Source organism: Arachis hypogaea, chromosome 3, assembly GCF_003086295.3.
Source record: "Arachis hypogaea cultivar Tifrunner chromosome 3, arahy.Tifrunner.gnm2.J5K5, whole genome shotgun sequence".
NCBI classification, from domain to species: domain Eukaryota; kingdom Viridiplantae; phylum Streptophyta; class Magnoliopsida; order Fabales; family Fabaceae; genus Arachis; species Arachis hypogaea.
The window spans coordinates 116,789,965-116,862,053 of NC_092038.1; the positions used below are offsets into that span (position 1 = coordinate 116,789,965).

At 35.2% G+C, this 72,089-nt stretch overlaps 2 protein-coding genes, 1 non-coding gene and 2 pseudogenes across 26 annotated transcripts; 3 read left to right on the forward strand and 2 right to left on the reverse strand.

Moving 5' to 3' along the window:
- Positions 1–8,176: 8,176 nt before the first annotated feature.
- On the forward strand, positions 8,177–8,280 carry LOC112794030 (small nucleolar RNA R71). The gene has a single exon (XR_003198712.1). It is a non-coding gene; the product is annotated as a small nucleolar RNA R71 (small nucleolar RNA).
- A 14,204-nt stretch (positions 8,281–22,484) lies between these two features.
- On the forward strand, positions 22,485–23,998 carry LOC112791003 (magnesium protoporphyrin IX methyltransferase, chloroplastic-like; annotated as a pseudogene).
- A 680-nt stretch (positions 23,999–24,678) lies between these two features.
- On the reverse strand, positions 24,679–28,873 carry LOC112791002 (trihelix transcription factor ASR3). Of its 2 annotated transcripts, none has more exons than XM_025833655.3 (3): positions 27,829–28,873; positions 25,640–25,690; positions 24,679–25,257 (listed from the first exon to the last, which is right to left on the reverse strand). In XM_025833655.3, the coding sequence occupies exons 1-3, from the start codon at positions 28,796–28,798 to the stop codon at positions 24,998–25,000; spliced, it is 1,281 nt and encodes a 426-aa protein (XP_025689440.1). In that variant the 5' UTR covers positions 28,799–28,873; the 3' UTR covers positions 24,679–24,997. The 2 variants fall into 2 exon arrangements, with proteins under 2 accessions (XP_025689440.1, XP_025689439.1); XM_025833654.3 differs by having other exon boundaries at positions 25,640–25,693.
- Positions 28,874–31,802: 2,929 nt separating this feature from the next.
- LOC112779931 (tubulin alpha-5 chain-like) lies at positions 31,803–49,687 on the reverse strand (annotated as a pseudogene).
- Positions 33,536–37,500, forward strand: LOC140183836 (DNA polymerase epsilon catalytic subunit A-like). Of its 23 annotated transcripts, none has more exons than XM_072233323.1 (9): positions 33,550–34,022; positions 34,528–34,645; positions 34,741–34,882; positions 34,952–35,012; positions 35,655–35,756; positions 36,024–36,238; positions 36,322–36,505; positions 36,614–36,652; positions 37,184–37,500. In XM_072233323.1, exons 2-5 carry the CDS (start codon positions 34,632–34,634, stop codon positions 35,726–35,728), a joined length of 291 nt encoding a protein of 96 aa, XP_072089424.1. In that variant the 5' UTR covers positions 33,550–34,022; positions 34,528–34,631; the 3' UTR covers positions 35,729–35,756; positions 36,024–36,238; positions 36,322–36,505; positions 36,614–36,652; positions 37,184–37,500. The 23 variants fall into 23 exon arrangements, with proteins under 23 accessions (XP_072089430.1, XP_072089424.1, XP_072089425.1 ...); XM_072233324.1 differs by having other exon boundaries at positions 36,024–36,107; positions 36,219–36,505; XM_072233316.1 differs by having other exon boundaries at positions 33,581–34,022; positions 34,528–34,634.
- Positions 49,688–72,089: the final 22,402 nt, after the last annotated feature.

Consider the following 72,089-nt stretch of genomic DNA (forward strand, 5'->3'; position numbering starts at 1 on the left):
CAAATAACTTGCAAGAAAAAGAAAGCTCAGGAAAGCAGGGAACATAGAATTAAGCATTGAACCCTTACTGGTAGTGTATATCTCTCTAATCTCTCAAGTGTCTAGGGTCAATTCTCTCAATTCTCTACTAATCTTGCTTTCTATAGCTTGCTCTTCATCTAACAATCAACAAAAATTTAATGCACCAATACACAAATCAAGAGGTCTTTTAAGGGTTGTAATGGGGTTAGGGTCAAGGTAGGATTGTATTTGGCCAAGTGGACTAAAATCTGAATCCTTAATTAACATAAACTTTTCCCACCTAACTTAAGACAATCCATATAATCACAATACAAGATCTGACTTCCCATTAACTATGTTTTTCCACATATTCATGCATCATAAATTTGAGTTTAGTACATATGCATTGATACCAACACTTACTTTGGGGCATTTTGTCCTCTTTTATTTATTTGCTATTTTTCTTTTCTTTTTCTCTTTTATTTTTCTTTCTTTTTTTTGTATATATATATATTTTTTTTTCTCAATGCATATGATTAAATTATTGAATGCATAAACATGTCCTAAACATTTCTTTCACATTTTCATAAAGATATACAACACCTAATTCTCAAACCAAATGTTTCGAAACCCACTTTCCCACACTTAAATCATAAACATTCTCATTAGTCTAAGCTAACCAAGGATTCAAATTAAGGATATTATTGTTTTCCGCTTAGAGTTAATGATGTGCTAAAATAAAGAACAAAGGGGTAAAATAGGCTCAAATTGGTTTGCAAGGGATAATGAAGGGTTAAGGCCATATGGGTATGTAAGCTTAGTGAAACAAAGGCCTCAATCATATAAGTGCATGCATACATTAAACCATGGAAATATAGAATTAAGCAAGACAAAGATCACAATTTTAGAGGGAACAACACACTAAAACAAAAAATTTTGGTTGACAAAATGCAACCAATCAAATAGGCTCAAAATCTCACTGGTTTTATGTGTTCGAGCTCTCACCCATGTTCCAAAATAAACTTTCTTCAAACAAGTTTTTCAAAACGTTTTATTCAAATTAGTGAAATATTCTAAAAATTTCTTAAAAAAGAGAATATTACTTCAACCAAGTGGTAAAATATGCACAAAATCAAACAAACATGCAAATGCAACAACTAACAAGAAAAATAAACCATTGGTGTTGAGATAAAAGGGTAACTAACCCATGGAGATCGGTATCGACCTCCCCACACTTAAAGGTTGCACCATCCTCGGTGCATGCTGAGATGTACAGGTGGGCAGGTGTTGTGGTTCCTCAGCCGATGCTCGTTGTAGAGTCTTTCTCTTTACTCTTCCCGGTGGCCAGCCTAAAAAAAAGGAGGAGAGAAAGGGACATGAAGTCAAAGGGATAGAGCAAGGGAGAGGACAGTACTAGTAAGAATCATGCCAAAATAAAGAAGAATGTCGTTAACACATGGTCGCGACTCCATGAAATTAGGACAGCAATAGAAACAGGACATGATAAATTGAGGCAAGTAAATGCAAGATGTTTATTGGCATGAAGGCATGAGTAGCATAGATCAAGCATCAAAAGCCTAGATGTATTATTAGTCGTGAGAAACTAACAATAACGTTTGTAATAACAATTATATTTAATTAATAAAATATAAAAAGGGTTTTGTAAAAAGCAAGCATTTATAGTAGTAGATTAAAAAAAATCTTAAAAATAGTGCACAATGCCATACGGGCGTTTTCACAAACACAAATCATGCATGGTAAATAAGCTATTTGAAAGTATTAAATTGAACATGCAAGCAACCCTTTAAAAAAGTAATATATAATTGTCAAATAATCCACAAAAATATAGAAAAAAACAATGACCCAAATAAAATTCCAACACCAATGAAAATAATGCAATGAATGAAAGTATGCAATTAAGTAAAAGAAAATGAAAGATAAAAAGGATGAGAAGGGAAAGAAGGGAAGAAGAAGTAAGTAAGAAAGGAGGGAGGAAAAATTAGGATTGGGGATGAAAAGATAAAATATTTTGGCATATTAGGTTAAGGTGTGCGACGCTGGCGACGCGGTCGCGTGGGTGACGCGACCGCGTGGTGCGCAATAAGGTCAGGCGACGCGGACGCGTGGGTCACGCGATCGCGTCACTTGATTTGTGCTAGTGGCGCGAGTGCAGCCTCGCATTCGCACAACTCTCTGTTTGAATTGCATTTTGCCAAAAATCTGCGTGACGCGATCGCGTGGGTGACACGATTGCGTGGATGGCCATTGTTGAAAAACGACGCGGCCGCATGGGACACGCGTTCGCGTGGGAGGGCTTGGGCTTCTGGCACGAGTCCAGCCCAATTCCAGCACAACTTTCGATTTTCATGGCACGCGGCCGCGTGGGTGACGCGGTCGCGTGGGAGGCCAAAGTTCCACATGACGCGGTCGCGTGGGGTCAAATTATGCTAAAGGCGCGTGGTGGACGAAATTGTGATTACTATCTTTTGAGCTTTAGCATATACACAAAAACTATTGTGTCTCTTGGTTAAATTCACAACTCCGTTCAACTAACCAGCAAGTGTACTGGGTCGTCCAAGTAATAAACCTTACGTGAGTAAGGGTCGAATCCACAAAGATTGTTGGTATGAAGCAAGCTATGGTCACCTTGCAAATCTCAGTTAGGCAGATTAAAATAGTTTATGGGTTTCGAAAATAGAGATAAAAGAATAGATTAAATAAAGGGATAGAATACTTATGCAAATTCATTGGTTGGAATTTCAGATAAGCGGATGGAGATGCTGTAGAGCCCAGGGACGCCTGCTCTCCTACTGCTTCTACTCAATCCTTCTTACTCCTTTCCATGGCAAGCTTTGTATAGGGGTTCACCATCAACTGTGGCTACTTTCTTCCTCTCGGGGAAATATCCTATGCGGCTGTCACTCGCACAGCTAACCAGTCTGGAGGCATCACCCATGGCTGATGGCTACATCCCATCCTCGCAGTGAAAACTAATGCTCACGCACTCTGTCACAGTACGGCTAATCACCGGTTGGTTCCCTCCCCTACTGGAATAGAATCCCTCTTTTGCGTCTGTCACTAACGCCCAGCAGGTTACAAGTTTGAAGCACGTCACAGTCATTCATTATCGGAATCCTACTCGGAATACCACAGACAAGGTGAGACTTTCCGGATTCCCAGGATCCTACTCGGAATACCACAGACAAGGTGAGACTTTCCGGATCCTCATAAATGCCGCCATCCATCCAGCTTATACCACGAAGATTCTGTTGGGGAATCTAAGAGATACACATTCAAGCTCTTTGTTGCATGTAGAACGGAAGTGGTTGTCAATCACGCGCGTTCATAAGTGAGAATGATAATGAGGGTTATCTAACTCATCACATTCATCATATTCTTGGGTACGAATGAATATCTTGGAATAAGAATAAGAGAGATTTGAATAAAAGATAATAGAATTTCATTAATACTTGAGGTACAGCAGAGCTCCACACCCTTAATCTATGATGTGGAGAAACTCCACCGTTGAAAATACATAAGCAAAGGGTTCAGGCATGGCCGAATGGCCAGCCTCCCTAACTTGATCAATGATCTCCTAAGATGAAGAATAAAACAAAACTGAGACCAAAGATGTCTAATACAATAGTAAGAGGTCCTATATATACTAGACTAGCTACTAGGGTTTACATGAGTAAGTAATTGATGTATAAATCCACTTCCGGGGCCCACTTGGTGTATGATTGGGCTGAGCTTGATCAATCCACGAGCTGAGGCTTCTCTTGGAGTTGAACTCCGAGTTATGACGTGTTTTGGGCGTTCAACTCCGGATCATGACGTTTTTCTGGCGTTTAACTCCAGACAGCAGCATGAACTTGGCGTTCAACGCCAAGTTACGTCGTCAATCTCCGAATAAAGTATGGACTATTATATATTGCTGGAAAGCTCTGGATGTCTACTTTCCAACGCCGTTGAGAGCGCGCCATTTGGAGTTCTGTAGCTCCAGAAAATCCATTTCGAGTGCAGGGAGGTCAGATTCCAACAGCATCAGCAGTCCTTTTGTCAGCCTTCTTCAGAGTTTTGCTCAAGTCCCTCAATTTCAGCCAGAATTTACCTGAAATCACAGAAAAACACACAAACTCATAGTAAAGTCCAGAAATGTGAATTTAACATAAAAACTAATGAAAACATCCCTAAAAGTAGCTTGAACTTACTAAAAACTACCTAAAAACAATGCCAAAAAGCGTATAAATTATCCGCTCATCACAACACCAAACTTAAATTGTTGCTTGTCCCCAAGCAACTGAAAATCAAATAGGATAAAAGAAGAGAATATACTATAAATTTCAGAATATCAATGAATATTAATTTAATTAGATGAGCGGGACTTGTAGCTTTTTGCTCCTGAATAGTTTTGGCATCTCACTTTTTCCTTTGAAGTTCAGAGTGATTGGCGTCTCTGGGAACTTAGAATTTTGGATAGTGTTATTGACTTTCCTAGTTAAGCATGTTGATTCTTGAACACAGCTACTTATGAGTCCTGGCCGTGGCCCTAAGCACTTTGTTTTCCAGTATTACCACCGGATACATAAATGTCACAGACACATAACTGGGTGAACCTTTTCAGATTGTGACTCAGCTTTGCTAGAGTCCCCAGTTAGTGGTGTCCAGAGCTCTTAAGCACACTCTTTTGCTTTGGATCACGACTTTAACCACTCAGTCTCAAGCTTTTCACTTGGACCTTCATGACACAAGCACATGGTTAGGGACAGCTTGATTTAGCCGCTTAGGCCTGGATTTTATTTCCTTGGGCCCTCCTATCCATTGATGCTCAAAGCCTTGGATCCTTGCTACCCTTGCCTTTTGGTTTTAAGGGCTATTGGCTTTTTCTGCTTGCTTTTTCTTTTTCTTTCTATATTTTTTTTTTCGCCATTTTTTTTTCAAGCTTTTGCTTTTTCACTGCTTTTTCTTGCTTCAAGAATCAATTTCATGATTTTTTTCAGATCATCAATAACATTTCTCTTTGTTCATCATTCTTTCAAGAGCCAACAATTTTAACACTCATAAACAACAATATCAAAAGACATATGCACTGTTCAATCATTCATTCAGAAAACAAAAAGTATTGTCACCACATTAATATAATTAAATTAAATTCAATAATAATTTCGAAAATTATGTACTTCTTGTTCTTTTGAATTAAAACATTTTTCATTTAAGAGAGGTGAAGGATTAATGGATTTTATTCATAATCTTTAAGGCATGGTTACATACTAATGATCATGAAGTAGAGACACAAAACATAGATAAACACAACATTAAAAACCGAAAACAGAAAGAAATAAAGAACAAGGAATGAATCCACCTGAGTGAGGGTGGCGCCTTCTTGAAGGTCCACTGGTGCTTTTTGAGCTCCTCTATGTTTCTTCCTTGTTTTTGTTGAATGATTCCTAATGATTTTGGTACTCCTATCCATAGTTGCTCCCAATAGTTATGTGGAGGACCATTTATTCCCTGAGGTATCTCAGGGATTTCTTGGATTTGCATTCAAATGTTCTACCACTGAGCTATGACGGCTTATATTTTCCATCTCCCAAGACTCAGAGGTGGAAGCTTTTGTCTTCCCTTTGAGGTTTTTCTGGCCTTAGGTGCCATTAATGGTAATGGAAAAGCAAAAAAGCTACTTTTACCACACCAAACTTAAAATATTGCTCGCCCTCGAGCAAGAAAAGAAAGTAGAGAAGAGGAAGAAGATGGAGGTGAGTGAGGGGAGATGGATTCGGCTATATGGGTGGGGTTGGGTGGGAAAGAGGAGGTTGATGTGAATGGTGAATGGGGTGATTGATGAAGAAGATTGGGAATTGTGACATGGGGAATTCAAATCACAAAAATAGGATTAGGAGGGAAGGTGGGAATATGGTAGGTGGGGATCCTGTGGGGTCCACAGATCCTGAGGTGGGGATCCTGTGGGGTCCACAGATCCTGAGGTGAAAAGAAATACCATTCCTTCACCATATAGGCATGAAAAATGCCTTCATGCATCATTCTGGCGTTCAAACGCCCATTGGTGCATGTTCTGGGCGTTCAACGCCCATGTAATGCATGTTTCTGGCGTTGAACGCCAGTTTCATGCTTGTTACTGGCGTTCAGCGCCAGTTTGTCCTCTCTGTGCACCATCCTGGCGTTTAACGCCAGGTTGTTGCTTGTTTTGGGCGTTCAGCGCCAGAATGGTGCTCTGTTCTGGCGTTGAACGCCGGCCAGATGCACCTTCTGGGCGTTGAACGCCAGCCCGTGCATCCTCCAGGGTGAAAAATTTTTTTCTTCTGTTTTTGACTCTATTTTTAATTTTTTTTTTTGATTTTTTTCGTGACTCCTCATGATCATGTACCTAATAACAAATAAAATAAAATTAGATAAATAAAATTGGGTTGCCTCCCAACAAGCGCTTCTTTAATGTCAATAGCTTGACAGTGGCTCTCATGGAGCCACAAGGTGATCAGGTCAATGTTGTATAGTCCCAACACCAAACTTAGAGTTTGGATATGGGGTCTTAACACCAAACTTAGAGTTTGGTTGTGGCCTCACAACACCAAACTTAGAGTTTGACTGTGTGGGCTCTTCTTGACTCTGAATTGAGAGAAGCTCTTCATGCTTACTCTCTTTTGTCACAGAGGGATGGCCATGTGCCTTAAACACAAGGTAGTCCCCATTCAATTGAAGGACTAACTCTCCTCTGTTGACATCTATCACAGCTTCTACTGTGGCTAGGAAAGGTCTTCCTAGGATGATGCATTTATCATCTTCCTTCCTAGTTTCTAGGATTATGAAATCAGCAGGGATGTAAAGGCCTTCAACCTTTACTAGCACGTCCTCTACTATTCCATAGGCTTGTCTCAAAGACTTATCTGCCAATTGTAATGAGAACAAGGCAGGTTGTACCTCAATGATCCCTAGCTTCTCCATTACAGAGAGTGGCATCAGATTTATCCCTGATCCCAGATCACATAGAGCTTTTTCAAAGCTCATGGTGCCTATGGTGCAAGGTATTAAGAACTTGCCAGGATCTTGTTTCTTTTGAGGTAGCGTTCTCTGAATCCAAGTATCTAGTTCACTAATGAGCAGGGGAGGTTCACTTTCCCAAGTCTCATTACCAAATAGCTTGGCATTCAGCTTCATGATAGCTCCTAAGTATTGAGCAACTTGCTCTCCAGTCACATCTTCATCCTCTTCAGAGGAAGAATAGTCTTCAGAGCTCATGAATGGCAGAAGGAGATTTAATGGAATCTCTATGGTCTCTAGATGAGCCTCAGATTCCTCTGGATCCTTAATAGGAAACTCCTTCTTGCTTGAAGGACATCCCAGGAGGTCTTTCTCACTAGGATTTTCGTCCTTCTCCTCCCTAGTGCATTCGGCCACTTTGATTAAATCAATGGCCTTGCACTCTCCTTTTGGATTTTCTTCTGTATTGCTTGGGAGAGTACTGGGAGGAGTTTCAATGACTTTCCTGCTCAGCTGGCCCACCTGTGCCTCCAAATTTCTAATGGAGGATCTGGTTTCATTCATGAAACTGAAAGTGGCCTTTGACAGATCAGAGACTATATTAGCTAAATTAGAATTATTTTGTTCAGAGTTCTCTGTCTGTTGCTGAGGAGATGATGGATATGGCTTACTATTATTCAGCCTATTGCGTCCACCATTGTTAAAGCCTTGTTGAGGCTTTTGTTGATCCTTCCAGGAGAAATTTGGATGATTTCTCCATGATGGGTTATAGGTGTTTCCATAAGGTTCACCCATGTAATTAACCTCTGCCATGGCAGGGTTCTCAGGATCATAAGCTTCTTCAGAAGCTACCTCTCTAGTACTGTTGGATGCATGTTGCAATCCGTTCAGATTTTGAGAGATTATGTTGACCTGTTGAGTCAACATTTTGTTCTGAGCCAATATGGCATTCAGAGCATCAATTTCAAGAACTCCTTTCTTCTGAGGTATCTCATTATTCACGGAATTCCTCTCAGAGGTATACATGAACTGGTTGTTGGCAACCATGTCAATGAGTTCTTGAGCCTCTTCAGGCGTTTTCTTCAGGTGAATAGATCCACCTGTAGAATGGTCCAGTGACATTTTCGAAAATTCAGAGAGACCATAATAGAATATATCTAATAAGGTCCATTCTGAAAACATGTCAGATGGACATCTTTTGGTTAACTGCTTGTATCTTTCCCAAGCTTCATAGAGGGATTCACCATCTTTTTGTTTGAAGGTTTGAACATCCACTCTCAGCTTGCTCAGCTTTTGAGGAGGAAAGAATTTATCTAAGAAAGCAGTGACCAGCTTATCCCAAGAGTCCAGGCTATCCTTAGGTTGTGAATCCAACCATATTCTAGCTCTGTCTCTTACAGCAAAAGGGAAAAGCATGAGCCTGTAGACTTCAGGATCAACTCCATTCGTCTTTACAGTCTCACAGATCTGCAAGAATTCAGTTAAGAACTGATAAGGGTCTTCAGATGGAAGTCCATAAAACTTGCAGTTTTGTTGCATTAAAGCAACTAGTTGAGGCTTAAGCTCAAAGTTATTGGCTCCAATGGCAGGAATGGAGATGCTTCTTCCATCAAACTTGGACGTTGGCTTTGTGAAGTCACCAAGCATTCTCCTTGCATTATTATCATTATTATTTGCGGCTGCCATGTCCTTCTCCTGTTCGAAAATTTCTGAAAGGTTGCTTCTGGATTGTTGTAATTTAGCTTCTCTTAATTTTCTCTTCAGAGTCCTTTCAGGTTCTGGATCAACTTCAACAAGAGTGCCCTTTTCCCTGTTCCTGCTCATATGAAAGAGAAGAACCAAGAAAAGAAAGAGGAATCCTCTATGTCACAGTATAGAGATTCCTTAATGTTAGTAGAAAAAAGAAGGGGGGTAGAAGAATGAAGAAGGATGGATTCGGATTTTTAGATGAAGGGAGGTGAAGAGAAGTGTTAGTAATTAATTAATTAAATAGAAGAAGAGAGGTGAAGAGAAAGTTCGAAAATAATTTTGAAAAAGGGGTTAGTAATTTTCGAAAATTAAAGATAAGATATAATTAAAATTAAAATTTAAAACAAAAAGAATTTTTGAAAAAGATAGGGAGAAATTTCGAAAATTAGAGAGGGAAAAGTAGTTAGGTGGTTTTGAAAAAGATAAGAAACAAACAAAAAGTTAGTTAGTTGATTGAAAAAGATTTGAAATCAAATTTTGAAAAAGATAAGAGGATAAGAAGTTAGATAAGATATTTTGAAATCAAATTTTGAAAAAGATAAAATTTTTGAAAAAGATAAGATAAAAGATAAAAAGATATATTTGAAAAAGGATATTTTGAAAAAGATTTAAATTTAAAATTGACTTAACTAACAAGAAACTACAAGATAAGATTCTAGAACTTAAAGATTGAACCTTTCTTAACAAGAAAGTAACAAACTTCAAATTTTTGAACCAATCACATTAATTGTTAGCTAATTGTCGAAAATATGATATAAAAGATAAGAAAAAGATTTTGAAAAATAATTTTTTTAAAATTTCGAAAAAAATAAAAAAAATGAAAAAGATATGATTTTTGAAAAAGATTTTGAAACGATAAGATTTTTAAAATTGAAATTTTGACTTGACTTGTATGAAACAACTAATTTTGAAAATTTTTGACCAAGTCAACCCAAAATTTCGAAAATTTGGAGGGAAATAAGGAAAAGATATTTTTTTATTTTTGAATTTTTAAAGATGAGAGAGAAAAACAACAAAAACACTTAATGCATGAAATTTTTAGATCAAAACAATGAATGCATGCAAGAATGCTATGAATGTTAAGATGAACACCAAGAACACTTTGAAGATCATGATGAACATCAAGAACATATTTTTTTGAAAAATTTTTAATGCAAAGAAGACATGCAAGACACCAAACTTAAAAATTTTTAATGCTTGAAAAATATGAATGCAAAAATGCACATGAAAAACAAGAAAAGACACAAAACAAGAAAACATCAAGATCAACCAAGAAGACTTATCAAGAACAACTTGAAGATCATGAAGAACACTATGAATGCATGAGATTTTCGAAAAAATGCAAGAAAAATTTTAAAAGCATGCAATTGACACCAAACTTAAAAATTAACACAAGACTCAAACAAGAAACACAAAATATTTTTGATTTTTATGATTTTATGATTTTTTTTTGTATTTTTATTTTAATTTTTTCGAAAATATAGTTTGGAAAAACGAAAAATAAAAAGAAAAAAATTTTGAAAAAGATTTTTGAAAAGAAAATTACCTAATCTGAGCAACAAGATGAACCGTCAGTTGTCCATACTCGAACAATCCCCGGCAACGGCGCCAAAAACTTGGTGGACGAAATTGTGATTACTATCTTTTGAGCTTTAGCATATACACAAAAACTATTGTGTCTCTTGGTTAAATTCACAACTCCGTTCAACTAACCAGCAAGTGTACTGGGTCGTCCAAGTAATAAACCTTACGTGAGTAAGGGTCGAATCCACAAAGATTGTTGGTATGAAGCAAGCTATGGTCACCTTGCAAATCTCAGTTAGGCAGATTAAAATAGTTTATGGGTTTCGAAAATAGAGATAAAAGAATAGATTAAATAAAGGGATAGAATACTTATGCAAATTCATTGGTTGGAATTTCAGATAAGCGGATGGAGATGCTGTAGAGCCCAGGGACGCCTGCTCTCCTACTGCTTCTACTCAATCCTTCTTACTCCTTTCCATGGCAAGCTTTGTATAGGGGTTCACCATCAACTGTGGCTACTTTCTTCCTCTCGGGGAAATATCCTATGCGGCTGTCACTCGCACAGCTAACCAGTCTGGAGGCATCACCCATGGCTGATGGCTACATCCCATCCTCGCAGTGAAAACTAATGCTCACGCACTCTGTCACAGTACGGCTAATCACCGGTTGGTTCCCTCCCCTACTGGAATAGAATCCCTCTTTTGCGTCTGTCACTAACGCCCAGCAGGTTACAAGTTTGAAGCACGTCACAGTCATTCATTACCGGAATCCTACTCGGAATACCACAGACAAGGTGAGACTTTCCGGATTCCCAGGATCCTACTCGGAATACCACAGACAAGGTGAGACTTTCCGGATCCTCATAAATGCCGCCATCCATCCAGCTTATACCACGAAGATTCTGTTGGGGAATCTAAGAGATACACATTCAAGCTCTTTGTTGCATGTAGAACGGAAGTGGTTGTCAATCACGCGCGTTCATAAGTGAGAATGATAATGAGGGTTATCTAACTCATCACATTCATCATGTTCTTGGGTACGAATGAATATCTTGGAATAAGAATAAGAGAGATTTGAATAAAAGATAATAGAATTTCATTAATACTTGAGGTACAGCAGAGCTCCACACCCTTAATCTATGATGTGCAGAAACTCCACCGTTGAAAATACATAAGCAAAGGGTTCAGGCATGGCCGAATGGCCAGCCTCCCTAACTTGATCAATGATCTCCTAAGATGAAGAATAAAACAAAACTGAGACCAAAGATGTCTAATACAATAGTAAGAGGTCCTATATATACTAGACTAGCTACTAGGGTTTACATGAGTAAGTAATTGATGTATAAATCCACTTCCGGGGCCCACTTGGTGTATGATTGGGCTGAGCTTGATCAATCCACGAGCTGAGGCTTCTCTTGGAGTTGAACTCCGAGTTATGACGTGTTTTGGGCGTTCAACTCCGGATCATGACGTTTTTCTGGCGTTTAACTCCAGACAGCAGCATGAACTTGGCGTTCAACGCCAAGTTACGTCGTCAATCTCCGAATAAAGTATGAACCATTATATATTGCTGGAAAGCTCTGGATGTCTACTTTCCAACGCCGTTGAGAGCGCGCCATTTGGAGTTCTGTAGCTCCAGAAAATCCATTTCGAGTGCAGGGAGGTCAGATTCCAACAGCATCAGCAGTCCTTTTGTCAGCCTTCTTCAGAGTTTTGCTCAAGTCCCTCAATTTCAGCCAGAATTTACCTGAAATCACAGAAAAACACACAAACTTATAGTAAAGTCCAGAAATGTGAATTTAACATAAAAACTAATGAAAACATCCCTAAAAGTAGCTTGAACTTACTAAAAACTACCTAAAAACAATGCCAAAAAGCGTATAAATTATCCGCTCATCAGCGCGCCTCCAGCCACGCTCTCGCGTGACTCTCTATTCAATTCTTTTCTTCCCAACGCACTAGTGACACGGACGCGTCGCGTGCGTGTTTTCCCCTCTTTTTTTATGCAATTATGCAGTATGCAATATGCAGTGTTAATGTAGATGCTATGAAAACTTCCAGGTTCAATGAAAATAAAATAAATAAACAACACAAAATAAAATTGAAAAAGAACGATCATACCATGGTGGGTTGCCTCTCATCTAGCACTTTTAGTTAAAGTCCTTAAGTTGGACCTTTGGTGAGCTCCCTGTTATGGTGGTTTATGCTTGTACTGATCCAGGAATCCCCACCAATGTTTGTACTTCCAGTAGCCTCTGGGGTCCCAAACTAAGCATGTAAAGCCCTTAAGAAGCTTCAAACAGATTCTTAGGCTCCCGGGGTGACAAATGTCAGAATAGATTCCAGGATCCCAAACCTTACTTTTACACCCGTTTTTGTCTCGATCTGCATTTTTTCAGCCAGGTGAAAGGTGATCTGAATTCTCACTGCAGTGACCAAACAGCTTCCTAGACCCATTCAGTTGAGCTTTACACCAACCTTTGCGTTTAAACTTAAAGCTTCCAACCATAATGAACCTTGCAGGACAATTCTTACCACTAGCCATCTTCCGCTTACTCTTAATGTCACAAAGAGCTCTAAGTTGACCATCCGTCTCCAGTATCCCATATTCAAGTGGAATTAGAAATCTAAGGGGTATGAATTTTACCCACTTGAATGTTATGAAGGATGATGGCAACTTAGGGGGAGGTATTTTTAATGAAATTGCAAGCTCCACTCCCTTGTGCTCTTCTCTGATAATTAAGGATGATGGCAACTTAGGGGGAGGTATTTTTAATGAAATTGCAAGCTCCACTCCCTTGTGCTCTTCTCTGATAATTACCACCTCTTTGCAAGCTTCTTCAATTTCAACCTCTCTTAATCAACCTCTAATCAACCTCTTCCAAGTCTTCAACTGTGATATGCCTTGGAGGTTGTACACCCTCCTCAGCATCAATTTCAAACGTCTTAGACTCTTAATCAACCTCTAATCAACCTCTTCCAAGTCTTCAACTGTGATATGCCTTGGAGGTTGTACACCCTCCTCAGCATCAATTTCAAACGTCTTAGAAAGAGGTTCTATGACTGGACTTTCCCATGGAGGTTCTGCATCTTCTAAGTCTTCAACCACTTCTTCTTCTTCAATAATTCCGGCTTCCTCCACTGGCAATACATACCCTACCCGGCCCAACCCGTTCGGGTAGGGTAGGCTACCCGACCCGCTGCGGGTAGGGTAGAGTGCGGTCCAGGTAGACCTGTGGGTAGGGTAGGGTACGGGTTTAGGGTGTACCCTACCCTACCCTACCCGCACCCCCATATATAACATGTTTTTAAAAATTTATATGCATAGTGAAAGAGGTGAGACTTGAACCCTCAACCTCCTTCATGTGTAGCAAGTAAGTAACCACTAAGCTAGCTACTTATTTTGATAGTATAGTGCGTTTGTATATTTATGAAGTTACATAAAATAAAAATTAAACAAAATAAAAAATCATATATAATTTAAGATTCAGAAATCACTCATTACTCATTAGAAACCCTAACACTAAGTGGGACTTGGGAGGCTGGTACTTTGCCTCAGATAGTGCCGTTTTCTTCCCAAGTTTCTTCCCAAACCATAAGCGTCGGACCTCAGTGCTCCATTGCCCCAACTCTCCTTCCTCGTTCCTCATTCCTCCATTGCCGCCACTCTTCTTCCTCATATGTGCTCTCCTCGCAACACCACTGATTTGTGACTTTCTCTCCTCTCTACGCTGTTGTTCTGTGCTCTTCTTGGTATGTACTTTTTGTTTGAATATGTGAAAATTGGGGCTTTACTGGTGGTGAATCATAAGTCTTTCATGCTAGAGTTTGGTTAGATGATGTGATTGGTAGCTGTAAGGGAGTAGCTATATTATTTCGTTTTATTCAATGCTTGCTGTGCCCAACCAGTTCAGTTTTGTTTTCTTGAAATGTAAATGCTTGAATTTATTAAATTTGTTGCTTCAGATTTATGTGGCAAAAATTGATGGAAAATCAGTTTAAAATATGAAGTTAGGTCATAAAAGAAATTTTCAATTTTTATAAAAGGATCCGATTATTAGATATGAATGAACAGAATTTTAGTTTACGTAGCAGTGAAAAAATGAAAAAAAAAGTGATATTTGATTAATTAGAATTTCATGTTCATCATTAGCTTGTTCCTAGTATCTTGCACTTGTGGCAATTTACAATAGTTACTAGAAGTGATGCTTTTGTTATTGTGTGCAAGCGAAGCATATATAATACATGAAAGAAAATAACAAGAAGTAAACATTTAATTTGAATGTGATGTTATTCTTAAGGGTGAGGAATAAGATACAGCGGTGTAAGTTTAAGTTTATATAAAACATATATAGTCTTTTATATGATGTGTCTTTATTTATTTGATTTGCAATGTGTTGTTAAGCTTATGCAAAACATATATTGTTTTTTTTAAGGACAGAAACTTGTATAAATTTTATATATAAAAATTGGATTCCTAAGTTTTTTATGTATAAATAATTTTTCTGAATCTTAATGATTTTTTAGCATGTTTAAATTTTTAATATTTAATTATTTATTTTACTATTGTGTAGGCAATAATGGATAGTACCAATATGAATGTAGTGGCTCAAGAACAACAAGAAGAAACTCCTGTTGAAGAAACTGCTAATTTTGTTTCAGATGAGTCTGCCTCGAGTGAAAATAGCAACAAATCTTTATTGAAAAGTGTTTATTGGCAATACTTTAGTAAATATAAAGAGGGGGAAGAATGGAAGGCAAAGTGCAACCATTGTAAGTCTGTTCTTGGTGCGAATCCAAGGAATAGGACTACAAATTTGAAGAAATATGTGCTTCATTATTGTAAGAGAATAAAATTAGCAAATTCAAGACAATCAACAATTGCCGAATCTCTTCAAAGACATGGAAAGAATAGTTCAGATGCTTTTTATATTTGATGCATCTCACACAAGAAAATTGATTGCCAAGTCCATTTGTATGCATGAGTATCCTTTGTCATATGTGGATCATGTTGCAACAAGAGAAGTGTTTGCTTCAATGCAACCAATGTTTAAGATGCCAAGCCGAAACACAATCAAGAAGGATATCTTGGAAATGTACGAAGTGGAGAAGCTTAACATAAACAAGATGATAGATGCAAATGATAGTCGAGTGGCTATTACAACTGACATGTGGACTTCCAACCAGGAAAAAAGATATATGGTTGTTACAGCACACTACATTGATAGTTCATGGAATTTGCAAATGCGAGTATTGAGGTAATACCTTAAACTTTGCTTCTAGTATAAGATATGCTTTCTAATGCTTGATGTATTTGTGATATTTTTTTATCTGATATATTTATAATAATTTTCACCTTTACTTATGTTCCTGCTCCTCATTCAAGTGAAGTTCTCTCTAATGCATTAATGAAAGTTTTGTTGGAGTGGAACTTAGATAGAAAATTATCAACTATTACATTGGATAATTGTTCTACAAATGATGCTATGATTGATATGTTGTTGGGACGTCTAGACTCAAATTATTTGTTGTTAGGGGGTAAGTTATTGCATATGCGTTGCTGTGCTCATATTTTAAACCTAATTGTGAAGGATGGTTTCAATTTAGTTAAAGAAAGTGTGGAGAAAATTCGTAATAGTGTGGTGTATTGGACTTCAACTAGTAAAAGACATGAAACCCTTGTGAGTTGGTGTAGTAAGTCAGGTGTTCCCTTTACCAAAAAACTATCTCTTGATTGTATGACTAGATGGAATTCCACTTATGTGATGTTAGAAACTGCATGGCTGTACAGAGATGTCTTTGCTCGACTAAAACAAAAAGACTCCAATTATAAAAGTGTGCCAAGTAATGAGGAATGGGAACTTGCGAAAGAAATTTGTGGTAAATTAAAACTTTTTTATGATGTGACTCAGTTGTTTTCTGGAACTCAAGTTCCAACGGCCAACATTTACTTTAATAAAGTATGTGAGATACATGTTGGATTGGAAAAATGGGTTGTTTCTCCTAACCCAGTTATTAGTAGCATGGCATGTATGATGAAGAGAAAGTTTGATAAGTATTGGGAAGAAATTCATGGCATTATGGGTGTTGCTGCAATTCTAGATCCTAGGTATAAGCTTGATGGGCTTGAATATAAGTTTGCTAAGATATGTGAAGATCCTAATGAATGCACAAGGAAAGTTGAGAGAATCAAACAGGCATGTTATGAGTTACTTCATGAATATCAAAAGAATACATCTAATTCAAGCAATATGTCAATGGAATCTACACAAGAGCTTAGGGTTAGTGCAGATGATGATGATGATGTTGGTTATCAATTGTATATTAGACAAAAGAAGAAGGAAAAAGGTTCATTTGTGAAGACGGAATTTGATCACTATGTAGAGGAAGATGTTCATCATTTAACTCCTGATTTTGATATATTAGCTTGGTGGAAGGTAAATGGAGTTAGGTTTCCAACTCTTCAGAAAATTGCAAGAGACATATTTGCCATTTCTGTGTCTACTGTTGCTTCTGAGTCTTCTTTTAGCACAAGTGGTCGTATAATTGCTACTCATCGTGGTAGTCTTCATGAAGATACGGTAGAAGCTCTTATGTGCAATCAAAATTGGTTGTGGGCAGAATATTATAAAAAAGGTTATTTATATTTTCAAGTTTTTTAATTTGTTTAGATTTTATACTTGTGTTAAAATTATATATAATAAAATTGTTGTATTTGATTTTTAGGTGGAAAACCTGATTATCAAACTGCTAATGAAGATGATGATGCATTTTCTGAACTGACAGAAGAATAGTGTTGCAAGAACTTGGAATTAAAAGAAATTATTGAAGACATTTATCTTTGTTTATGTTATTTTAATTTTGTTAAAAACTTGATAATTATGCTATTTGTAATTTTATGTTGAATTTGTTTAGGACTTTATTGTTTTTAATTCTAAGTTAAACTTAGTTTTTTATTTTATTAATATAACAATATGTATGTTTGTAATTTTATGTTGAATTTTTTTAAGATTTTATTGTCTTTTATTTTAATTTGAATTTAGTTGTTTTTTTATTTATTAATATATATGAAATTTAGAATGATTGAGTTTTATATTTATTTTTAAAAAAATTTATATTTCTGCGGGTAGGGTAGGGTAGGGTAGGGTTTTGTAATTTAGGGTGCGGGTAGGGTTCGGGTTGAGAGATTCTCAACCCGCGGGTAGGGTAGGATAGAGTTTTATTGAGATTTTCTACCCGCGGGTAGGGTTAGGGTAAGGTCCAAACCCTACCCTACCCTACCCATTGCCAACCCTAGTTCTTCATTAGATTGTTCCCATGAAGCCATGGGGGTTCCTTGAGTGTCTGAACGTTGGGAAGCTAATTGATTTATCGCTTGCTCCAATTGATGAATGGTTGCCTGAAATCGATCCACTGATTCCTTGAAACGATCCTTTGACTCTTGATGCACTCGGCTGTCATAAATAGGATCATAGTGCTCTTGAATTGATGGATATAGAGATGGTGAATATTGAAGTGGTGGTTCTTGGGAGTAATTGGGTTGGAATTGGGGTGGTTCTATATATGGTTCATATGGCTCATAAGGTGGTTGGCATGGTGGTTGAGGGTTAAGGTCATATGGAGGTGAATGGTGGAAAGGGGCTTGTGAGTATGGTGGTCCAAAGTCATGTTGAGGATATCTATCATTTTAGTATGCATTGTAGAGTGGTCTTCGTCCATGATATCTTGGAGGGTGTTGTTGCCTAATGGGTTGATCAGATCCTCTTGGTTCTGTCCATCTTTGATTGCTTTGACCTTAATGCATATTCCTGATCTCATTATAGTGTCCATTCCTAACAATAACATTGGAATCAAACTTGAAGCCAGAGGGGTGAGAATTCATAGTAGTAGGAAAAAAATAAAAACAAAAACTAACAAAAAGGAAATATTTTGAAAAAGATGTGATTTTTTTTTGGAAAAAATATTTACAATAACCAATAATAAGGCACATGTTTGCAATTCCCGGCAACGGCGCCATTTTGAAGAGAGGATTTTTGCTAGTAAAGAAATTTATAAAATCGCGTTGTGAGTATAGCTTCTAAACCAACAAGAATCCTTTCTTACAAACGTTTTGGTTGTCACAAGTAACAAACTCCTTTTGAAATTGATAACCGAGTATTCAAACCTCGGGTCGTCTTCTCAAGGAATTGCAGGGAGGTATGTTCTTATTACTGGTTATGGATTTTGTAAATTGTGGTTTTGAAAGTGATGAACAAGTAAATTAAATGACAATTAAAATAAATAAATAGCTATAAAATAAACTTTTGGCAAGATATGAAAATTCGGAAGTCCTATCCTAGTTACTCCTATAAGAATGGAAGTTAATCCCACTTAGTTAACCTTTGCGTAAGCAAGGGAAAGTCAAGTGAACCAATTGGTTGGATTTCCCAAGTTCTAGCCAAATCCTAAGGAAAGACTAGAGTTAGTGGAATTCCAGTTAATTAGCCGACATAACAATCAATCATGAATAGTTGGTAACTCAAGAGCTTCCAGTTATCAATAAAAGGCAGTAATATAAAAAGCTAAATTGAAATCATAAATATCTGAAAACATCTCAATAATGTATAATCCTAACATGAAAAGTCCATAAGCCAATTGGGCAACATAAATCAAATACCAATAAAAGCATTAAAATATCTGAAAATAAGAGATAAATATAAAGTAAAGGAAATATTGAACCTGATGAAGAGTTGAATCCTAAATCCTTTAAGAGGAATCCTAATCCTAAAACCTAAGAGAGAGGAGAGAACCTCTCTATCTAAAAACTACATCTAAAACTATAAATTATGAGTTATGAAAGCATGTTGAGTCTCTGCATGTTCCCTGACTTTAATCTATGTTCCTGGGCCGAAAACTGGGTTGAAATGCGGCCTAGAATCTCTGCCACCGACTTTTGTAATTCTGCAGATCGTGCACATCACGCGTCCGCGTCGTCCTCGCGATCGCGTCACTCAGCGTTTTTCGTATCACGCGTGCACGTCATTCACGCATTCGCGTCGTTCGTGCAGCTTCCAATCTGCGCGGTCGCGTCAGGCACGCGATCGCGTCACTCTGATTTCTTTCATTTCACGTGGTTGCGTGAGCCATGCGACCGCGTGACTTTTCGCTGGTCATCTCCTCAATTCCTTGTGTTCCTTCCATTTTTGCACACTTCCTCTTCATTCTCTAAGCCATTCCTGCCTTATGAAGCCTGAAACACTTAACACACAGATCAAGGTATCGAATGGTAATAAGAGAGAATTAAGATTAGCTAAATTAAGACCAAAGAAGCATGTTTTCAATCATGTAATAATTTTAGGAAGGAAATATAAATACATGCTAAATATATGAATAAGTGGGTAAAGACCATGATAAAACCATACAATTAAACACATTGTAAACCATAAAATAGTGGTTTATCAACCACCAACTATCTTTTGATCCCCACACTAGATGAATTGCCATAGAAGAAAGTGCAAACCCAATGTATGTCCAAACACATATACATGTACCACTTATTGAAGACTGATTAAACACATATACATTTTCCTTTTTATTTTATTAAGTTTGATTAATTTTGGTTAATTAGTTGATTAATTTTCAGGTTCTTTGTGATTTAAGACCAAGAGAATTATACTAAGAGAAATCAGCTACTAAGAATAAGGGTTAGGGTAGTTAGAAGCTCAATCATATGATATATAAACTGAAATTATGAAGCTGTATTGGTTGAGTTTGTGTTGCTGGATTTGTGCTTGATTATGTTGTGGCGAATGTTTAATTGAACTTCTGAATATGTGATTTTATATTGTGAAGATTGAATGCTAATCAAACACTTGGGGCTGAGACTTTATATTGTGCTTGATATTTTCTTCAAAGGTTGTGGTTGTTTGATGATTTTGTTGGCAACTTGGCATCTTTTGATACTTTGTGGTTGTTGTTTTAGAGAGATTTTTTGGTGGTATTCTTTTGATATTTTGAGAATGATTAAATGTTATATAGATTAGCTATTGTCATTAGATTTATAAAGGACCAAATTCTAGTTGTAATGAACCTATACACTTTAAAATGATTTTAGTATTAATTTTACTTTTTAAAAACCGGTTTTTAGAAGTGGATTTTTTGTTAAAATATCTGGTTTGAAAATTGGATTTTTAAAAACTAGTTTTAAAATTAGATTTTTGGTTGAAGAAACTGGTTTTAAAACTGAATTTCCAAAAATTGGTTTTAAAACTGGATTTTTTGTTAAAAAATCTGGTTTTAAAACTGGATTTTATAAAAAAAAACCAGATTTTAGATTTGGATTAAAAAAAGAACGGATTTAAAACCGGTTCGTAAGTAAAACCAAATTTAAAACCGGTTTATAAGTAAAACCGGATTTAAATTCTAAAATTAGTTTAAAATCGGTTTTTATTTTTTCAAACTGGTTTAGAACTGGTTTCTCTCTTCAATCCAGTTCTGGTTTGGTTTTATAAACCATAAAACTGGTTTTGAAGTGGATCCAGTTTGAATTTATAAAAATCCAAACCGTACCCACCCCTAGTTGTAATGGAGTCTCAGGTATCACTTGTTCATTCTTTATTCTGATTTTTTGTTTATTATGATTTTTAAAATTTTCAAGCCTTAGGGTTTTTATTTATTTAATTCTGTTTGTAAATTGTGTTTACTTGCTGAAACCTATAAATTCTTTGTTCTGATTCCTTAGGATTTTTTTTAGGTTTGTTTGTGAATTCTGTTTTATTTGCTAGAATTCGTTGTTATGGTTCTGATTTTTAAAACAATACAAAAATTGAGACACAGACCTTGTTATCCTACTTTAAAAATTGAGATTAAAATAAGTTAATGAATGATATTTCAAACAAGTTTCTGCACATGTTATAAGTTAGAAATTTCTTTTATTTCCATTTTGAAGGTTAGTTAGGCCAAGAGGGTAATGATTATCCAATATAACTTAGTTTCGTTGTCTAGTGATCACATATTTCTAGTCTATGTTGGATTTTAACTTAAATAAATATAACTCAGTTTCATTGTTTAGTATTCATTTTTTAGTTATAACTCAGTTTCTGATTTCAGGTTCTTTGCTTGTTGAACAATGTTTTGCTATCTTGCTAGAGAAACTCCACCTCCGTCGCTGCATCTTTCCTTCTCTTAGGGTTTTTGATTTCTTCTTAATTCTATTTTTAAATCCTTTTTAATTGTCATAATTTGTTTTTATGATTCTGATTTTTAAATTCTGTTTTAAAAATTTTCAAGTCTTAGGGTTTTTTTAATTCTGTTTATTTCTCACAATTTATTGTCATAATTCTATTTTTAATCTATCATTTGTTACTTGCTGATTTTTGTTAAGATTATTTGCTGATGGTTCTTATTGTTTAATTTTATTGTTTTTGTTTTTGTTAATTATAATGTGATTATTTGTTAGGATTATTTGTTGATAGCTCTGATTGCTTAATTTCATTATTTTTGTTCTTGTTGATTTTAATCTGATTCTTTTAATTTGGTTGTTTTATCTTTTTGGTGGGTTAAATTTTTAAGCTTCTGTTGGCGACACGAAGATGAAGGGGTTGTGATCCTTAGAGTAAAGAAAAATTGGGAATATATGATATACATAATTTGGAGGATTGGGCAAAAGAAAAATATAATGGTGCAAATCCATACTTACACAATGCCAATGTTTTCTTTGATTTGTTAAACTTTGAACTATCTTAGTTATTCTATTGTAATATTGCAGATTATTTTTAGCTATTTTGCTACACTCTCAGCCCTCAACTCGCTCATTTTCATGATTAATTGAACTTAATTTTTACTAGATAAGTTCCACTAATTTGTCATGTACACAACACAACACACACTTCTCACATTTTTATCACATTTTTTTCTCAATTGCATCCTCTAGGATTTGAACCCTAGACCTTGAGGTGGGGAGGGGGGAGAAATGCCACTAGAGGCCAGGCTCATTGGCGAGATCTGATTCAGTTAATCACGTGTATTCCCTATTTCTTTTTATTCTGGGCCGCGTTAGGCCCATATAAAACTAACACGAAAGTAGAAAAGCCAACCCAACAACAAAGGTTTTTGAAAAAAACCAACAACTTTTCTAAAAGAATGAGACTAGAGTCCAGCTCAAAACAAAGGGTTTTTGAAAAGTGGGACCCACGAGAATCCGATAAAATGACACAGACGCTCGAACGCTATCTTATCCAGGATATCACTACAACCAGTCAAACCACCAACTTCCTCCTTCACTTCACAGTTCACACTGACCGGCCGGTAACAGAAACCAGAATATCTAAAACCCAAAAAATTATAAAGAAAAGAGAATATGGCGTTCTCAGCGTCGTTCTGGTCTTCGCTAATTCCTCCAAACAGAGGATTTCGTTTTGCTAGAGCACCTCCCGCCAATCAAAAACCGACGACCAAACAGCATCCACTCACAACTGCATTTGCCATTGACCCGCTCTCGACTGCAACCGCGGCCGAAGTAACCGGTGCAATTGACGGGACGACGATCGCCGTGATCGGCGGGGGATCGGTGGCTGCGCTGGCGGCTGTGCTGTCGCTTTCGGACCCTGAGAGGCGGCGGAAGGAGCAGGCGGAGGTGGTTGGAGGGGCGACAAGGAGGTTGTGAGGGAATACTTCAACAACACGGGATTCCAGAGGTGGAAGAAGATCTACGGTGACACGGAGGACGTGAACCGGGTTCAGTTGGACATAAGGTTGGGGCACTCGAAGACGGTGGAGAGCACGCTTATGATGTTGAAGGACGAAGGGTTGCTGGAAGGTGTGACGGTGTGTGACGCCGGTTGCGGCACCGGTTCCCTTGCGATTCCGCTGGCCAAGGAGGGTGCCATTGTTTCAGCCAGCGATATCTCCGCTGCTATGGTTGCTGAAGCTGAGAAACAGGTCACTACCACATTTCTCCTTTTCTTGCTATATGATTTAATCATAATAATGTAGTTTAGCAAAACCATTAGCAGTAGATTACTAACTAATTTTATCTACACTGTTAGTTAGCTAACCGAATCAGGTACTACGACATGCAGACATAACTGATTTTTATAGAATATGACATCAATTATCAGTTATCAACACCGGCATTAAGTAAGAGATAACTTCCATTTGCAGGCAAAAGAACAACTTGGATCAAGTGAAGATAGTGTATCCCCTGCAGCTGCGATGCCGAAATTTGTGGTGAAAGATTTGGAAAGCTTAGATGGCAAGTATGACACGGTGGTGTGCCTGGATGTTTTGATTCACTATCCGCAAAATAAGGCAGACGGCATGATTGCTCACCTTGCATCATTGGCCAGCAACCGGTTGATTCTGAGTTTTGCTCCAAAGACATTCTATTATGATCTGCTAAAGAGGATTGGAGAGTTGTTCCCCGGACCTTCAAAGGCAACAAGGGCATATCTTCATTCGGAGGCAGATGTAGAGAGGGCCTTGCAAAAGGTTGGCTGGAAGATAAGGAAGAGAGGCTTAATCACCACTCAGTTTTACTTTGCTAAGCTTGTTGAGGCTGTTCCTATTTAGTGATCCTTGGAAGGTGAGTTTTCGATGACATAATCTATTTTTGTTTAGAGGGAATTCCTTATGTAAATTGTAAGGCCTTTTTTCTTTTTAACTTTTTTTTTCTTTTTTCAGTGCCATTGTATGCTTTGAACAGCTCTCTGCATATAATTCGATTATACAATATATTTTTTCTTTTTTCTCAATAGTGTAGATGATGCTGAAATGTTCCTCTATTTTATTTTTATTTAAAAAAAAATAATCAATTGAATTTCAATTTTGAAACTAAGCCCGAGTTGATCCACTGGATCTTCCTTTGTGTAATAATGTTAACTTGCTCCAACCTTTGTTGAGGACTTAGCTTCCTTTATAATCAGTATGTGCATCATGTATCCTCTATTGTTCAAGTTTTCTCTTGCTTTAGCTTCACTTTTAGGTTTTAGCTTAGTTCCCTACTCATTTTTGTGTCACCGTGTTACGTACCAAGTTTATTAGAAATTAGGGACCTAATTGTAATTGAATGAATATGGGCTAAGGTGGGTTTTGTAACTAACTTGCCTAGCTGGAAAGTGAGTGAGAGAGAGGGAGCATTCTGTTATGAGAGAGAGGTGGGAACTATAAAGGGCTGTGGGAAGTAGTGAGAGGGCATAAAAATAGAGAGAAATAATAGGGTTAGGCATTATGAGAGAATCAGGTCTCGCAAATACCTGATGCTTTTGTCACTCAGTCCTTTTACTGCATAATACAAGCAAATACTGGGAAATTGAATGATATCTCACTGATATCACTGCATCTCCCTTGCCCTTCTACTATGTTTCATTTTTCTACCTAATCTAGATGCCAGGTTCTTACACACCGTGAGCTTATTGTAATGAATACATGAGTATAGACAAAAACTGTTGGGGAAAAAAAATAGAAAAGAAAAGTTTTACAGGTTGCTGGATATAGCTTGACTGTAAAGGAACTTAAGGGACGTTGTAAACAACAAAGTGATTAATGTAAAATGGTAATTTCTTAGATCCTTCTGGTTCTGTGCAACTGTTGCTGACTGGGTCAGAGTAAGAGAGAGAGAGAGAGGTTTGAATTGTTTAAACATTATCTTCATGTGAACAAATGATAAGAAAAGTTGTTTCCACCCAAAAATAAAAAAGGTATCATGAGAAGGAAATGCTAAGAGTTATGTTCCTTCTTAAATCTGAATATAGTCACAGCTTGTCAGCAATTTTTGATAGAGCATCTGTGAGCTTGCCAAGGGCTGCAACCAAGCTATCTGTTTGCTCCTTCTGATGTTCTCTGGCCAACTGGTAATTCATATTCTGAGCCCCAAGATGTGCTTTCAGCATGTTATTGTTCCTTCTTAGTACTCTGACAATGTTGTTGTTGAAATTTGTGGTGTGTTCACTATTACCTGGTGATAATCTCCTCTTCTTGTGCCCCTCCTGTGACACACCTTCTCTTTGAAAGCCTGAACCAACAAAGTAGGTGAGAGTCGATCCATGGACAAATATATCAGACTAAATCCCCAAGTGGTTTCTGATATTCACATCATGTACCGATTTGGTATCTAAGTTCCAATTGCACTATAGCATCTAAAATGGTTTTCTCATTATATCAAAACGATATCGCATCTGCTTTCCAAAGGGAAACACGTCATTTCCACAGATGTCCGGCGTGGCATTGGAGGGCTTTGCCTCACTCTGTTTGCTAAGTCATTGCAGGAAAGGGGTTGATAACAGTGCAATTGGAATCTCAAGAACTAAATCGATGCATGGTGTGGATCACAGGAACCACTTTGGGAATTTAATCGATATAACAACTATTGGCACTAGTAAGTTCAATCACTTTACCTGGTGGATGGTCGTAGTTCCCTTTGCAAGATGTTGGTGTTGGTTGTTTCTCTGCTATTGAGTGTGGAGAAATTAGTTTTGGTCAATAAGAGATAGGTAATCTGCGTAAGCTTTGGGCAAAAACAACTAGAATAAAGGCAATTGCCCATCAAGCAGACATAATCCCGCCAACTGATGTTTTTAACAATAATAATATATACTCCATCATGTCCTTTTTTTTATTGGAATTGAAAATTATAATTTTTTAAGTTAAATGCATACGTTTATTTTTTTTGGTGACTGAATGCATAAGTTTATGTACATGAAAAATGTTATTTATATTTAAGCTTTAGACATCTCTTTATACATTTAGTTAAAATTTCCAGCTACATTAATGTTAGAGTAAAGTGATAAATAAATTTTTGAGGATTTACACTTTGGACATCTTAGTCCTTAAAGAAATAAAAGGTACCAATGAAGTCATTTTCAATATCAGATATGGACACATTATTTTCAAATTAGCTCTTATGATCAGGATAAAAGGTCTCAATTTAAACATAACTTATCCATGTCTGCTATCGTAAAGAATTTTATTGGTATTTTTTTTAGGGATTAATTTATCCAAAGTATAATTTTTCAAGTCTTTATTCGTCACTTTACTCTTAATATTAATATTAATGGATTTGAATCCTCTAAAGTTTGAATTTCACTTTAGAGAGGAAAGTGTAATCATATAGGGATAAGTATTGTTTTGGTTCCTAATGTTGAGGGTCAGAATCGAAACCGTCCCCAACATAATTTTTGATTTAGAATCATCCTTAATATTTTTTTTTCGTATTAAAATCGTCATTTTTAATAAATTTTTTTATTTTATTACTAAGTTATCCCTATTAATAAAAAATTATAAAATTAAAAAAAAAAAAGAAAACACGCGTGGGGGCAGGGGAGAAGGGAAAAGGGGAAGGGCGCAAGGGAGTGGGGGAAGGAAAAGGGGAAAGGGAGAGGGGGAAGGAGAAGGTGGCAGGGGGGACGTCGCCGGCGAAGGGGAGCCCGATGCGAGGAGGGCGGCGCACGAAGGAGAGTGAGGGATCTGAGGCTGAGCTGGGTTCCTACCACCGCCAATCTGCCCAGTCGTCGTCACTCCGTCGCCCATGAGCTGCCAGTGGTTCTACTTAGGCTTCTGCATCTGCTTCTTCTTCTGCATCTGCTTCTTCTTCTTGCTTTGGCTTCTGCTCCTTGCTTTGGCCTCTGCTTTTTGCTTTTGCTTGAGCTTCTGCTTGAGTTTTTGCTTCTGCTTCTTGTGCTTCTGTGACTACTTCTGCTTCTACTTTTAATTCTGATTTTGATTTGTTGTTTTTGATTTTATTGTTGTTGTGTGCTGATTTGGTTGTTGAATTTGTTGAATTTATGTTAATTTGTTGATTTGTTGAATTTCCGATTCCTTGATTTGTTAAATATGTGTTGATTTCATTGATATTGTTATTCTTGATGGTGGAGGTGCTGGTGCTGATGCTGGTGCTGGTGCTGATGGAGGTAAAGGTGCAGGTGGCGGTGGGTATTTTTGTCCAAAAAAAGTTAAAAGGACGCTTTTAATATGAAAAAAAACGTTAAGGATGATTCTAAATAAAAAATTATGTTGGGGACGATTTCGATTCTGACCCTCAACCGTTAGGGACTAAAACAATACATATTCCTAATATATAATGTATTAACGGGTTTGATAATGTACGAGACATTCTTTCAAATTTGCGGTAAGAAAAATGCTAGAGGGTTAGCCAGCAATACTTACAAGCATAGGCTAAAAGTATATTATAATAGTAGAGCTGTAGAGGGTGAATAGAATTTATTATCTTTGGCTAGTTAGCCAACAATGTTTAAAAATATAGGCTAAGAGTATGTTGTTAGATTACTAAATTCAAAGAATTTAACCGATGGCTAGAAGTGCTGGCTAAAAACATTAGGTTGGCATTTGAACTTTTCTCTTGCACAAATTGTTTTTGTTTTAAATAACATAATAAGCAGCATGGTTAAAAATAAGAATTTTTGGAAATCAAAGATACTAAGACAGAAGGCCCTAAAGTTCTAATACAAGATAAACAAAACACTAAAAACAGTGAGACAGTACAACATGCATAAATAGGTAACGTCGTAATGATGCAAGTGATGTAACTAAAATGGAGATAGAGAGTCCATTGGAACAGAGAGGATACCTGAAGTAGGCAATTTGGGTAACGGTATCTTCTGTGTACTCCCCATCACCATCATCATATTCATCACCGTTTCCTTAGCACCTGCAACAGTAGGTGTTTTCAACAGCATTAGACTACTGTTATTCACCTTCCCTGTCTCTGTCGTAGAATTAGTGTTGTTCTCCTCTTCAGTGCTCCAACCCATCTCACTGTCCACAATGGTCTCATCATCCTCCATCTCGTCGTCCTCATCAACCTCGTCATGATTCTGGCGATGAGGTTGATTGCGACTGCGATGATGATCCTTCTTGCTTGCCGTCACCACACCTTCTCCTTCCCCCCGATCACCACCACCACCACTAATATTTTCTTGTTTTGGTGGGCCCTTAATAAGCGTCAATGGATACGCGGCTGCAGTGCATACCCCTCCATCAAGAACATTGTAGACTACAGAATCAAAGAACCCCGGCAACTTGTTCTCCTTTCTCTTATCATTCCTCATCATCCAAAACGATTCATTCTCATCCTTCACATTCGTTTCCCACTTCTTGATCTTCCTGAAATCAGTGAGAAGGTTCCCCCATCTTTTTCGACACTGAACAGCGCCTCTCTTAACACCTCGTTGCTGGCACAACGATGAAACCATATCCCACTTTGGATCCGTCTGAAGAACAACAAACCCAGGTGGCGATTGGTACCTGTTAATCTGTTCCCCACTCTCGACAAGTTTCTTGGACTCTATGAGAACAAGGGACTCTTGTCTTGTCCATCTTGGATGTCTTGTCGCTTTGGCTCTTGTTTCGCCTTTGGCTACAGTTTCTGTTGCTGTCGTTGGTTGTTTTGCAACGGTTACTAGTGGAACATGTTCACTACCACCACCGGAAGAACCTACGCTGATGTTGATATTCTTCTCTGAATTTGATTCCATGGCGTTTATTATGATCACGCGCACACAAGTGTTTTTTGTGGATTGAGATAAGATACAAACCATTCATATAGAAATTAGAAAATGTTTTTTTGCTTAGTAGGCAAATGAAAATTTCTCAAGGAGGATTTCATATTATTTCGTGTAGGCAACATTTTTTTCCAAAAATGGATCACAATTTTTGTGTCCCATTTTTGTGTATAGCAACAAGTATATAAAAGATATACTAAAATTAGTCACTAATATAAAATATATATTAAAATATAAAATATAGATTAAAAATAAATTAAATTATACTTATATTTACACATATACTTTGCTTTTTTATAAAACAAATAAAAGGATAGTTGACTCCAGTAATTTGTTTGGACACTTAATAATTAGCGTGATCTTCTTCCAACTAAGGATCTATTTACTTATAAGGAACCAAAAGCAGTCAAAAAACAAATTGGGGGAAGTCAATAGTGTCCTAGTTGTGAATGGGAATGTTACTCAACAAATTAAAAGAAATAACTGGAATGCACCACAGAAGGAAAAGAAATAGACTGTGGTTGAATGGAATTTATTACTCTCTGAAGATTTACAAATACATAATATTATTTGATAAAAAAAAATTTGAAACATGACTTTCTAGCATTTCTTAAGAGCCGATATATATGTACTAATTTTCTTCTTAGTTCCTATTAAAATAAATATATCTTTTGAAAAAAAAAAGTCATCTTAAGTAATGCCTCATAGTGTGTTTGGATGAGATAATTAAAGAAGGAAAAAATAATTTTTAGAGATTATTTAAAATTTTTAAACAAAATAATGTTTTGGATACTATTTTAGAAAAAAATTTGAAAATTCAAGAGATTTTAATGAAAGATTTTAGCTATATAAAATGAGAAATTTTATTTTTCTCAAAAGAAAAAGAATTTCAATTTTCTCCTCTCTTTATCTCACTTTAAACTATATTTATATGCATTAATTAACACTTGAAATTAACAAATAATAAAATCAACTATATATTTCATGAATAAAGGTAATTAACTTTCTTTTTTTAATAAAATATTTTAATAGGGTTAACCACTAAAAACGCTCCCAAATTATTCAGACGCTGACAAAAATACCCCCGAATTTTATTATCAACAAAAATGCCTTTAAATAATTTAAAAACACAACAAAAATACCCAATAGTAAATATATATTTTCAAAATTGCCTTAGAGATTGAATTTTCATGTAATTTTTTGCAAGCATGATTATAAAAATGAGACATTATTATTTTTAAAATTTGGTAATTTTTTGTTAAGTATATATTTTTTTATAATTTTTTTGTTAACAACCAATAATACTTTTAAAAAATCACAAAAAAATATATACTTAACAAAAAATCACCAAATTTTAAGAATAATAATATCTCATTTTTCTAATCATATTTGCAAAAAATCACATCAAAATTCAATCTCTAATATATTTTTTGAGAAATACATATTTAATGTTTGTTTTTTTCAAGGTTATCTAACATTAAATATGTATTTCTCAAAAAATACATTAGAGATTAAATTTTGATACAATTTTTTGCAATGATTAGAAAATGAGATATTATTATCCTTAAATTTTGGTGATTTTTCGTTAAGTATATAATTTTTTATAATTTTTTTTGTTAACAACCCATAATACTTTTAAAAAATCACAAAACAATATATACTTAGTAAAAAATTACCAAATTTTAAGAATAATAATATCTCATTTTTTTAATAATGCTTACAAAAAAATTACATCAAAATTCAATCTCTAAAGTATTTTTTGAAAATATATATTTACTGTTAGACATTTTTGTTGCGTTTTTAAATTATTTAAAGGCATTTTTGTCGATAATAAAATTCGAGTGTATTTTTGTCAGCATTTGAATAATTTGGAGGCAATTTTTTGTAGTTAACCCATTTTAATAATACAACTAATATAATTTTTTCAACTATATAAAAAATTTTAAATTTAAAAATAGTTTGATTACAGTATTTGAATTCTCTTATATTTAAAATACACTGAAATTTAAGAATATTCATCTAAACATACTCTCAAGCAAAGTACAAAGGAATTATCAGATTTTCAAAACTTATCAGGAAAATATTTTAAAACATTTATTGATAAGATAACATAACATAAAAATACTTAAAAATTATGGCAGAAATCTTAAAAATAAAAGTTTTAGCAGCAGTTAAATGACGCTCGCAAGTCCTTATGGTAGAATTGAAGACATATCAGAGACATATCTCACGTAAAAAGGCTAAAGTTTTAAAAAGAATCGATCATTGGAAATCGATTTTTTGTTATTCAATAAATAATTAATTTAATCAAAAGTATACTAAAAAAAAATAATAATGTCACTCTTAAATTAATAACGTCATTCTTTTTTAATTATATTTGTTTATCTTCTGAAGCTATTCTTAATCTTCCTTATTTGTCATATTGGTATTTTCTTTCTTTCTTTTTTTGTCATATATATCCATAAAATTTATGAATAATTTTAAAAATATATATATAATTAGAAAAATGGCATTATCATCAATTAATTAGGAGTGAATTATCATCTTCCAAAAATGATTTGTTAGGAACAATAATTAAGGTTTCCTCGTAATGGACTCAATCAGTAATAATGTTTATTTTTCATTGCAAATGGTCAATGAAAAAAAAATACAATTTCTCATATATATGTGGTCTTTTATTCTATACAAACAACAAAAGCGACATACAGTCGAGTTAAACCTTAAAGTGGTCTTTTAAGTTATATTTAAATTTTATAATGGTCCCTCAAATTAATAGTTACCATATTCATCCTTAAAGTTATACTATGAGACCTAAAGTTGTCCTTTAAACAATTTCTGTCAATAAAACGCCATCAAAAAATTGATGTAGACAGATTTTCGACACACTAGCAAGCCTAAACGGCGTAGTATTTGGTTTGGTGCCTAAATTGTGTCAGACGACGTCATTTCATTTGCGTAAGTATATTAACCCTTCCTTAATTCAACATTTTCTCTTTCTCCTAAAATACAAACAGAGACCTTCTCTTTTTCTTGTTACTCTTTAATGACTTTGTTCTGAGATATCAAGGGCACTCCTGCAAATATCATAGATGGCTTCATTGTCTAAGAGTACAGCAATATTAGTGTGCTTAAGGAGAGCATGACTGGAAAGAACACTATTGTATGGCTCTATAACAGCCGTCCAAACCTGAAATCAGAAATTAGAAAGGAGAAAAATAAAATTGTTAATGTCAGGTAAAGCAAACCCTAAAGTAGCGATTAGGGAATAGAACATGTGAGGTAAATTCTTGAACAATAAATCTTCAAGTTATACCTGACAAGAAGGACAAATGGTGAAGTCGAGCTTGGACTTCTTGCCGTAATCGACGGAGATGCACTCAAGGAGGAAGGAACCAAGATCGGAGCCAGTATCGCAACCGATGGTGTTGAAAATGAGGAAGCCCTGGAGGTTGGTGCAGTTGTTGGCGAGCTTGCGAACATGATCAAGGCAGAGGTCGCCGATCTCTTTGCTGACGATGTAGTGTCCCTTGGCGAACTTGTTTGTGGCGTCCTCCTTGCCAGAGATAAGCTCCTCAAGGTGAATTGATATAAAAAACGTCACGAGAGATCGAAAGAGAAACCGAGAGCGAGTGAGGTGGGAAAACACAGGGGGAAAATACTAATTCCAATAAACATGACAAAGATCCTAGGGTTTGGAATAAAGAAGAGTATCAACGATTGGAGCTTGATTCTTTCTCTATCTTTGTCGATAATTTGCCAGAAGATATATCGAAAAGAGAATTGTTTCATATGTTCAAATAGACAGGTAGACTCATCGACATATATCTGTCCTGAAAGAACAAAAATGGACATATCTATCTATTTGTATTTGTGCGATACACTACAAAAGGAGGAGCTTTGAAAGCTGTTGTAAATATGAATAGTATGATGCTGAGAGGCAAAAGACTGTTTGTTGGATAAGCGAAGTATAGAAGGAGAGTGGTAATTTGGAATACAACGGACAAAGAAGTGAAGGTCATCACCAGAGAGAATGCTAGAGGAAATAACTCACAGATAAGGAGTGTGAAAAGAACAGAAGAGAAAGGGGTGAAACAGCCGTCAAGTACTCCCACCAAAGATCCAAATAATAATGGATGGACAAAGAAGGTCGAAGTACCGATAGTCAATGAGAATGTTACCTGGTTACAGAGAAGTATTGTCGAGGGGATGAAGCGGGAAATCGATTTTACTACCTTGAAGCAAAAGATTCATAACAAATGGCCAGGTGTAACGCAAGTAAGGGAGCTGGGAGCATATAAAGCTTTGATAACGTTCGACTCTGTGCTTAGTGCTGAGGAAGCTTACACCTTTAGAATGAACGACTTATTAAAGATGTTTTATATGGTATGGAGATGGGACGAGACAGAGAAGAGTCTAGAAGAGTTTGGTTGGATTGCTTTGGAGTCTCAATACACGCATGGTCCAAAGACACTTTTCTTAAAATTGGAGAGCAATGGGAAGAGGTAGTGGTGTGTGATAAGCTAACAGAATAATGCAATTCGTTTAGTGTCACTACAAAAAAATTATATTTTAGCGACAAAATTTTAGTGGCAATAACATAATGGCCACTAATTTTATAATTTAAGTTATATTTTTGCGTCAATTATATATTTGCCATTATTACCATATATTATAGTGGTCATTACTACTATTGTCAGAAAATTATTATTCTTTTTTACTTTTAATTTTAATTTTTAAAATTATTATAGTGGCCATTGGCATTATTGCCACTAAACTCTTATTTTCACTTTTTTTTATCTCATTAGTAAATCAAATTGAAAACAGAAAAAGAGAAAGAAAAGAAAATTTCACTCACACACCACGCACTGCCTTCCTCCTTCACCTGCGAGCTTCCCCAAACCCTCTCCATCGCTTGTTTCTCTTCACTTTCTCGCTCTCTCTTTTCTTCATCAATGAAAGATTGATTTCGCTACTGGCCTGGGTTAACTCGCGTAACCATGGCCATCGCTGACCACCATCACCACCACTACCACCACCACCACCGTAACCATTAACGATAGCCGCCATCCATCATCCTACTCCTTGGACTTTGTTTCCATCCGATCCGCCTCAGATCCGCATCTCTGTCATTGTTTGTTCATCTCAGATCTACGTCGTCAGGGTCTTCCAGCCGCCGTTGCTGCTCTTGTCGCAACACCACACCTCCGCCGTTTGCACCGCCGTCGTTCTTGCACGTAAACGCACAAGATCGTCGCCGCCGGTAGGTCTTCTCCGTTTATTTTTTTGATTTTGGTTTGAATATTCAGAAGCATATGATTCTCTCTCTGTGTTATTACTTTTGTTCTGTTTGCTTGCTTGATCCTAATGAATTTGGCAGATTAAGCTGAAATCGAAGTGTTTAAGTGTTTCAGATCCTAATTTTTTGTTTAAGTGTTTTAGGTAACTCTCGAATATCAACGTTTTCTCTAATTTTACTTGGCTGGATTTTTTAAAAAATTCAATAGTAGGAGGAACCTACAAAATTGACCATGCATCTCACCACAATTTCACAATAGTTTCTTAGCTTTTTCTGGCCAGATTCATGTGGATTATCACTTCTGTTAGAAATGATATCTTCTTGATTCTATCAACTTCCAAGTAAAAATTTGGAAGAAAATTTAACAATGTTTGTGCTCCTTATGCTGTGTTACTGGCATTTATCTTTCTGAAATCTGAAGTTATGATGCTTGCTGGTGCCTTATGTGACGTTTCTTTCCTATTTGTAGCCATCGTCAATTGTTTCAGATGAGGTTTACACTGCATGTGATTTCAACTATCCTAGAAAGACATGTTTATGCAAACTTGAGTGGTTTGGCATGGAGAAACATTCATGGTAAAGATAAGGTGTGCCTCTCTTTTTGGTTAATGCTTGCTATCATAAGCATATTGCAGATTTATTTGTCCATAATTGACTGAAATATCTATTTGAAATCTTTCAGTGACTATTATCATATAAAGAAGCAAATTGAATCTGATTTTGTTGATGGTGCTAATGTGAGGTTATCAAAATCTTTTCTTGACCTGCTCAAGGTAGAGCAACAATCAAAGCTAAAAGACCATTTAAAGAAATACTGCCAGAAGGTTGGTATTATTTTTTTAACAACTTTGTTTCATAATAGAAGTCATACTTAATCAAGATGGCATTCACAGAACTCCGTGAAACAGGAATCTGCATGCGTGAAAATCCATTTTATGTTGACACTGTTCGCAGGTAAGTTAAGATAATTGTATATTGATTGAGTAGTAAGTTAACCTTTGCAGTATTTAGTTGATGATAGGATAATATGCCCTTATAGTGTATAATCTGCAAAACATATTTGTTAATATAAGTTCATAAATTTAATATTGTCACATTACACTTCATCTTGTGTATCTATATTTATTTTATAAGGGTTTTAGATGGTACTCCATGGAAATGGCTAGAGTACTTACATATATAGGAGAAAAAATAATTCAGAATGCCTGCTTGCTGGTAGAAAAAATAGGACAACCACTTGAACTTGATACTGATGGTATCTGGTGTGCACTTCCTGGATATTTTCCAAAAAATTTTACTTCTAAAACAAAGTATGTTTTATTCATGATTTGTGTGGTTATTTATTTAAATGACTATAACCGTACTTGAAATATAATATACCTGTAATCTTTGGTTTTGCCTTCTGTTTTTAGAGTACTTAGGACTGCACTAACAATAATTTCTATCTTTTCTCCTTGGTTTTGGATATGCTCACTAAAGCACATTCAAAATGGGTACCATGGAGCATATAGTCCTATTAGGAGAATCAAGATAAAAAAATATCTTGCTACCTCTAATTTAGTTTCCAACATGTTAATTAATTTTGGCTCTTTGTAGATTCTTGGATGGTAACAAGTTGCTGGAAAAATTGGAATGTAACGTTGTGCTGCATCAGGGCAATGGCTAAATGAGAGAATTGCTCTCTCAAGATATGCCCATGTAAGCACTATAAATCCTTGGCATATTTGGAAAAGCTACAAAAGAAATAGATGATTCATTTTTACTGCTCATTGTCAGTTTAGGAATACTTGACAATCTAAATTTGTTAATTAAGTCACGAGTAAAAACTCAATAAAACTTGATGCACATCATTAACCTGTTGATTGGTTAATTGTTCTTCAAGTGAAAGTAATTTATTGAGAAGTTCTGTTTTGCAACTTTCACAATTGTATTTTATTTTTATATGCACATGAATTTCTTTTGCAGGTACTACTTGGAAATTTTGAATTTGACAGGCTTATATTTACAGCAGATACCTTCTTCTCAAAAGCTCTGTGTGATAGTCAACAGGTTCAGATTTTAAGTTTATGTATATGAATGTTATCTGCAAACTGAAACTTAATGACTTACTGGTTCATCCTTGATTGTGTTGTTTGATGTCCCTCCATGCACTTGATGAAGAGACTTGTTTTATTGATGAGGTAGGTCCATAGATATTTAACTTGTTAAAGCTTCAATGTTTTTCATTTTCACTTTTTCCAAGATTTAACCTTGTGTTTTTCAGGGATCATTATGATTACTATTCAAGAAGAAACTTATTTCCAAGTACCTCAGGCACCTATTTTTCATTCCAGAATGAGACTTTGAATGTTGACTATATTACTACATTTTTTTCTTTTAATTTTTGCGGAGAGAGGGGAGGTCGGAGGAGGATGAAGTAACTGCTATTTATGATATAATAACCAATGGTATTTATTTTAATTTGTTAAATCTGCTATATTATCGGGGGAGCATCTACAAAGTTTAAATTTTAAGTCAACTTGTTCAACTGATGGATCCTCATTTCATTTGCCAAGGTTCAAGGGATCACTTCCTTCTTTGGTCGAAACTGATAGGTCAGTTACACTTATTATGTGCTATGTTTGTGCATGGCTAATGTTTTTTTTTATTTTTGAGATTTGAATCATATACCTAAACTTTGCATGCATCAATTAAACTTTAGTACAGAGAATAAAATATATTTGAGAAGATGCGAAGGATCTTCCTCTCATGCTATAGGGTAATAGTTGCAATTTAGCTTCATTGCTCAATGCTAGAAAATACGGATAAAAATTTAATCATTCATTTAGTCCTTAAGATATAGCCTATATTATGATGCATTGCAGGACCATTTGAATTTCAAGTTGATGAATATGATGGGCTCCCTAATTTGGTGTACATAGACCATACTCATGGATTCAAGTGGGGACAATTATTATCTACATTTTATTCGCATCTTTAAAATCATAATATAGGCTTTTCATTATTTTGGTTTTATGCTTGTTGGTTTTTTGTCAGTTCTTTCATTGTGACTTGAATATTTAAGTTTAAATCTCTTACTACTTTTTTCTTTATTCTTATGTCTTTTTATTGCATTGGTATTATAGGTCATGCAAAAAGTGTTTGCACTGTTATTGGCAGAGTTCCACAAGTTGGGTGCAACAATTGTATTTAAAATAATGTATTCTTAATTTTCTGTGATTAATGATACTACTCATTGGAAATGCTTGTAACAAGCCTTCATGTCATGGCAATGCTTCTTAGGATCTCTCACTAGGATTAGTTTATAGCCTAACTTCATGTAACATAATTATAGGTTTGTAGCATTTTTTGTTGTTTAGATTTGTAACATGATTTATTACTTTTCAAGAGAAATTTGTGTATTAATATTTTGAGTTTAATGAAATATCTCATTTTGTAGTAATTAATTTCAATATATTTATATTATGCACAATAATAATAATAATTGTTGGTATAAATAATCGAGCTTTTAGAAAAAAAAAGTAGTTCGTTGCTTCTAAGAAAATGAGTATAATATAACTAAAAAAAGTCTTAATATTTTAGCAACAATAGTAATGGCAATTAAAAGTAAATAATATTACAATTTTAGAATTATTTTTAGTGGCCATATGAATTGCCGGTAAAATGGGTTTTGGCGGCAATAGTAATGGCCGTTAAAAATGAATAACATTTCAATTTTAGAATTACTTTTGGTGGCCATATAAATTTCCAAGAAAATGGCCGCCAATAGTTATGTACTTTTTGCGGCCATTAAAAAGGTTTTTACCGGTAAATGTTATAATTGCCATTAAAAACTTTTAGCGGCGAAGCATAAGACGGCTATTGTCTAATTGCCGGTAAATGTACTAGCGACTATTTTTATTGCCGCTAAAAGCAAAATAAATGGCTGCTAAATGTGATTTTTCTTGTAGTGTGTGGGTCGGGTACAGATTGATACGTGTGTCTTTGATATGATTAACGAATGGATACACGTTATAATAGGTGCAAGTGGATTTGACGTCCTTGTACGAGAAGTGGGGGGAGAGGTATATCAGGAAGAATGCTTTCGGGAGAGTAAGCAAGAGACAGGGACAGGAATAGAGTCGATGGAGGAGAGTTGCAGTGCGAAGAACATGGTGGCATATTGAATAAGTGCGACGAACGGCCAGAGGCTGCTTGGGACCAGGCGGCAGTTCTGGTGACGGTGGACAATAAAATGGCTGAACAAGAAAATGGTAGATTGGTAAATTCATGTGTAAATTTGAATGAATGGAATCATAAGAATTCAAATCTTTATTCTAGAAACAGAATTTACGCGACATTAAAGGAAGGGGAAGATTCTCAGGGATCATCTCATATTAATGATGAGGTGGATTCTGAGGAAACAATATCTCATAATTATTACGGATATAATGGAAATCAAGCCTGTGATGGCACAAGGAATGGGTATGGGCTGGCAGCTACCAAGCCCATTATGGAGAGTAAAGGAAACAGACTGAAAGGGAAGAGTTGGGCAAAAACGGGTATCCCAAACCGGGTAGGTGCTAACCCGGTACCCATCATAACCCAACATGAGAGACAGTAGCTAGGTCACGCTTCACTGCTCACTGCACGTCCTAAGTCGAGTCCAGCAGCGCTTGGCATGAGGCAAAGTTGGGAAGTCAGCCACGGACCGACCACGTCTCTGGCGGGGAAGTATGCCGCCTTGTTAACTTGGCAAGGAGCGCTACAGATCAGAGATGTGATGACGGCAGAGTCTGAACGGCTGACGGACACAGGGGCTGTTTCGCGACTCGATAGGGAGGAGGGTCGTGGGCAGAAGCTCGCACCGGTGGAGGCCGCACGGGAGGAGGCGACAGAGATGCTTGCAGGAAGGAAGCCTAGCGATGGGGAAGTCAAGAACGACGTGGGAAAAGAACGGATATGCAGGAAAGGAAGGGGCATAAACACAGAACCGAGCCAAGAACGACCAGGGCTCAGTAACTCGGTAGGGAGACTGCGGCTTCTTGGAGATGAGAGCCATGGTTATATCAACGGAAGTTTTACAAGCCAAAATGCATCAGAGGATGAGTAGCAGCTAGGTGGCGATACAGGCGTGGGACTGGAGGAGGGGGAGATCATGACGGAGGCCTTGGCTCAGGTAAACGGCAGCAGACAAGAAAAAGAGCGTGATCACTGTACACAATCAGGTATGGAGCTGGGGGCTGACTTAGAGGGTGATACTGACATTCATAGTGAAGAACAAAGGCCGAGCTTGGAAGAGGAAATGGCTGAAAATAAAGAAGCTTGGAAGCTAGCTGTAGAATCAGGTGTTCAGTGCAGTGATGAGGAGGATATTATGGCTATTTTGCAGGAGCAGAAAGAAGCAATAGCTCTGAAGCGACGACAGGCAAAGCAAAAAGAAAGTTCGAAGAAGCAGGCCAAAAATTCGAAAACAGGTGTGTAATAATTTTTTGAAATGATTATCAGTTCATGGAATATTAGGGGGTTGGGAGGTACTACAAAGGTTGGTATGCTGAAGAATTTTAAAAGTAAATTTAGGCTGGATATGATGGGTTTGGTAGAAACGAAGAAGGAACTTGTGACTAATTTTGATGCAGCTCGTATCTAGGGTAGAGATAGAGCTTGTTGGGTTTGTAAGCTCAATTGGGGCTTCTGGAGGGTTATTGTTAATATGGGATGAGGCGGGTTTTAAATTGACTAATTGTTATAAATGGGATAGATGTCTGTGTGTAGAAGGGGTTGTGGTAAAAGATAATTTTTATTGTGCTATTTTTTGGTGTACGGACCATATGAAAAAGCTGAGAAAGCCTCAATCTGGGAAGAGTTAAGTTATATTGTAGGGTTTTGTCAGGTGCCATTCTATTTTTTGGGAGACTTTAATGAAATTGTACATATGGAAGAAAAAAAAGGAGCGACTAGATTATCAGCATTTGCGGAAGATTTTAGAGCGTGGATAAATGATATGGAATTGATTGATTTGGCACTAAATGATCGAAAGTATAAATGGTTTAGAGGACAGTCGTGCAGCCGTACGACAGGTGTCTAGTTTCTGTGGAGTGGCTTGATGTGTACCCAGAATTGCGTTTAAGGGGAGGCCCTAGAGGGTTATCAGATCACTGCCCCTTGATTATGGAAGACAGCAAAAAATTTGATGGCCCAAGACCTTTCCGCAGCCTAGACTCTTGATTCACGCATGAAGGTTTTCTGAGAATGGTGAAGGAAGAGTGGAGGGAATTAGGTGATGTACATTTCTTAGAGAAGATGAAAGCACTGACAACACCATTATGTAGATGGCATAAGCAGCATTTTGGGGATATGACTGAGAAGATAAAGAGGTTGGAGGAAGAAATAAAGAAGGTAGATGATATGGTTAGTAGTGGAAGCTATGATGGTATAACGGAAGTAAGGAGGAGGGCGTTAGTGAGGTGCTGTGAAAAGTGGTATGAAAGGCAGGAAGTCCACTGAAAGCAAATGTCTAGATCCCAGCACGCAAATGAGATGGATAGAAACACAAGGTACTTCCATAATATAGCATCAGCGAGAATGAGGAATAACAGGATTGAGTCTTTGGTAATTCAAGGGAGGCTGGTGAGGAATCAAGCAAGAATTAAAGTTGCCATTCGAGACTTTTATAAACGCCTGTACCACCAGGAGGATTCTCCAAGTGTGAGCTTTAGGGATGGATTAGTTAATCGGCTAGAGAGGGATGAAGCTGAAGCCCTAGAGGTCTTACTGTCAGTGGAGGAAGTGAAGGAGGCAGTTTGGGATTGTGAATCTTCTAAGGCTCCAGGGAGTGACGGGTACAACATGAACTTTATAAAAAGGTGTTGGAATAAAATTGGAACGGAGTTCACTGTAGCTGTGAAGACCTTTTTTGAGACAGCAACATTACTAGAGGATTCTAATGTCACATGGGTAGCATTGGCTCCGAAATTCATTGGGGCTAAAGAGATAAAGGATCTCAGACCTATAAGCATGATTGGTTGTGTCTATAAAGTCATTTCTAAACTGTTAACACAAAGAATGAGGAGTGTAATGCCCGGGTTAGTTGGAGAATCACAGAGTGCCTTTGTGAAGGGGAGGAAAATACATGACGGAGCCTTAATTGCATGTGAAACTGTGTAATGGTTGAAATTGAAAAAGAAAGCATCAGCAATTATCAAACTGGACTTTCAGAAAGCCTATGATAGAGTTAAATGGTCTTTTATTGATACAGTGTTAGAGAAGATGGGCTTCGGTAGAACATGGAGGTCATGGATTAGGGAGTGTGTCAGAACGGTCTCTATCTCTATTCTGGTTAATGGGTCTCCGTCAAAACCGTTCAAAATGGAGAGGGGGCTTCATCAAGGCGATCCATTATCACCATTTCTGTTTGTTTTGGTGGTAGATGTGCTTAACAGGATGATCGGGAAGGCGGTAAGGAATGGTCGAATCTCTCCACTTCTAGTTGGTCGGGATAATATAGAATTATCGCACTTACATTTTGCTGATGACAATATATTATTCTGCCCGCCGAATGAGGGGACAGTCAGAAACTATAAGAGGATGTTGAGGTGTTTTGAAATGATGTCTGGGTTGAGCATTAACTTTGAGAAGTCCAACTTGATACTCGTAAACTGCAGTCACGAGTGGGTTAGACGGATGTGTTAGCTACTGGGTTGTCAGGAGGCGGCTCTACCGGTGAGGTATCTTAGCATTAACCTAGGAGCAAATCCGAGATTGGAAAAAATGTGGAAGCCGATTTTAGACAAGGTGGAAGAGAAGCTTAGTTTGTGGAAAGCAAAGGTCCTTAGTAAGGCTAGGAAGCTGGTACTTATAAAGTCGGTTATTAATAGCTTACCGATTTATTACCTGAGCTTGTATAAGATGCCAAAAGGGGTGGCACGTGAAATCATCTCACTACAGAGGAGATTCTTCTGGGGGAAGGATGATGGGCGACCAGGCATGGCTCTTGTAAAGTGGGAGATGATTCAGGCACCAAAGAAGCTAGGAGGTTTGGGTGTGGGTGATGCGGTAGTCTGTAATGCTGCTCTACTGTTTAAATGGTGGTGGAGGTTCTCAAAGGAGGAATGTCCTCTATTAAAAAAGATTGTATGCTCCTGTAATAACTTGAACCCAAATCACCTATTGTCAACCCAGGTATTACATGAAAGAGGTGGCCCATGGAGAGACATATGTCAAGTACAAATAAAGGAGCAACATGTAAGGCAGAAGATGATTGATGGCCTTGCTATAGAAGTAGGGAAAGATATATCCGCCAGATTTTGGGAGGATACGTGGCTCCAAGTGGGAAAGCTAAAAGATTCTTATCTGAGACTCTTCTTGATTTCAAACCAAAAAGGATCAGTGATTGGGGACTGTGGGTTCTGGGATGGGATAGAATGGGTTTCGCACTTCCAATGGAGGAGGGAATTACGCCAATAGGAAACAAATACACTAGACCAGATGCTGCAAGTATTGCAATATGTTAAATTGATAGCGGAAGTGCAAGATAGAGTGGTGTGGAAATTTGGCAAGGAAGGCGTTTATTCTACTAACTCATTTGTGCAGGTATTGCAGAAAGAGTCTTTGGATGAGGAGCTCCTGAGGTACAGATTCACAAAGGACATTTGGAAAGGCCTAGCTCCGCCTCGAGTGGAGTTGTTACTTGGTTTGTGTTGGTAGGCCGAGTAAATACAAAGGATGGGCTAATTAGACTGGGACTGCTACAACAAAATGATACTTTGTGCGTGTTGTGTAACAAAGAAGCAGAAAATATTCAACACTTATTTGTTACTTGTGAGTACTCTTGGCAGGTGTGGTGTGCTTGGATTTCAGAGTTTGGACAGACGTGGACTTTACTTGGTACCTTGAAAGAACACTTTGACAGTTGGAGGTCCATGCCATTGAGAAAAGAGTTGCGCAAGTGTTGGCTAATTGGTTTCTACTCAACTATATGGAACATTTGGTTATGATGGAATGATGTCATCTTTCAGAGAAAGACAACAGGAGTTGTAGATTGTACGGCTCAAACTTTTTCATGTGCTAAGGAGTGGTGTTGTAAATATCTCATGTTGTTAATGGCTATGCCGAAGATGACATATGAGTTATCTTATTTTACTCTTGTTCGCTCCACTTGAGTGTTGAGCTCTCTATTCAAAAAAAAAAAGATAAGATCCTCTAGGTGGAAGAGCTAGCAGTAGGTGCCGGCTCTAACCTCGTCGATGACGATTGGCTCTAGATCGACAAAGACATCATGAGGAATGTGCTTGTCGGATCTTGTCTCACTAAAGAAAGTGTTGAGTGCATCGTGCACCACTCCAAAGGAAGTGTCACCGGCAGCTACAGAAATCAGATCGCAGAATTGATGAATCGAAAAGTGAAATTGGAATTGAAACTGAAATTGAAACCTAGTTAGTTTGTTAGTTACCTAGGCATCATACCATCAGGCTTGATGCCATTGATAGAGGAAGGTTTGAAGCAAATCTGGGGATTAGGGTTTTTAAAATTGGTACAGAGACTAAATTGCCATAGAAAAGTTTTGTCCTCCACATCAGTTAGCTGTTATTTTGCAAACGTGTCAGAAATGAGTCTACATCTGTTTTTCGATAATGCTTGTTGATAGAAATTGCTTGAAAGACGACTTTAAGTCCCTGAGTACAAAGAATGAATATGAATAATTATTAATTTGAAGGATCATTACAAGATTCAAATGTAATTTTAGGGACTATTTTAAGACTTATCTCACATATAGATAAATGAAATATGAATGTTGACATGGATATAGGAGACAATGCAAGTCATGGGTCATGTAAATACATTAATTTTAATTTTTGGAAAGACAAAAAATATGAAGTATTTTAAAATAAATTATAATAATATTTTAATATTCTATTAATTTTAAAATACAAAGTAATGTTTTTAAATATTTTAATGTCTTTTTTAATCAAATAAAATATTTAAATAATTTTTTTGTTTTAATAAATAATAATATATATTATTTCTAAATTCATTTCAAGAATATAAGTTAAGAAAATAAAATTGAATATGTTAATATTTTATCAATTTTTAGCTAGGGGTGGCAATGGGGCGCGTAGGAGCGGGTTTTCGCTCTACTCGAACCCGCCCCACCGTACAGCAACCCGCATAGAACCCTTACCGCTTCTACCTGCGGATAGTAAAATGTTGAACCCTAATCCGCCCCTGCGGGTAACCGCCCTGCCCCTACCCGCCTCCATAATTATTAAAATCCAATACATAAAATTAAATTTTAAAATTTATATAACCATCATCACATACATAACATAACATAAATTAAAGTAAAAATTTAAATATGTTACAATATTATTAATCATTTACTAATTATTTTGCATATATTATACATATTATATATTAAACATATATATATATTATATATATAGCGGGGCGGGTAGGGGCGGGTATTACCTAAACCCGACCCCGCCCCGTCCCTCCCAAGAATTCGCCCCGCTAAAAACCCGCCCCGAGCAAGTAGGGGTGTGGGTGGGTACCCGCGGGTTCAGGTGGTATTGCCATCCATATTTTTAGCAAATTTGATTCTAATGGTCTGGGAGGGAAACCTACCCCTCTCTTGCGGGTACCAGTTTTATTTGCATTAAAATCTATGCCTTTGACAATGACAAAGAAGAAAGAACCAAGCTTTATAGAAATTCGAAATGAACAATAAAACTTAAATGGCTTGAATAAAAGCGAAATCAAATTACAGAAAGAAAAAGTTTTTGAAAAAATAAATTGCAAATTAAAAGGTAAATACTGGAAAGGGTAAAAGTTACTTAATTTAAAGGAAAGGAAAGGACATTGCAAGGAAGATAAATTGCATGAAAAGAAAGTTGCAGGGAATTTAAATGAAAAATAAAGACATGGAAGGAACCCTTCAAAGAAAAAGACTCTTGACTGACTCAGAAAGTTGCTGGGGATGTGTCCACTCTAAAATCGAACTGGGTCTCAGATTTGAAAACTAAGTGAAAGCATTTTTTGTTAATGAAGTAGGAAAAAATTCCATTCTTAGATTTTCATTATTTGCCAAATCTCCTAATTCGACCATATAGCGAGCTATATGCTCGACACTTGACTCTCCAGCCTCTCCTGTAAATTTTGTAATTATTTTGGGATTTTTTACACCCATTGGCACTTCTGTCATTTGCACTGTAGAAGGAAAAGTAGAAACAAAATATGGTCGATGCACGAGATCCATGTTGATACCCATTCCATTGAGAACATCCTCGACAATCCTTGTCACTTAGTAATGATATCCACGTTATGTGTGAAGTCTATTCAAAACTTCACCATCATTTTGATCTCGTCGAACGAGATAAGGGATATTTTCTTCCCTTTCAAGATTGTTAAATACATTCTCCTCATTATATCCTATGTTCTCTTGGTCTACTACCAAATCCTGGGGAATAGGCTGTCCCTCATCATAATTGACAATTCGGGCAATTCTCTCAACTTATTTAACCAGTCGATGATATTTTGACTCATTGTCAGCCAAGATAGGATTCAAAATAGTAGTCATCCGCTGAGTCAACAGGTTGACTAAATCATGATGACTTTCATCAATATATTGTCGAAATTCAACCATCAATCCTAAAAGTATTCGACGAAGATCCCACTTGATAATGACTAACGTCAGGATATTAAAAAGAAGGTTAGTTAGAAACCGTACCTGGCACATTTTCATATCTGACTGGAAATGTGTAACTGCTATAGGAGGCGTACAGCCAGGAGGAAGGCCAAATGGAGGCCAACTTGCAGTTATTTGTGGTTGATTCTGCACTGGGGTGATTCTAGGACGTGGATTTTACCCGCTACCATCAATACTTGCATTAATAACTGCAATATTCTCCCTAGAATTATACTCTGCATGTGGAATCAAATTTGCAAAAATTTTGTGTAGTAGTTATTGGAGCATTATTACTTATTTCTGCATTGCTATTTGAAACTTTGTCAGAATGGTCATTATTCTACCACTTGTTAATCGCATACACCAAATATCAACACTGCATGCACAATGCAATAGTTGAAAACAACAAATTTTGATACAATTAAATTTTAAAATTGTCCCACTGGGCATGCCAATTTATTTTGTCGATTTTTAGCAAATCAATGGTGGTTCTATTCTAATGGTCTGGGAGCAAAACCTACTCCTCTTTTATGAGTACCAGTTTTATTTGCATCAAAATATATGCCTTTGACAATGACAAAGAAGAAAGAACCAAGCTTTGCAAAAATTCGAAATGAACAATAAAACTTAAATGGCTTGAATAAAAGGGAAATCAAATTACAGAAAGAAAAAGTGTTTGGAAAAATAAATGGCAAATTAAAAGGTAAAGACAGAAAAGGGTAAAAGTTATTGCATTTAAAAGAAAGGAAAGGACATTGCAAGGAAGATAAATTGCATGAAAAGAAAGTTGCAGGAAATTTAAATAAAAAATAAAGACATGGAAGGAACCCTTCAAATGTGAGTGAGTGTGAGTGTTTTCTCTGAAAAGATTCCAACCTTTGTTCCTTTGAGCTTTCACCCATTTATAGAAGTCCTTGATAAACCCCATTTTTAGGGTTTATCTTGTGCTTAATTTAGTGGATTTTATCCACTATTCTCACACTTATTCATATAAATTGCATATTTTACATTTTCCTTCCTAATTTTATGCTGTGATTGAAAACATGTTTCTTTGGCCTTAAATTTGCTATTTTTAATCCTCTCTTACTACCATTCGATGCCGTGATATGTTTGCTGAGTGTTTTCAGGATTTATAGGGCAAGAATAGCTTAGAGGATGGAGATGAAGCATGCAAAAGTGGAAGGAAGACAAGAAATTGAAGTTTTGAGAAGCTGGCAGCGATGCGTATGCGTGGACGACGCGTACGCGTGAATGGCGCAGGAGACAAGTGAAGCATATGCGTGTATGACACGTACGCGTGACAGAGCGTCACGTGCTGCAGATAGCAGAAGATGCTGGGGGCGATTTCTGGGCTCCTTTTTGACCCAGTTTTAGGCCCAAAAATCCATATTAGAGGCTGCAGAGTGGAGCTGGATGGGGAATCAATCATTCACACTTTCATTCATAAATTTAGGTTTTAAATATAGTTTTCTAGAGAGAGGCTCTCTCCTCTCTCTAGGTTTTAGGTTTTTAGGTTTAGTTCTTCTCAATTTCAGAATTCTACTTTGCTTTAGTTTAGCTTTCTTCTACTCTTACTTATTCTAGTACCTTAGTTATCTATTTCTCCTATTGGTTCCTTTATTTTGCTAATTTAGTTTATGAACTCATGTGTTACTCTTAATTTTCATTAATGCAATTCATGGTTCATGTTTCTTATTATTTCTTTGTTCATTTGTTGTTATTGATTCCTTGCAATTGGTTGTTTAGATTTTACATTCTCTTATTACTTTTCTATATTTTTACTTTGTGCCTTCCAAGTGTTTGATGAAATGCTTGGTAGGATTTTAAATTAGATTTTTGGTATTCGTAGCTTAGATTGAGTAATTTGGAGACTCTTGAATTGTCAAAGTCTTTTGTTGATTGGTGATTGAAAGTTGCTAGTTGACTTGAGTTTCACTAACTCTAGTATTTGATTAGGACTTGTGAACTCAAGTTGAATTGCTCACTTGACTTACCTTCAATTATTAGAAGTTAACTAAGTGAGAGCAATTTGCAATTACCATCACAATTGGCAATGACAATGAGGATAGGAATTCCGATTCTCAACCCTTGCTAAGAGTTTTATTAGTTTAGTTTATTTTCTTGCCATTTCACATTCTCATTTCTTATTACAAAAACCCCAAAATTATACTTTTTCATAACCAATTATAAGTACACTTCCCTGCAATTCCTTGAGAGACGACCCGATGTTTAAATACTTCTGTTGATTTTTATTAGATTTGCTTAAGTGACAAACAAATTAAATTTGATTGAGGTTTAATTGTCGGTTTAGATCTATACTTATAATGCGATTAATTAATTAAATTAATTTTCTTAACTGTTCCCGCTCTTTGAGTCTGTAACTTCTGCCAACTATCTTCACTTAGTAACTTTCTTCGATTGCTTCATTCTCTCTCGATGAGTCCTAATTGATCAGAATTCTCTTTTTCATTGATTGACCATCTTCAAGGAATTCAATACAGTTAGTCTCCACTTTGAAGTTCACAACTTGTTTATCTTTCGACTAACAAATTGCACTGCTAACCTCTTCTTTGACATAGTTGACCTCCGTCGAGTCTGCCTCTTCGATTTCCACACTTAAGTCAATCGACTAATAGAGAGTACATAACGGAGTACCTAATTGGCTCCAATCCAAAGTTAATTGTAACATGTATTTGGAGGTTGATCAAAATATTATTTTGGCACTTGGCAATGATCAAAGTCTAAACTTGTCGAACATTGGCTTGTCAAAGAATTCAATAACATCTTGACCGAAAATATTATTTTTTGATATAACAAATGCCTCCTAAGTATTTAATTTTTTGACTAGAAAGAAGAAAGTATAAATACTTACTATTATTCAATATTTTCGATGGCGGTACCAGTCATTTCTTCATCTTCTTCCTCAAAATTTTTCTCGACATAATTAATCTATTTTTAGGAATGGAGTTTCAACTGGTTTACCTTGATCAGTCGAAGTAGAAGAATATGATGCAACTGTCGACCATTTTGGTTATCACCAATTCGACCTTGAAAATTGGAATTTCTAGCACGGTCTCGACCAAAATAACCACATCGAGCCTGTTGTTATTGCTATTATCTCATTTTTGGATCGGCAAACTCTTGCCAATTCTTTATCCATCCAACCCCAATAGTCAGGATCGACAAAACTAAGATGAATAATTGTCATGTAGACTTTGAGAGGATGGAGCCTCTGAGCGTCTTGCCTCTTTGTCTAGCTTGCTCTTCTTTGTCGAAATTGGTTTTCGATGGCTTGATTAATTTGAAATTGCCCCCAAATAATTATTTGATCAATTTCATATATTGTACAAATTTTCACAAATATTTTCACGTAGTACATGACAAAATATTAGTGAAGTATCATGCCATTCTTGAAGAGCCAAAGAATTTTTTTTTCAATTTATCGAAGAAACATTATCATTGATATAAGAAATGCCCCAAGTATTTGTTTTCGACCTTTTGAGGCAAAGTGACTGTTTGTCGAACTATTGGATCTTCGACATTTTGTTGAATATTTTCAGCCATATTTATTTTCGATACCTCATCGAATTTTTTTATGACAACATATTACCCAAATCATGGTAATTTTCCTTTTCCTTCTCGGTTAATTGTGATCAGAGAGTTATCATATTTGATGATTCGAAAATATCATAATCAAGAAATTTTTTTTCAAATTTTCAACTTCACAATTTCCAAAGTGAACAGAGAAGCTTTTTCTTTTCTAAAATTTGATCAACTTTATAGAGTTTCAAAGTTGAATAAAGATTTGTTCTCTTTTTCACAGTTATATCTAACAACTGTCAATAACCGCTTCTCAAAAACTTCTTTTTACAGACATACTTGCACATACCTTAATAGAGTACGCAACTCCTTCCAAAATGTTCCAATATGCACCCGTAACTTGATAAAGTTCGAATTTGTCGAACATTGGCTTGTCGAAGAATTCAACAATAACTTGTCGAAAATATTATTTTTGATGAATTTTTTTTGCTAGATGGACAAAAGCAAAAATAATTATCATCATTGAATATTGTTTTCGACAAACTCATATTCAACCATTTCTCTTTCTTTCTTCTTTTCTTCTTTTATCTTTCCAACTTGTCAAACTCTCTTAGCCAAATAGGCTAAATCAGGAATATGCATATTGAGTAATTTTTTACGCATATACAAGTCAAGACCTTTGATGGCTATTTTGACGTTCTCGCTTTCAGGGACCGACACATAACATCGATTTTGAGCTTTTTTTCATCGAATTATATAGTCATCTATCGATTCTCCATTATCTCGTTCTATTGCAAGCAAATCTATCAACGAGACATTCAATTTTACCCTATAAAATTGAGCATGAAAATCATTTTCCAATTGTGCCCACTTTAAATCGAACTGGGTCTCAAATTTGAAAACCAAATGAAAGCATTTTTTGTTAATGAAGTAGAAAAAAGCCATTCTCAGGTTTTCATTATTTGCCAAATCTCCTAATTCGACCATATAGCAAGCTATATGCTCGACAGTTGACTCTCCAGCTTCTCCTACAAATTTTGTAATTATTTTGACATTATTTGCACCCATTGGCACTTCTGTCATTTGCACTGCAGAATGAAAAGCAGAAACAAAATATGGTTGATGCATGAGATCCACGTTGATACCCATTCCATTGAGGACATCCTCGACAACCCTTGTCACTTAGTAATGATATCCACGCTGTGTGTGAAGTTATTCAAAACTTCACCAGCATTTTGATCTCGTCGAACAAGAAAAGGGTTATTTTCTTCCCTTTCAAGATTGTTAAATACAATTCTCCTTATTATATCCTATGTTCTCCTGGTCTACTACCAAATCTTGGAGAATAGGCTGTCCCTCATCATAATTGACAATTCGGGTAATTCTCTCGACTTGTTTAACCAGTCGATCATATTTTGATTCATTGTCAGCCAGGATAGGATTCAAAATAGTAGTCATCCGCTGAGTCAACAAGTTGACTAAATCATGATGATTTTCATCAATATATTGTCGAAATTCAACCATCAATCTTGAAATATTCGATGAAGATCCCACTTGATAATGACTAACGTCAAGATATGAAAAAGAAGGTTGGTTAGAAACCGTACTTGGCATATTTTCATATCTGACTAAAAATGTGTAACTGCTCATCAGAGACGTACAGCCAAGAGGAAGGCCAACTTGTAGTTATTTGCAGTTGATTCTGCACTGGGGTGATCCTAGGCCATGGATTTTGCCCACTACCATCAACACTTGCATTAATAACTGCAATATTCTCCTCAGAATTATACTCTGCATGTGGAATCAAATTTGCAGAAATTTGTGTAGCAGTTATTGGGGCATTATTACTTATTTCTGTATTGCCATTTAAAACTTTGTCAGACATGGTAATTATTCTACCACTTGTTAATTGCATGCACCAAATATCAATATTGCATGCATAATGTAATAGTTGAAAACAACAAATTTTGATACAATTAAATTTTAAAACTGTCCCACTGGGTGTGCCAATTTGTTTTGTCAATTTTTAGCAAATCAATGGTAGTTCGATTCTAATGGTTTGGGAGCAAAACCTACTCCTCTTTTGTAGGTACTAGTTTTATTTGCATCAAAATCTATGCCTTTGACAATGACGAAGAAGAAAGAACCAAACTTTGCAGAAATTCGAAATGAACAATAAAACTTAAATGGCTTGAATAAAAGGGAAATCAAATTATAGGAAAAAAAAGTGTTTGAAAAAATAAATGGCAAATTAAAAGGTAAAGACTAGAAAGGGTAAAAGTTGCTGAATTTAAAGGAAACAAAAAGTCATTGCAAGGAAGATAAATTGCATGAAAAGAAAGTTGCAGAAAATTTAAATGAAAAATAAAGACATGGAAGGAACCCTTCAGAGCGTTTTCTCTAAAAAGATTCCAACTTTTGTTCCTTCGAGCTTTCACCCATTTATAGAATTCCTTGACTAATCAAATTCAAATATAACTTCCACGTGCGTTGATCCTTGAATAACGGTTCCCGCTCTTTGAGTCTGTAACTTCCGCCAACTATCTTCACTTAGTAACTTCCTTTGATTGCTTCACTCTCTCTCTATGAGCCCTGATCGATAAGAATTCTCTTCTTCATTGATTGACCATCTTCAAGGAATCCTATACAGTTATTCTCGACTTCAAAGTTCATAACTTGTTTATCTTTTTCGACTAACAAATTACATCGCTGACCTCTTCTTCAACATAGTTGACCTCCTTCAAGTCTGCCGCTTCAATTTCCATACTTAAGTCAATCGACTAATAGAGAGTACATAATAGAGTACCTAATTGGCTCCAATCTAAAGTTAATTGTAACATGTATATGGAGGTTGATCGAAATATTATTTTGGCATTTGGTAATGATCGAAATTTTAACTCTTCGAACATTGGCTTGTCAAAGAATTCAATAACATCTTGATCGAAAATATTATTTTTCGATATAACAGTTAACACATTATCTATTTAGATATATCTAAGCATGTTTGTAAAAAAAAAATTTTTTACTTTTTCTAAAGACATAGTCAAATACAAAAGACACACTTATCGAATGAAAAATAATATGTTCGACGTAGAGACGTATCAACTCAACAAAGTATGGGAATGATCCTCTCAATTTTTTTTACAATTGAGGGAGTAAAGTGTGATCTCTCATCATTAATTTTATAAGTGGGACCAAAAATAAATATGAGAGAGAGAACAACAAAAGATAAAAAATCACACTTTAGTACTTTACACTCTCAATTTTTTTTAACAATTGAGAGGATCCATTCCCACAAAATATGAATACTTTATAGAACACGACAAAGAGTATGCCACATATTTGATAGTATGAAATTAAGCTCTTTTTTGTTTAGATCAAATGTAATTAAGTTATTTTTCTTTATTATTATTACAATTTCGATGTATTAAATATATAAAAAATTAAAAAATTATTTTATTATTAAAATTTACTTTTAAAAAAATAGCTAAATTCTTTATTTATTTATGAATATACAATTATTTGTATCTAAAAATTCAAAATATTAATAAATTTGTTCATAAATAAATAAAAAATATACTTATGAAAAATTAAAAAAAATATTTCAACTAATAAAAATTTAAATATTGACAAATTTTACGTATAAATAAAATGTAACATCCAATACTTTATCATATTGAGATTATATTTCGTAAATACAAAACTAATTTTATCTTTTTGTTCAACATTTTAAACTTTTATTTTATATTGATTTACTCATTATTTATTATTATTATTATTATTATTATTATTATTATTATTATTTCTCCATCACAGCCACCTTGTGCTCCGTCCCTTTTCTTTGGAAATTAAAGTTACTACTAGAGTCTAAACCACATAAACAAACACATAAACATATATACACACACAACATATATTATAATTACTTGTCATTCAACTAAATTAAAACTTTTATTTTTCATAATAATAGAAATTAATTAATAAACATTTTAAATTTTAGATATTCTATTCTACTCCATAGAATAAAAAATCCTTACATAACATTATTTATAACCAATCATTTATAATTTTCTTTTTCTATTATATTTCTCTCTTCTTTTAAATAACTGTGATGTATATAAGAATTTGCCTTTAATTGTTTAATTTGGGTTTTACTGCGTCATAGGAATTTTGTTGGGAGCTGCATGCATACATACATTGACAAATTGACATCTATACGCTTCTGCATTTGTGTGGTCACTGGTCAGCAAGGATCCACATCTTTGCGTAAAGTGAGATAAATGAAACAATGAAAAAAAGCTAATAATTACTTAACTCAATATAGATTTTAAATAATCTTATCATACATTAACGAATCGAACAAAACAAGACATGATTAACTCCTTTATTCGAACAAATAAAAATAAAAATATTATTTATAGATTAAAATTAATTATTATAATCAACTATTAATGTATTTATATCTATATTATTTAAGGTTTAATTATTCTGTAAGTCCCTATAATTTTACTGAATTTTCAATTAGATTCTTATATTTTTTTCTTTTCAATTGAGCTCCTAGACATTATTCTTTTTTTTCAATTTAGTTCCTGTTAACGTTAAACGTCCAAAAAATGTTAGTGAATTGTAAAATTACTTGTATACCCATAGGGACCTAATTAAAAAGAAAAAAATATAAGGACCTAATTGAAAATTTAGTAAAACTATAAATATGTAATGAAAAATATTCCTAATAATTCCTATTCAATGATTCTATAGCACAAAAAATATTCTTATAATCCCTTTTATTTTGTCATTGTCATTCTTTTGCTTATTTATATACAAATTGTACTAAAAATATCTTTTTTATTTTTAAAATACCTTATCTTGAGAACATAAAAAAATGGATAAAATAAAACAGAAATAGTAATAATAAGTATATATAAAATTCAGTTTTCATTATTCAATTATTCATTATCATCATGTAATATTTTACATTTGGCTTAATATAAAAGAAAGAAATGCAGCTCCAAGACCATCTCTAGCTAAGTTTGGTATAGACTTGACAATTATACGATCTGGCTCTGACATCAATATATTTTTGAGTACTAGAACATAAAAATTTAACCGAGTCTAGCATATAATAAAAGGCTTAATTTAGAAAAAATTCATATTTAGATATTATTCAACCAATCGGCAGCACTCCCAATCCTTGACATGCCAGATGATTCCTTCTTAGCCTTGTCCACCTTAAAATTTGCACCACACACTTGACCAAAACTGTCAACTCTTGGGACAGGCTTCACCTCATTAAGTAAATACTCAAAACTGCTCAAACCTCCTGATGTTGTAAAGAAGAATCCTAAGCAAGGAGCAATACAAGTTAGTTTTTGTCGCATGATGTATAATTTGAAATAATAAGAGGACCATGAAATGAGAAAGATATTGCAAAGTAAACTATAAAAAATAAAGGTAGGTGAGGAAAAAGAAAATATCTATGTACCTACATTTTCCATTCTTAGGTTACCAACTCTTAATTCCTTTCTTCCTCGAGTAATGATATTGATATAGCATTCTGAAAGTATTCTTAAACATCCTTCTAAATGCTAAATGAAATAAGAAGTATATAATTGCAATGTTCTGAAAACTTTAAAAGCCAATAGATTCTTCTATCATTTAGTTAAGATGCTTAAAAGGAACCATTAGGAGGATAAATCATTTCTCTTCTTTCCCTTAATTCACTTTTCGCGAACATATCTTTGAAATGTGAATTCTCACAGAAAATACTCAGCACAACAGATACAAAATAGTCACCGATTTTTCACATAAACTAAGACCATCAACTATTAGACTAAGACCATCAACTATTTCAGAAAAGGTATTTTCTACATCAATTCTAGCTTTATTACCATTTCAACAGCTCTTTCCTTTGCTTTATGAAGCTCCAGAACTAAACTCAATGCAAGAATCAAGAATTTTACATATTTGGTATCTTGTTCTTGATTCAAAATATCAGCACCACTTTTTTATTTGTCTTATTTATTTATTTACTTTTTATGAAAGAAGAATACATTAAATGAAGAGAAGAATAATACAAGCAGTAACACACATTGCTCATTGCTACAAAAGTTTTGCCTCTTTCTTACTCCACAAAATCAGCAAACATGGTTAAAAAAAACTAATTGAAGCTTGCATAATAGACCCAATAAAGGGATCAATGACTAATCCACTACTCCTAGCTCAAATTGGGGCACAAAGCATCACATAACATGATATGAATAATATATTAAGGCATGAAGTAACAAAAAAATTTGTCATGAGAAGCTTCACGTCTTCAATGGTTAGTATTATTTCAAGATTTGTCATAAAATATCTGAAAATAAAAAATAACTTTATAAAATCGCTTAGTCTTTTATGATGCTCACTCCATTGAAGAAATAGCAATTTCAATCTTTTTTTATTCTGTCTTAGCAGTCACACGTTGTTGCAGAGCTAATCCAGGAAAAAAGACGGAGTTGAACAGTGGCGATTCGAGGCGAGGCGCAGTGAGACAAGGCGAGGCGAGATGATGCAATGGGCAAGGCAAACGAGCGGAGCAGAGCACCCATGGACCCGTGGAAAACGCAGATGAATGACGATCACTCAGCGACGGACAAGGACGACGCCACAGAAGACGGCAGCAGAGTGCGACGGAGGAGAAACTCAATTCGGATCTTAAGAAACTAACTTAGGGTTGGTTAGGGTTTTTTAATTTGGAAACAAAATGCAAAAGGTACTATTGGTATTTTAAAAAATGGAGGAGATTTTAATTAATTATTTTAATTTAATTATAAGAATATTTAGCTTTTTAATAGTATATTCTGTTATTTTAAACAGAATTGTGATGGTAGGGACTAAATTAAAAAAAATTAATGTATAAGGACTCAATTAAAAAAATATAAGAACCTAATTAAAAATTTGATGAAATTATAGGGACCTGCAGAGTAATTAAATCATTATTTAATTTATTTTTAATATATATTTAACATAATTATTATCTTTATACAATATTTAAGATAAAGATACATATTAAAATTATTGAACTTATTTTATAAAATACATATATAATTTAATTTTTTAATATATTTATTATAATAAAAATTTATTATCTATAAATTTAATATATAAAATTTGAAACACATTTTAATTAAATTCTATTATTTATTATTTATAATAAAAAATGTAAATGAACATGGGCGGATAAATTTAGGACAATTTACAAAAATAAAATATTTGGGTTCCAAAATTATCGAAATATAACTTTTGCAGTTTGAATATGAAAATGTAACTTTTTATAAAATTATATAAACCGCGGGAGGGATCCCACGCTTTCCAAATACACATAAACTGCCGATGGGTCCCGCAGTTTACGTTAATGCTGAATTTGGCCAGAAACCGTGGTAGAGGTTCTACGATTTCTTTGTTAATTGGAAATAAGCATAAATTGTAGAAGGATCCAGCGGTTTATGATTGTACCAAGTTCCACTATATGAGGCATTGAAGCATTATGAATAATGCATTGACATGCTTTGCCCTTTTGCTACTCAAAATCTGACCCATGAGCACACTAAATGATCTATATAATACTATTAATAAGCTTCTGCTATCGCACAAACTATTATACAAATAATATATGATGTAGGTGATTTTGAATTAGTTTTACCGGACTTTACTATTTGCTTTAAGATTTTTCTGACATCGTTTGAAAAGTAAGATGTTTTACCAGGGAATAACATCAAATTTTAGAAACTGTATAGATGGTTGTGGTGATCTTTTAAATAAAGCTTTGAGGAGGCTTTATGATCTTTGGAAGGGTTCCATGATATCGGTGGCAAAGAATTTCATGATCTGAGAACGTTTGGACCATTAAATGGTCCAATAACAAAATAAGTTCTTTTAAATTTTTTAATAATTGTTAAATAATTTTTATTTAATTTTAACTACAATTTAATCCTTTATATATTATTTACTTATAAAATTTATCCTTTATTTTATAAATTATTTAATTATATATTATTTAATTATTATACAATTGATTGAATATCGCATGTTTCTTCAAAATATTTAATTATATATTATTTAATTATTACACAATTGATTAAATATCGCATGCTTCTTCAAAATTTAATCGATTGGCAGTGTTACCCAATGGATTGAATTTCGTAAAACAATAAGGGTATATTAAAAAGAGAATTAAAAAATAATTCATTGGAAAACACTACCAATCGATTGAATTTTGAAGAAACATGTGATATTCAATCAATTGTGTAATAATTAAATAATTAAATAATTTATAAAATAGAGGATAAATTTTATAAGTAAATAATATATAAAGGATTAAATTGTAGTTAAAATTAAATAAAAATTATTTAGTAATTATTAAAAAACTTAAAAGAATTTATTTTGTTATTGGACCATTTAATAGTCCAAACGTTCTCGGATGATCAAATTCTATGCCACCTCACAATGTCATGGAGCCCTTCCAAAGATCATAAAGCCTCCTCAAAAGCTTTAAAAGATCACTACAACCATCTGTACAGTTTCTAAAGTTTGATGTTATTCCTGATAAAGCATCTTACCATTCAAAGGATGTCAGAAAAGCCTTAAAGCAGGTAGCAAAGTCCTATAAAACTAATTCAAAATCATCTACATCATATATTGTTTGTATAATAGTTTGTGCTATAGTAGAAGCTTATTAATAGTATTGTATAAATTATTTGGTGTGCTTATGGGTCAGATTTTGAGTAGCAAAAGGCGAAGCATGTCAATGCCTTATTCATAATGCTTCAATGCCTCATATAGTAGAACTTGGTGCAAGTATAAACCGTTGGACCCTTTCCACGGTTTATGTTTATTTCCCATTAACAAAAAAACCATGGAACCCCTATAGGGATGGCAATACCACCCGAACTCGCGGGTACCCACCCCGCCCCTACCCGGTCGGAGCAGGTAATTATCCGCCCCGCACCAGGGTGAATTTTTAGCGGGGCGGGTTCTTAGGAGGGGCGGAGCGGGGTCAGGTTTAGGTAATACCCGCCCCTACCCGCCCCACTATATATATAATATATATAATTTTAATATATAATATGTATAATATATGTAAAATAATTAGTAAATGATTAATAATATTGTATCATATTTAAATTTTTACTTTAATTTATGTTATGTATGTGATGATGGTTATATAAATTTTGAAATTTAATTTTATTCATTGGATTTTAATAATTATAGGGGCGGGTAGCGGCGGGGCGGGTACCTGATGCGTGAGCATCTTTTCTATCTTTTCTTAGTGAATTTGCATCTAATTTGTTGAGTTTAATCAAGAATTAATTATATTTTAGCCACTATGGATGCTATTTTGAGTTTTGTGCAAATACTATTTATTTTAGGTAGCATTCGGCTAGATTTGATGGAGTTTCTGCAGCACAAAAATCAAAGGAGATGGCTGCGAGGAGCGATGCGCACGCGTGCCTGACGTGTGCGTGTGATTTGGAGATATCCATGGCAACGCGTGCGCGTGACTGACGCGTACGCATGAATTGAAGATTTGTTCAGTGACGCGTCCGCGTGACCGACGCGTCCGCGTGACTTGCGAAAAAGACCATCGACACGTACGCGTGACATGCACTACGTGTAGAAAATGCAGAAAAACGCTGGGGGCGATTTCTGGGCTATTTTGACCCAGTTTCCAACCCAGAAAACACAGATTAGAAGTTGCAGAATGGACAAATCAAGTGATCCCCACCCCTCAGCTAAAGACTTGTTAATTAATTCGAATTTAAATTCAAATCTTATTTTTAGAAAAAGATATTATTTTTAATTTTAGATAATTTGATTTTAAATTTATTAGGATTAGTTATAAATAGGAATTGAGATGCCATCAGATGGGAACTCTGTACACTTTATCAGAATCCTAGTTTTCTTCTCTAAACCATGAGCAACTAATCCTTCATTGTTAAGGTTAGGAGCTCTGTCTATTTGTATGGATTGATTTTATTGCTTTTTCTATTTTAATTTATGCATGGATTTATAATTTAAGAATTATTTTCGCTCTTTATTTTATGAATTTGGGTGGAACGGAAGTATGACCCTCTTTCTATTTGAGTTCTTGTAAAACTTGGAAATGCTCTTTACTTGAACAACAGCTTGAAAATAATTTCTCCTAAATTTTAATTATCTGGATTTAACGGGATACGTGACATATAATCCTTTTATTTTTGGGTAATTAGAGTTTTGCGGCATATAAACTGAAATTTGATCATGTAGCTTCTAATTGGAATTAATTGACCAAGAAATTGGCAGTTAATAAATTTTAGAGGAGACTAGAAAGGTCTAAGGAATCAGGGTCTAGTTACATATAGTTTGCCATAAATTAAATCCTACATAATTAAAATAGTTAGTAAGAAAAGTAAATCCAAAAAAATAGATAACTCTGAAACCTTAACTATTTCTCCAATATTTTATTTTCAACTTATTTACTTGCGTGCCTGCCTTCTGATATTTTCGAATTTAAACCTTTTGAATATCTCAAAAGCCTTTTCTGCTTGCCTAACTAAGCCAATCAATCAATCATTGTTGCTTGATCCATCAATTCTCGTGGGATCGACCCTTACTCACGTAAGGTATTACTTGGTACGACCCGGTGCACTTGCCGGTAAGTTGTGGGTTATAAAATACCGCATCAAGTTTTTGGCGTCGTTGTCGGGAATTGATAGTGATTAACAACTATTAGTTGTTTGATTGCTTAGATTAGGCATTTTATTTTTAATTTTATTAAAATCTATTTTTAATATTTTCGAAAAAAAGAAAAAATATATTTTAATAGCATTAATATTATTGGTAATTTCTGAAATTAAGTTTGGTGTTACCCACTTGATTTTATTTTAATATCTCCTTGTTATTTTTCCTGTTAATTTTCGAATTTTTTTATTTTATTTTTATTTTATTATTTCAGTTATTATTTTTTATTTTTGATTTTTTTATTTATTTAGTATTTTTATTTTATTTTTTTACACAGATTACCTCACAGGGACTTCTCTGCACTCTGACGTAGAGATTCCCATTTTTTTCTTGTTTTCTGTTTGTGTATGCGCAGGAACAGAGACAAAGAACATCTCTTAGACTTTGATCCTTTACCTGAAAGGACTTTCAGGCGACGTTTACAACAAGCAAGACTTTACAAGGCTGCAAAATCCACTGTGGATCCCAATGATGCTGATAATGCCAATGTGACAAACCCAAATGGGAATGAACAACAAAGGAGAGTACTTGGCTCTTTCTCCGCTCCTACAGCAGATCTGTATGGAAAAAGCATTGTGGTGCCTCCTATAGCTGCGAATAACTTTGAGTTGAAGCTACAACTAGTCATCCTGGTGCAATAAAACTACCAGTATCATGGTCTTCCCTATGAAGACCCAAATCAATTTATTTCTAATTTTCTACAAATCTGTGATACTGTGAAGACGAATGGAGTAAACCTAGAGGTGTACAAACTCATGCTCTTCCCATTTGCTCTGAGGGATGGAGCAAAGCTATAGCTAGATTCCCAACCCAAGGAGAGTTTGGATACATGGAACAAGGTTGTTACTGAGTTTCTCACAAAATTTTTCCCACCAAAGAAGCTGACTAAGCTTAGGGTGGAGGTTCAGACCTTCAGGCAGAAGGATGGTGAGACTCTGTATGAAGTTTGGGAGAGATACAAGCTACTGACTAGGCAATGCCCTCCGGACATATTCTCTAAATGGACTCAACTAGATATCTTTTATGAAGGCTTGGGTGAAATGTCCAAGATGTGCTTAGACAATTCTGCAGGAAGTTCATTGCACAAGAAGAAGACACCGGAGGAGACTATTGAGCTTATTGAATTGGTTACTAGCAACCAATATTTATACTCATCTAACAGAAATCCGGTGAACTCTGAGACCCCTCAGAAGAGAGGCGTGTTGGAAGTAGAAGTTGTTAATGCTCTTCTTGCTCAGAACAAGCTGATGTCTTAGCAAATAAATCTACTTACTCAACAGATGGGTGGCATGCAAGTCTCAGCTATCAACACATAAAATTTACCACAAGAAATCTCCTATGACATGGCAGGTAATTTTGTGCAAAATGATAATTATGATTATGCTCAACCTTCTTTTGAACAGTTGAATTACATGGGGAGTGGTCCTAGGAATCCCAACAATGATCTATATTCTAAGACATACAATCGGGGGTGGAGGAATCACCCATATTTGGGATGGAGGGATCAACCTCAGAGACCTCAGAACTTCAACAATAGTTCTCAGGACGGTTTCCAACAGAATAATGATTTGGAAGCAATATTGATAGGTTTTAAATAGAAAACCAGAGCATCCATCAAGAACCTGGAGATTCAAATGGGTCAATTAGCCACAAAAGTCACTGAAATTGATCAGAGGACCACTAATAGTCTTCCTGGTAACACAATTCCAAATCCAAGAGAGGAATGCAAGGCTATCACCTTGATAAGTGAACAAGTGTCAAGTACGGAAGCACAAGTTATGCAGGAAACCAGAGCCTCCATTAGAAATTTAGAGGTGCTAGTGGGCCAACTGAGCAATCAAATACTTGAGAGGTCTGCAAGTACATTTCAAGGTGATACATTGGTGAACCCAGGAGAATATTACAAGGTTATTCAATTGAGAAGTGGTAAAGTAGCTGGTTCTGAGACCAAGGTTAATGAAGAGTTAGTTGAAAAAGAAGCTCCAGAGGAGAAGAAGGGAGAATTGGAGCACGCCCCTCCAAAGCGTGTGGACAACCCATTCCAGACTCTCTTGACACTTATCCTACATTGCCAAAGGCTCCTGAGTACAAGCCTAAGATGCCATATCCTCAGAGACTTCAAAAGGAGACCAAGGACAAGCAGTTTTCAAAGTTCTTTGAAGTCTTCAGAAAGTTACAAATCAATATTCCTTTTGCTGAGGTTTTGGAGCAAATGCCTATCTATGTCAAGTTCATGAAGGAGCTGTTGTCAAAGAAAAAGCGTTTAAAGGGAGATGAGACAGTAGTCCTGACTAAGGAATGAAGTGCTGTAATTCAGAATAACTTGCTAAAGAAGATGCTAGATCCAGGGAGCTTTCAAATTCCATGCACCATTGGGAGCACAACCTTTGAGAAAGCCCTATGTGATCTGGAGGCAAGCATAAATCTAATGCCCTTATCTGTGATGAAGAAGCTACAAATCCAAGAGGCACAACCCACAAAGATAGCATTACAGATGGCAGACAAATCTATGAAGCCTGCATACGGATTAGTGGAGAATATCTTGGTCAAAGTGGGTAAGTTCTTCCTCCCAGCAGACTTTGTGATTCTTGACACGGGGGAGGATGAGAATGCCTCTATAATTCTAGGAAGACCATTCCTAGCCACGAGAAGAGCTCTAATTAATGTAGAAGTGGGTGAATTAGTACTTAGAGTGCATAATGAGCAACTGGTCTTTCATGTCTTCAAAGATATACATTCAACAGGTGAAGAAGAGAGGTGCATGCAAACTGAGCTTATTGATCCAACCCTTCAAAAACCCCCTGATGATGCATAGCATAATCTGCAGCTCAAACCTTCCTTGGCAACAATAAATAAAATTTCTCCTGACATCAAACCTAAGTTTGGTGTTGGGAATGCATCATCTACCAAGGAGGAGGTTCCCAAAAAGAACAAAGTACCCAGAGGATGTAGAAACAAAAAGATCCCCACTGAAGGTTTCTCCCCAGGAATGAAGGTGGTGTTGACCAGCAATCCAGCATGGGTTTATACAGTAATCAGAATCCTCTCTCTGGAGCATATTGAGCTACGTTATGGAGACACGGAAAAGAAGTTCAAAGTAACGGGTGAAGAGCTGAGCCCCTATGATCCTCCTCCTTAGAGGAGTTGACCGTCAAGCTAGTGACTATAAAGAAGCGCTTGTCGGGAGGCAACCCGATAATTTCATATCCTTAGCTATTTTTATTTTTTGTAGTAGTAGTTTTCTTATTTATTTTATTTTTATTGAGTTCTTACTAATTTTCTGATCATGCAACTATTTTAGAACAGGAACCGGACACTTCTAAAAAAAAGCACATGACGCGCAAGCGTCGCTAATGCAAACGCGTCAGTCCTGTGTGCGTGAAAAATACATTTGAACAGAGGGATGCGCGGGAGTGGCACAAGAATGATGCCTCCAGCACAAACAAACCCACGCATACGCATACCCCACGCGTGCGCATCATTTGTGATTTTCACATTCATGCGGGTGCGTCAGCGACGCGTATGCGTAACCTGAAAATCGACGTAAAAGAGTGTTTGGGCAGAGAATTGTGCTGGCTTGGGGGCTGGAAGTGTGCTAGACGCACAAAATTGACCACGCGTGTGTGTCATTTACACAAATGGCCATCCACGTGTGCGCGTGCATGACGCGCACGCGTCGATTGAAAATTTGGGTTCCCAAGCCACGCGAACAGAGAGTTGTGCATGCGCGCGGCTGCCTTCGTGCGAATCACGCAAAACCCAGGGCACACGGACGTGTGCCTGACGCTAACGCATCATTAAAAAAATTTCCGTGACCCACGTGTACGCGTGCTGCACGCGTATGCATCGCCTTCGCCGCACAACTACACTTGTTCGCCACGCTGTTTTCACTTTTCTTTCTCTCTCTCCCAATCCTAATTCTCTCTTGTTCTTTTATCTTTATATTTTTCTTTCCTCTCACTATTTTTTTTATTTTTAGTTCTTCTTTTCTTGAGGACAAACAAACCTTTAAGTTTGGTGTTGACGCTGCGCTTATGGGTTTTCTGGCACAAAAGAGAAGCGAATCATCTTCACGGAGGAGCACAACCTGAAGAATAAAGTGACCACTAGGATAACTAAGGTGGTTGAGTTCCTTTCATTTTTTTTCCTCCCCTCTTTTTCTATGTTATGTTCCGGTTTTCTACTATTTTGCTTTGTCTGTTGCATGATCCTTTTTTAGTGAGAATCCTAGATCTAGTTTAGATTTCCCTTAAATGTTTTAATTCTGAAAAGATGTATATATATATATATATATATATATATATATATATATATATATATATAAAAGTGATATATTGCATGAGAAATTGAGTTAATTTTAAGAGTAGTCTTATTTACTTAAATGTGGTGGTATTAATTGTAATTCTGAATGCATGATATGAACATCGCATATTTGAATTTGAATCAAGGGATGTTGATGTATAAGGAACAGGAATTTAGAGAATTATTATGACTTCTTTGAAATAAACAAAAATTTAATCCTTGAAGCAAAAAAATAGCAAAAGAAAAAAAATAAATAATAAATAAATAAATAAATAATAAAAGTAAGGTCCAAGACTCTGAGCATCAATGACTAGGGAGGTCAGACATGATTAAAAGCTCAAAGAGTTGTTTCTCTAGTCATATGCTTGTGGTGTGATTGTGTCAAGTAATCCTTGAGACAGAACACTTAGAGTCGAAACCAAGTGCGTTTAACAGAGTATGCCAAAGGCTTTGAGCACCATTGTCTGGGAGTAACTAAAAGAAAAATCAGGACTCAAAGAGAGTCCCCCAGTTAAGTGCTTGTGGTGTTTCTGTATCAAGTAATCCTTGAGACAAAACATTTAAAGTCACGGCTAGGCTCAATGTGCAAAGCACCAAAGAAAAAAAAGTCAATTTTGTTGTGTTCAAGGATTAAACTGAAATGTAAAGATCAGAGAATTCATAATATTATCCAGATTCTAATTCCAAATGACAATGACATCCTCTGATTCAAAGGAGAGTGAAATGCCAAACCTATCCAAGATTACAGTTATAAACCCACTATAAAAAGAGACATGAGCTTAATCGAACTCTCATTCTCATGCAAATTCACATCCTAAGCCTATGTTAGTTTTGGTTGCTTGAGGACAAGCAACAGTTCAAGTTTGGTGTTGTAATGCGTAAGCATCTTTTCTATCTTTTCCTAGTGAATTTGCATCTAATTTGTTGAGTTTAATCAAAAATAATTATATTTTAGCCCCCTATGGATGCTATTTTGAGTTTTGTGCAAATACTATTTATTTTAGGTAGCATTCGGCTAGATTTGATAGAGTTTCTGCAGTACAAGAATCAAAGGAGATGGCTGCGATGAGCAACGCGCACGCGTGCCTGACGCGTGCGCGTGATTTGGAGATATCCATGGCGACGCGTGCGCGTGACTAACGCGTACGCGTGAATTAAAGATTTGCTCAGCGACGCGTCCACGTGACCGACGTGTCCGCATGACTTGTGAAAAAGACCATCGACGCGTACGCGTGACTGACGCGTACGCGTGACATACGCCACGTGTAGAAAATACAGAAAAATGCTGGGAGTAATTTCTGGGCTATTTTGACCCAGTTTCCAGCCCAGAAAACACATATTAGAAGCTGTAGAATGGACAAATCAAGTGGTCCCCACCCATCAGCTGAAGACTTGTTAATTAATTTAAATTTAAATTCAAATCTTACTTTTAGGAAAAGATATTATTTTTAATTTTAGATAATTAGATTTTAAATTTATTAGGATTAGTTATAAATAGGAATTGAGATGCCATCAGATGGGAACTCTGTACATTTTACCAGAATCCTAGTTTTCTTCTCTAAACCATGAGCAACTAATCATTCATTGTTAAGGTTAAGAGCTCTGTCTATTTCTATGGATTGATTTATTGCTTTTTCTATTTTAATTTATGCATGGATTTATAATTTAAGAATTGTTTTCGCTCTTTATTTTAGAGAAGTATGACCCTCTTTCTAAATTCTTGTAAAACTTGGAAAAGCTCTTTACTTGAACAATAACTTGAAAACAATTTCTCCTAAATTTTAATTATCTACATTTAACGGGATACGTGACATATAATCCTTTTATTTTTGGATAATTAAAGTTTTTGTGGCATATAAACTGGAATTTGATCATGTAGCTTCTAATTGGAATTAATTGACTAAGGAATTGGCAGTTAATAAATTTTAAAGGAGACTAGAAAGGTCTAAGGAATCAGGGTCTAGTCACATGTAGTTTGCCATAAATTAAATCCTACATAATTAAAATAGTTAGTAAGAAAAGTAAATCCGAAAAAATAGATAACTCTGAAACCTTAAATGTTTCTCCAATATTTTATTTTCAACTTATTTACTTGTGTGCCTGCCTTCTGATATTTTCGAATTTAAACTATTTGAATATCTCAAAACCCTTTTCTGCTTGCCTAACTAAGCCAATCAATCAATCATTGTTGCTTGATCCATCAATCTTCATGGGATCGACCCTTACTCACGTAAGATATTACTTGGTACGACTCGGTGCACTTGCCAGTAAGTTGTGGGTTATAAAATACCGCATCAGTACCCGCAAGGGCGGGTTAGGGTTCAACGTTTTACTACCCATGGGTAGAAGCGGGGCGGATTCTATGCGGCTTGTTGTACGGCGAGGTGGAGTCGGGTAGAGCAAAAACCCGCCCCGTTGCCACCCCTAAACCCCTACTATAATTTCTGGCCAAATTCAGCATCAACGTAAACCGCGGAACTCCATTAGTAATTTATGTGCATTTCGAAACTGTAGGACCTCTCCCGTAATTTTTACATAATTTTATATAAAGTTGCATTTTCATATTTAAACTGTAAAAATTGTATTTCGATAATTTTAAAACCCAAATATTTTATTTTCATAAATTGTCCATAAATTTATTTAACAAAAGGTTCAGAATGCGACATCTCACTTTCATATTTCGACTTTGTTCCTTTGATAAACAAATCAAATAATTGTGACAAAAATATCATCAGAATTTATTAATCTTGATCAATAATTAATTAATAATATTTAAAATATATACGAAAAATATATTATTAAATTATTAAATAAAAAATTAAATTAATAATTAAAAATATTAATAAAAAATAATAAATTTTATTAACTTTTTAATATTTTTCTAATCCCAATATATAAGCGAATATCAAATTCAGTTATTAGTATTAAAAGACTAATAGCTAAAAGTTAAGGATGAGAATTTATTAAGAATTTATTATAGAAAATTAATTAAATTAATAACTTTAGGAGTTTGTTATAAGAAGTTAGTTAGATTAGTATCTTTCTCACCAAGTGTAATTAATATCTTTTTTCTGAATTATGTAAAAGTAAAATGAATAAATCACAAATCACAAATTATAAACAAAAATATGCTATCAAGAGTCTTTGTGTTTGTTTGGACGTTGTTAAATTGATAAAAAAAGATTTTTTTAATGAATTTTTTTTATTTTTTAGTATTTAGTAAATTTCTAATAATAAAAGTAAAAGCACTAGAAAAATAAAAAATATTTTTTTAAAAAGCTACAATTTATATCTTTTTTAAAAGATTTATTTTTATTTAAAAAATATATTTTTTACATAATAAATGAATAAAAAAATACTTTTATCTTGTTTTACCTAAATATAATTGATAGATAAAAAGATCTTTTTATATGAGATATCCAAACATATAAAATTACTTTTATTTTTGCAAAAATTTTTTTAAAAAAATATCATTTAAAAAAAGATCCTTTTCGAAAATGACGCTCAAACGCATTTTGTCTAAGAGACTTCTTGATCCTTTCTTCTTTTTTTTCTTTTTACTTCAAGTGATTCTTTGGCATTCTTTCAACCTATTCTAGTGATTCTTGCAAAACCTTTCTTCTTTACAATTATGGCTTTGATCCTCTGAGGGTTCACAATCAACAAAACCCTTCTAATTCCCATTGTTCAGAAGCTTGATGAAGATAACTTCATCACATAGAAGCATGATGCATGTCTTACAATAAATATTTTAGACATGGAAAACACATTGATGGAAATAACACTCCACTATGTTTTGAACTAGTAACAACAATAAAATCAAATTCTTCCACCACAAAGATCCCTGCAACAACTCTGCAAGAAATCACTGTCTATAAGAAATTGAGAAAAGATGATCTTGCTTTGACAACTTAGTTATTGGCATCTATCAGCTCCAGTTTCAAGAATAAAGTGGTTCAATGCGCAAAATTTTGTGAAGTCTAGAATGTTATCATCAATTACTCGTCAACTACTTCAAAACTCAAGTATAAAGTCTTAAATTTTAACTCAAATTTGTCAAGAAAACTAGACCTGTCTTGGATTACCTCAACAAAATAAAAAAGTTTATTGATTTTCTTCTTGCAATTGGCCATCAATTACATGATGATGATCATATCCAGGCCATAATAGATGGCCTTCTAGAGGAATATAGTGGTTACATCAAGATTGGGATCTTTCTCAAAATGTGAAGTAGAATATTTTCTTCGAGCATACGAAGATACGCTTTCAATTAGTGTCATTTTTTCTTTTAATCCAGTCAATAATATCCTTATAACATAAATTCAATTTTAACTCTTTTTTCACAATATCTACTTCTTCCAACAAGAATTGCATTGCCTCTTTTACTTCTTGTAGAACCTCATCTCCTTTATTTCTCTCACTTACACCATTATCCATGAAACATATTATGTCACCATTATTATTTGTCAAGTATTCTCCAATAACAAATTTATTTTAGGTTGATACACTGCATATTGTCACTATATCCATCTTTTATTAGATGTCTCCTCTTCACTAGGTGCTATTATATTTTTAACTTTTTTCTCTCTAACACTTCAATCAATTACTAAAGATTTAACTTGTTCCCACCTATTATTCCATGTATTGATCCTATCTTCAAAAATTATTTGATTTTTATGTTGTTGAGTTAGGAAATTAACTAAATTAATTAGTGATGACAAACATTATTTTTGGGCAAAATAAATAATTAGTGTTGATTAATTATATTTGCATATTACTAATTATTTATTATGTGTTGCAGGCCAAAATTTAGTTTAGCAGCCCAAATTGAAATGAAGATAACATAGCAAGGTTGGTGGGTCAATGAATAAACGAAGCCCATAAGAAACAATGCTAAAAAAATCAAAACGGACAAAAAGGAGTGATCCAATCCAAGCCTGATTTGATTTCACCAAATCCCTCTAACTTGCTCCCAAAAGCAACGTTCTTCTCATCTCTATCCCAGTCAAATCACTGAACTTAAAAAGTGAGAAAGAGAGCTTAGTCCCTAAGCTAGTCATGAAAGAAGAAAGAAAGAGAAGGTTAAGCAAAGAAGGGTGAGGTCTAATCAACCATATCAAGAAAAGATCAGAAAGCTCAAGGTAATCCATTTCCTCTTTCATGCAACACACTTTCTTCTCTTCATCTTCAACCCTCTATATCTCCATTTTGAGTTATATGGAAAAAAGGGTTTCTGTTCCTCTCTGCTGTATATCCACGGTCTCAAACATATCTTGGGGACTAAGTTAGTTTTCAAGGGTTCAGATTAAGTTGACCACTAGAAGACCTTTGTGGTTGCTGCTTTATAGCTTTCGGCCAAGATGAAGGAGGCAGAAGTAAAGTTTCTACTCTAAGATTTAATGAGAAAAAGTGAATCTGTGGGTTGGTGAAGCTCAAGGTTCAAGATGTTGACCTTGGAAGAAGAACCAAGCAACATGTAAGGAGATAAAAGAAGTTTGGAGTTCATTCAGAAACTAAGGAGAGATAACCAGAGTATTGAGGTTTTATTCTGAGGAGTGTTCTTTGAGAAAGTTCAACTAACTGGACAGTGTAACCTAATCAAAGGTGCATTCCGCCAGTATGAAGAACTGAATCAGAGGCTTGCTAATCTAGTTTTCGCATAGCACAAAGGCTGTTGATGAAGTCAATCTCCTTCATGTTTTACTAATTGTAATGTACTTTTCTATGTTTATCTTTTTGTAATTTCTTGTGAGAAAAGGCATTGTGAGAAAGATCAAATAAAAGCCATGAGAGGAAAAAGGTTGAGTGATACACTTGAGAGAAAATCCTAGAGTTATTTTCTGATTTCTTTAGGTTGGTTAAGTATCTTGTATCTTGTACCTGTTAGGTATCCCTTTCTTAGTTGGGTTAGCGCTAAGAGTGAATAGTTAGGTGTTAGCATAGCCAATGTCAAGTTAGGTTAGAACTTGAATGTGAAATTGGGGTATGTAATACTTTTAACTATAGTAGAAATTCCTCCATTGTTGTGGAGGAGACTGGATGTAGGTTGCATAGCACAAGGCAACCGAACCAGGATATATGCTGGTGTTAGCTTTTCTCTTCTCTGCTATGTTCTGTTTTCTGATATTCATGAGACAAAAATAAATTGTCTCATAAATTTCCGCTGCTAAGTACAAATAGAATCAGAATTGAAAGTGTTGATTTAAAAGGTTATAACAGCAACTGAAAAGGAAGGTATAGATTCAACCCCTTCTCTATGCCTACCACAACCTTCATATGTTTTTCACACAACACATATAATAGCAAAAAAAAAATAAGTTATCCATTTCTTTCATTTTTTTCTATATCCTGACACATCTAACTCTCAAACTATATTTTTACCTCCTCACTATCCACGCAATATATATTCTCCCACATCACAGCTAACCACCACAATTTTGTCACATATTTGTATTACAAAAATAAATGGTTTATCGTCTCAATTTCGTCACTGCATAGAATGCACACTTCTTCCCTTTGTCTTATGATGTGTCTTTTGAGTAGGACATCTTTTATATTTAACCTCCCTCTCATCACGAACCATACAAGCATTTTCAATTTTGGAGGAACCAGGCCACACCATATATCATCAAACACGTGCTTCATTGTTGATAAACTATATGCTTTTTTTCTGGCTATACTGGTAAACGACTTTGTAGAGTATCTCCCATTCGTACTATATGATCATGCCAAATTTTTTCTGTAACCTTCACAAAGAAAGCACCATTCAACATATTTTGTTACTTTATAATTTGTGTTTTCTCTCTCTCTCAAAGAAATTTTTTCGTCATTGGAGGTTTTAGATCCAGTCGGAGTCAATCCACACACTACATTCACTAATGTAACTCTCCTTCATGCTAGACATTGTAAATAGTCTTGGAAACTTCTCTTATAAAGTTTTATTGTTCACCCCCATATCCTTTCAGAATTTTACTTTTTGTCCATCTTCAACACACATTTTTCACCATTCTTTGCAAATATTTTTTATTGTATTTTTATTTGCAATGCCAACAATGTCATTCTACAAATCATTAGACCTCTTGCACTCATGCTCACCCACAAATATATTTCCATTCATATCATAGCACGAACTAATCACCCTCTTTTACAATGTATCATTATTGTCTGAAAATTTTCACCACCATTTAAAAAGTATTGTAACATTTTTCATTGTCATGTCACCCACTTTCATCCCTCCATGCTCCTTTGACTTCTGTATAATACTCCACTTTATGGTTGGTATAATTTTTATGTCTATATTGTTTTTCCAAAAAAAAATTTATATTGCAGTGAGATAATCTTCTTCTTCATCTCTTTTGGAATATTGAACAGTCCAAAAAATACATTGGTAGACTATTAATAATAGACTTTATTATTACCAATCCTCTTGTCTTTGTTAGTAAGCTGGCTTTTCATGAACTCACTTTCTTCTTAATCTTGTCAGTCAGTGACTTTCACGTACTTACTCTTCTTAGATTTGTCTCTAACAAAATGCCAAGATACGATATGAAAAAAATACCCGCATTGCATCTCATTGCAATCTTCAACTTATTTATCACCTGCTTATTACAATTTATTAGAATGATTGTTGACTTCTCAAAGTTTATCTTTAGCCCCAACATTATACCAAATCACATTAAAATTCTTCTGTAGTTCCTCACAATCTCTAGTTTAGAGGGACAAAAAAAAATTTTGTCGTCAGCAAATTGAAGGTGCAATAACAACACTTT

What these genes read in the sequence shown, in the direction of transcription:
- LOC112791002 (XM_025833654.3), bottom strand. Translation starts at nt 28,798, where the DNA reads ATGGTTTGTATCTTATCTCAATCCACAAAAAACACTTGTGTGCGCGTG. An exon ending in ACCCAAATTGCCTACTTCAG is followed by an intron (nt 25,694 to 27,828) that starts GTATCCTCTCTG and finishes CACACTCAATAG; the next exon opens with CAGAGAAACAACCAACACCA. An exon ending in GAACTACGACCATCCACCAG is followed by an intron (nt 25,258 to 25,639) that starts GTAAAGTGATTG and finishes TTGTTGGTTCAG; the next exon opens with GCTTTCAAAGAGAAGGTGTG.
- LOC140183836 (XM_072233313.1), top strand. An exon ending in TAAAGAAATACTGCCAGAAG is followed by an intron (nt 34,883 to 34,951) that starts GTTGGTATTATT and finishes TGGCATTCACAG; the next exon opens with AACTCCGTGAAACAGGAATC. An exon ending in TATGTTGACACTGTTCGCAG is followed by an intron (nt 35,013 to 35,654) that starts GTAAGTTAAGAT and finishes GGCTCTTTGTAG; the next exon opens with ATTCTTGGATGGTAACAAGT.